Source organism: Dreissena polymorpha, chromosome 11 (assembly GCF_020536995.1).
Source record: "Dreissena polymorpha isolate Duluth1 chromosome 11, UMN_Dpol_1.0, whole genome shotgun sequence".
Taxonomy (NCBI): Eukaryota; Metazoa; Mollusca; class Bivalvia; order Myida; family Dreissenidae; genus Dreissena; species Dreissena polymorpha.
This window is the reverse complement of record NC_068365.1, coordinates 61,291,479-61,363,567: the sequence shown is the minus strand read 5'-3', so window position 1 is coordinate 61,363,567 and position 72,089 is coordinate 61,291,479. Positions and strand designations below refer to the sequence as shown.

The following is a 72,089-nucleotide window of genomic DNA, read 5'->3' as shown; positions in this document are numbered from 1 at the left end:
GGTAACTTTTCGTCTCATTTTTTCTTTGAAAACGCCTAATCGGATATCTCGAACTCTCGTTATTTCGATAGTTTTTATTGTTCCTGCCGACTTCGAGATAACGAGAGTGGACTGTATATGTTTATAGCAAGACATTTTGCAGAGTCTTTTATGTATGCACATATTGCCGCAGTGAAATGTTTTATAAAATATTGTTGCACTGAATTCGTTTTTTTTTCTACAGGAACCACTGTGATTTATTGTTAACTGATGGTAGCTTTTTGCATATCTTTTTTTCTGAAGTTAAGCAAATGAGAACGAACAATTTGGTAGTACGCAAATTATGTTTTTGTTATTTCTACAGCATACGTTTTTAGGAGTTAATGCTGTCATAATTTGAGTGGAACTCAACGATTTGCCGTTCGATAAACAGCTGAAACAAGTTCAAACACTAGGAAATATAAGTGCGTAGTGGCTTTAAAAATGTAACAAAAACATTAAAAATCCATTTTGAATGTCCTCTTCTCTGAATTCTATCGGTGAATGATCTATGTAGAAATGTTTCTAATTTATTAAAGTTCATGACCGATGTATGGGCTGAAAATGACTTTAATTATCAATTTATGAAGACAAATGTTACTCATCATTCAAATGAAATACATTTGCAACAAGAGTGTAATCTGTTCATAATTTCGCGTGTCTCATCTTTGAATTCGGCGCATGCGCAGTTGTATTAGGTAGCATGGGAAGCGGACAACGAAAATGAGCGAGGCATGGTATAGCGGAGAAAACCCTGGGTATGATTAGGTTAGGGTTAGGGGTCGGTTTAGGGCTAAGGTTAGTGTTAAGGCTAACCCTAACCCAATCCCGACCCCTAACCCTTACCCTCTACCCCCCCCCCCTACACATGCGCATTACAACACCATGTCTCGCTCGTTGTCGTTGTCCGCTTCCCAGCAAAAACGGCATGGAAATGTTGTAACAGTGTTTAGATGTGAATAAAATTGTTTATTGCACAAGTATGATTTGAGTAATTATAAACTTGCCCTGCCCCTGATTTTGACCCCACCTTCGCAGGCTCAAACGCTATAACCCATTTAAGCCTAGTGGACTCTGCCATCCTTCTAAATTGGATCATTTTATTTCCAAAATTAGGGATGTCTAGTATATTTATTTCTATATTTACAATATTACTTACTGAAATTCCTTTAAGCAAACAGCGCATCATTCGGCGTCTCATCTGGGTCTGCGCTGTTTGCAAAGTCCTTTTTTCTAGACGCTAGGCATAAATGGGTTAAAAACAACCATAATTTAATGGATTTTGATTTGTTATCAAAAATTCTGATGAACGTTTTGTAATGTTTGGAGCTCCTGTTTGATTGTAAAAAAATAGTATGGGCCACATATTGTTTACAAAATACCTGAACAATGACACAAACACGTTCCTGAAAGAACTTTTAGGCTTTACATATTTGCCAGATCTTGATAATATAGCAATTATTGAAAATATTAATATTTTATATAACCAGTTTAAGTGCAACGAAAAGTGCGATCTACAAATTTCATATACATGTACAATCATCAATACCATAATAGTATGTACATTATTGTTTAAAGAATTTAGTGATGTTTAATTGCGTTCAGACAGTAAATGACAACATATCCAATATAACTCAAAATGAAATTTAGCTGATGCAACAACAATACCAGAATCGATATTTGCGTCATGACATTACATTACACAATATAATGCAAAAGTACGCATATTGAATTTAAGTAATGAAATAACAGCAACAGCCACTACTACTACTACTACTACTACTACTACTACTACTACTACTACTACTACTACTACTACTACAACGCGGCGAAAAACATTATCCATACGCACCATTAGAACAAGTATTGCACGCATTGTCTATACAACGTGTATCTGAATATGTGCTTGTTCAGTATGATGCGAGTGCAAGTCTTTTATGTTCATACAAAATGCCCAGTGTGTCCAGTGTCCGCAGGGGTTGCGATGACCGCGGTTCAGGATTTCCAAATTGGCGCTAAAGTAAATATGTGGAGGTGTGCGCTAAATGCATACACAGCATGTTTAAGAATCGTCTTCATTGTAGTGTCCAACACTTTCACCGTCATCATGACGAGCGATCAGAAGAAAACGACTAAAATTATGTTTACATTAAGTTGTTTTAATGTTCGTAAGAATTAAAAGTCAGCTCGTGAACAGTGTGCATTAGTAAGTGTTTAATATAGGAAACATGTGGCTTAAAGTTAAATTATTACAAGAAAAATGAGATGTTTGAGTGTTGCTTTCCGCCAGAAGACAAGTGGACAATGGTCTACACAAGAATCAGCAATAGTTGTAAATTAATCTCATGCCAAAACATACTACCAGTATTGTAATTAAAGCAACATGTTTCATGGTCATATGCATTACCATATTATTGTTACAATGGAAGCGTGACCAGAGCACTACGACGTAGAGAATTATGACGTTAAACATAATTACATATATACATTTTTATACAACTTGTTGAAATATATTTCATTGTTGGTGTTTCTCTAAAAAGCATTTATTTAAATACTTATATTAAATGTGACGTTATTTATTAATACATAGATTAAGGTAACATTATTTTTTCATCTGTACGCATCTAGTCCTTATAGTTTACTCAATATCGCTAACTGTTAAACACGACGGGAAGTGAGTGTTCCAGCTGCAATGAGGAGAAGCAAACAGTTCCCGATAAACTCGCAAAGTAAACCGATCATCGGTATGCCAGCTTAGTCCACGAGTTTGTTGCTAGATGGGAAAAGCTATTTAATGCAGAAATGTGCCTGGTTTATTTCCCGTTTACAAGCGGATGAACACTACCTTTAAGCCTTTTTCAATTTGAGTTATAGATTAAATAAACGCCAGAGTCCTTTGAGAATTGTAATGTTATGGCAAAAGTACTCTAATAATTTGTAAACCCACGAAAGTTAGGAGTTAGCACACATATATAGGGCATGGTTAACATTATGAACCCTGAATAAAAGTTGCACTATCATTTACAATGCCATTAACATGTACGATAAAGTGATTAATTACACACGCGATATCCATCTTAATGTAAAAAATGACACATGAATTATATAATTAATGTAAGTAATATGTTTTAAATGTCAAGCATAAAGTACAATTGTACATATTAGTACCTACTCGAATCAAGTACGAGTATTTGACATTCGCTGAAGAACATCAATTGGTAACAATGTGTATAGATATGAGTCATGTTCTGAGAAAACTGGGCTAAATGCATGTGCGTAAAGTGTCGTCCCAGATTAGCCTGCGCACAGGCTAATTAGGGACGACACTTTCCGCTTTTAAGAATGTTTCGTTTAAATGAAGCATCTTCTTAGCACAAATCCAATTTTACGAACATGCATTATGCCAAGCTTTCTCAGAACGCGACTCATATAATAAAAGCTATGTGTAATTATTTTTTTCATATTGAAATATTTAATTTTATTCCGTAAAGGTAGGGAAATAATTAAAACGTCAAAATGGACATATAAAATCCAAGAACTAGAAATTTATAGCAATTTTAATAACACTTTTTATTGTCATGGCAAGTTATTAAAAAGGTTATTTAACCCATTTATGCCTAGCGTCTAGAAAAATGGCCTTGGCAAACAGCGTAGACCCAGATGAGACGCCGCATGATGCGGCGTCTCATCAGGGTCTGCGCTGTTTGCTTAAAGGAATTTCTGTAAGAAATATTCTAAATATAGAAATAAATATACTAGACATCACTAATTTTGGAAATAAATTGATCCAATTAAGACGGATGGGTGAGTCCACTAGGCATAAATGGGTTAAATTGTTCTTTATTTCTAGTTCTTTACCGTTAAATATTCATTTTAACGTTTTACTAATTGCAAACCTGGTGATGTAAAAAAAATAACAACAGAACTTAACCTGGTTATGTCAAAAAATAACAACAGAACTTAACCTGGTTATGTCAAAAAATAACAACAGAACTAAACCTGGTAATGTCAAAAATAACAACAGAACTATACCTGGTAATGTCAAAAAATAACAACAGAACTAAACCTGGAAATGTCAAAAATAACAACATTACTAAACCTGGTAATGTTAAAAAATAACAACAGAACTAAACCTGGTAATGTCAAAAATAACAACAGAACTAAACTTGGTAATGTCAAAAAATAACAACAGAACTAAACTTGGTAATGTTAAAAAATAACAACAGAACTAAACCTGGTAATGTCAAAAAATAACAACAGAAATAAACCTGGTAATGTCAAAAAATAACAACACAACTAAACCTAGTAATGTCAAAAAATAACAGCAGAACTAAACCTGGTAATGTCAAAAAATAACAACACAGCTAAACCTGATAATGTCAACAAATAACAACAGAACTAAACCTGGTAATGTAAAAAAATAACAGAACTAAACCTGGTAAAGTCAAAAAATAACAACAAATCTTAACCTGGTAATGTCAACATATAACAACATAACAAGACCTGGTAATGTAAAAAAATAACAAAAGAACTCTCCAAATTGTTCAATCACTTCGCGTTTGAAAAGCTTTCTATTTTACAGATTTTTATATCGTCAAAAGATACATGTTATGGACAGCATGGTTAATACTCAGTATTACTGTTTGCTTGCCATGAAAAACTCCACCGCAAATTTGCAAATCTGAAACATTTGTTTTCAATTTTATCAATTTATCAAACTATGAACAGGTCCCTTTAAACTACGCTTTACTTGATATTTATTAACATTAGCCATGTGACGGTCTCACGAAAATTTACTTGAATGTATTTCCTTTAGTTAGTATTTAAATTGATCTTTCTTCGAAATGATTTATATTCTGTATTTACTTCAAAAGCATGTTGTTATTGCATATTTATGCTAATGGCGTTGAACTTTTATGCTTAAGTCTAATTAAACTATCAAGTTCTGAACTATTATATGCAAATGAGCTTTTTCTAAGGACAAACTATATGATTAATACAGTTCTTGGTTCATTTTGAAGATGATGATAAATGCATCGATTGTTATTTATCGCTTTCTCATTCAAATCTACAAATAATTGAACAATGGCAATGATTATGCATTTTATTCCGAGTTTAAAAAAGTTCAAAGTACTTTTATCATATGTTAATCTAATAAGGCAACTGTTAACAATATGATCCATATCAACCTCTACCTCTGAACATTCCAGGGAAGTTCTTTTAACCATTTATGCCTAGTGAACTCTCCCATCATTCTTAATTGGATCAATTTATTTCCTAAATTAGGGATGTCTATTACATGTATTTCTATATTTAGAATATTTCTTACAGAAACTCCTTAAACAAACAGCACAGACCCTGATGAGACGCCGCATCATGGGCGTTTCATCTGGGTCTACGCTGTTTGGCCTTTTTTCTAGACGCTATGCATAAATGGGTTAACGTTAAAACCTCTACCACTTTGATACGTATTTTGACGCCTTTGTGGTCCCTTAGAAAGTTCCATTAATTAATGATCTTTCGCACTAGATTCACGTTTTAAAGGCTCCATTTCCATCCCTTAGATACTGATGAGTAGAAAACAGAATAAAATCTGAACAGACTGCGAGTTACTCGCAGGCTGTTCTGGATTTATGCTGTCTGCACATAGCCATTTTCACTTTGCTTCTGAGTTGGAAAGGGCTACAATGAACTTTTTACGTATTGGTAAAGTATATTGACAAATTTAAAACAAAATTGTTTCAGATTCGCACATTTTTGTTGAAGGTATGATATTTGCTAGGAAACAGACATACTGAACATTTACTATGCTCTAGAATATCATTTATATTCATCTTTAGCCTATTTACAAACCTGAACATGACAAAGCGTAACAAACGTAAACCGATTGAATAATTGAGAGTTTTTCAGATTTAGAGTTCTTGTATTATCGTTATATGAGTTGTGTTCGGAGAAAACTAAGCATAATGCGTGTTCGTAAAGTGTCGTCCCAGATTAGCATGTGCAGTCCGCACAGGCTAATCAGGGACGACACTTTCCGCCTAAATTGGATTTTTGCTAAGAGACTTCATTTAAACGAAAAATGTCATAAAAGCGGAAAGTGTCGTCCTTGATTAGCCTGTGCTGATAGCACATGCACATGCATTATGTCTAGTTTTCTAAGAACGCGACTCAAATTATCTGACACTACGAATATTCCGAATATACAGTATTAAATACAACACTAATTGTATGAGCACGTTGAGCGAGTGGTTTACGCGCTAGACCTTTACTCCAAGGGTTAGTGTTTCGAGTCCAGGTTGAGAATTACTTGTTTTCTTTCTTAATTTTTGTATCCCTGGTTTATCTGGAGTTATTTAGTTCCATTGTCTGTATTTATCAAATTACAGTATTTAATGACAAATTTCAATACATGCAAAAATCTGTGAAAAGGTCCCTTAAAAGCATAACCATTGAGAGTATACGGTACTCCATTTAATCTAACATAATTTGTCTTTAAGTTCTCATTAAAACAAAAACTAATTCAATGCCGTTAAACTATTACTTTGTCCGGACACGGGCCCTTATAATTCATGAACTTTAAATAAGAGTTTCTTCTTCCTCTAGTATAAAGCTCATACAGTTTCATTTCTCATCAACATAGCATTGTTATTCATATCGTGTTTATTTCACTAGCAAATATTTATGAAAATCGATATACCTGTAGTAAGTCCATTTTCTATATTTCAGCAAATTGAACTTTATAAGATAAATAGTGTTTTATTTGACATCCTATTGAATTATGTAACCTTTCATATGGATTATACATGCAAACCGTACACACATGTCATGATATAATTTAGAAAAAGGAATATTCCTTAATTCTTTTTATTTTATTGTTCATAAAATAGATTTCTAAAATTGCGTTGATTAGATGCATGTCCGTGAACCACTGCTTTGTGAATGACATAACGAAGGATATTGTTGGTTTTTTTTAAGCCGCGCTCTGGGAAAACCAGGCTTAATGCCAATCCTCTCGCAGAATTTTACTGGAACCAGCATAACCAACCACGTGATGATAGCCGAGCCACGTGGTACAATAATTTTACCGTTGTTAATTAAACTTTTTAATTTAGGTCATTACTTGTTTATTATGAACCTAAACTTCTACACTATTTTCAAAATATAAAAGAAACTGACTACTACATTTTATAATATAACACTGCGTGGAGATTGGCTTAATGCTTGTGTTTTGCCTGCTGTCCCACATAAGTCTATGCAGTTCATACAGAATAAATGTTTGATGATGATTTCCTTCTAGACTGAGTTTCCGATTAGAAGAGGTTTCTTTTAAACGAAAGCTTCAATTAACGCGGAAAGAAACGCCCTTGAATAGCCTGTGCAGACAACACATAAAACAAATGCATTAATAACGCTTTCCCCAGAGCACATCTTATTCAACACATTTATGCCTAGTGGACTCTCCCATCCTTCTAATTTGGATCAATTTATTTCCAAAATTAGGGATGTCTTACAGAAATTCCTTTAAGCGACCAGCGCAGACCCTGATGAGACGCCGCATTATGCGGAGTCTCATCTGGGTCTACGCTGTTTGCCAATGCTTTTTTTCTAGACGCTAGGCATACATGGGTTAATTCGTCCATCTAAATTGTGCGAGCCTTTGGGTAATTAATTGCTTTGAGTCCATTTAAAATCCTGCAATGCTAATTAAATGTCATAGTGAACATTAGCCATTTAAAAAGTGTTTCAAGTGGCATTTAATATACAGGCTTAAAGAATTATGCTTCAGATACAATATTTAAACGACAATGCATTAACAAAACTGATCACAGGAAACATTAAGATACACTCTTCAATAACACGACTACTGCTAATGTTACCAGTAAACAAGTTGTAATTGAAGGTCTTCAACCGGCAGGCACGTCAGAAGCACACTTTAGTTTACCTATAACGGCCTGAATTCAAAAATGTTTTTAGTCATATACCAATAAACTGATATTTTTTTTGCGTTTTTGCTTTACCTTTAGACAACAAAAAGGTTATGGTGGAAACCTTATATCAGTCACAGGGATGCTATGCACGTCACATAGATCTCTTTATGTACCAAGGTTGTTTCTGGAAAGATATTTGCACCATGTTTGCACAATCCCTTACTCAACTTACAGGTGCATCTGCACCGTGTATCACTGAGGTTAGTAGATGCAGTCGGAAACTAGAAACACTATGCACAGCACAGTAAAATGATCATTCGAACATATCAGCCAACCTAGCTGCTTTAGAATTTCATAGCTATGTTGTTCATAGGTAGCATATGCAACTTATCATCCATCCTTTGGTTTGAACACTTAGAAGTTTACGTAATTGATAGGCCGGAACGCCAGTAAAATGTCCACTGCAAACGTCAAATGTCAATGAATGGGTCCATGCGTTAATGAATCAGCATATTTTTATGTCGTGTGTTTCCGAATAAACTACACATTTCTTAGCTGGATGTTTTTGCACATGCAATATTTTCCAGACAGTGCATGAATAATTTTAATTGTATACATCGTCATCCAAACTGCATTGGTATGTAGATGTTAATGATGGTGTTGTTGTAGCTACAAGCTTAAATTTATTACAATCATACGATTGTACATGAACATTCTGCTTGGCGGTTCAATGTGCTATGTAGCCTTCTGTTAGGCGGTTCAATGTACTATGTAGCCTTCTGTTACAAAATGCTTTACATGCTGGTAATTATGTTATTTGCCCTTACATGTAATGTGGTACCAAGAAAGAAGAAATATATTTCCATCTAGATAAAACATTGATAATTATCTTCGAAATTATATATAAATAGTTTGCCTGTTTGCATGCAATATGCAATCTGCATGACGTGTTTGCTCTAATTTGCATTTTCTTTATTCCATTGCCATTTTCCTGTGGTGTACAAACAAGAGCATTATCTAAATGGTAAAGAAAATTGGGATTATTTTAACATGATTGGTTGGAAAGTTATATTTAAAAGACACGAATATGTACGATAGATCTAATTACGTTAAAAATCGTACAGCGGGACTGCACGATTTTTTTTCAAATATTTATGAATTTATATAAAATGTGTAAAAAACTTATTATACATATTTTCAATATAAATTAAAATAAAAGTTAAGAAGAACATGTGTCGAATAAAGAAAAATAAGCCAGATATTTAATTCTGAAATCGAAAATGTCTGTTCAGTCGAATTCGTCAGCATGTATGTCATGTATGTACTATGTGAATCTAAATTTAGTTTTACGGATCATTCTAATTTCATGCAAAGATATCTATTCATACGACACACGAACACAAACTCCGACCCTAATAAAAAGACGAATGCTTCGGTTATTGTAGGAAATATATACGAAATAGCTTCGTCACAATCGGCTCGGGGCCGCTAACTTGTCTTTGCTGCATTTTATGAAATTCGTCTTCAATGGATATTTTTTCTTGCCTTTTGAGTGTTATTGTTACATATTTTTATCAATTTATTACAATTTAACACATGTAAAAATCGTGCAGTCCCGCTTTAACTTGAGCATACATTAATGCTCCGCATGGCTGCTATGAAAAATATAAATGTGCCTTCTTAGCAAAATCCAATTTAGGCGGAGAGTGTTGTGCATGATTAGCCTATGCGAACTGCACAGGATATTCTGGGATGACACTTTACGCACATGCATAAAATCCCCTTTCGGCTCATCGTGCCCATACTTCTACGCACAAGTTAACCGAGGTCGAAACTTTCCGCTTTATTGGAATTACGTTGACAGAAAGTCTCTTCTAAGAGAAAACCGAGTATATGCAGAAAGTGCGGATTGCACGGGCAAATAAAGGACGACGCTTTACGCACATGCATTAAGCCCAGTTTTCCCAGACTCGATTAATCTTTTTGCGATCGTATTGAAATGGCAATGTTAAAGTTGAAACGCTATCTGGGCATATTTTCAATTATCGCCCCATGTGCTCGCACGAATGTGGAATGTCAACATGTGATAAGAATTCACCATTTCAATTCGTTAGTTACTTAAATCGGTCAAACTTTGTAACGAATCTGGTAATTTGTTTTTGTACTGAAGGTTGATGGATATACGGGACACACACACAGCGTAATCCGGAGATAGGAATTTAGCTACAACGTTTTGTCCACATCATTGACACATCTATGGTGAAATGTAATCGAAGTACTGAGCTCTTCTTTTCTGAAATACAACGCTTTATCACAAAATTGGCCTCGCTCTTGGAAAACTACGCTTGCTGCCTGTGCGTTAAGAGTTATCCTAGATTAGCCTATGAAGTCCACACAGGCCAATCAGATACGACATTTTCCGCTTGTATGGAATTTTCGTTTAAAGGAGTTCTCTTCATAGTAATCTGGAAGTGCCGTCCATAATGAGCATGTGAAGACTGCATACGTTAATCTGGGATGTACCTTTACACACATGCATTAAGGCCCGTTTTCCCAGACAGTGGCTTAAATAAACCTATACAGGATTGAAATACAATATACGTACTTGGCTTTAGCACTATCATTACTGGGGATTCAATTACCTTTCACGCTGGCTGCAGCCGGGGAACTTCGTTTTCTTTCAGGCTAGAAAATGTTCAAACTAAACACTCAGACATACGACGGAGTGAGTTCGTTACAGTATAGTATAACATATTATTTGTATCCCCCTCACCCTTAACCATAAACACAGTACTGGATATGTACAATGTTTGGGAAAGGCAAATTCAATACCATTGATGAGCATAATGCACAATCCTGTTCGGGATGTTTTTCTTTTTAATATCATAATTTAAAATGACCGACCGATGGTTTATCTGGCATTTTATTTGGCTGACACGCAGCACTTGTGTAATGAAAACTTCTACCGCTAAATGTTTGTGTATTTATTTAATGAAATTAAAACGCTTTTCCAAAATTATTTGGAGTGTAACGTAGTTTCAATATAATTAAAAATTGAAATATGTGATTACTGTTTGTCTTGTGTGTTTTTTCACATTTATATTAACATTTTGCACCTCGTATTCGTATTTCGAAGTGCCGTGGGGAGCGTGCCTTATTTCTGCGTTTATTAGATAAAAGACGTATTATACACAGTTATCCATCTTAAATATGTGTAAAGGAAACATGTATTATACTATTTTGATAAAAGAAGTCGGATCAAGTATTTATCTTTTTGATACAGTATGTCGCGCATACAAATTGACATCGTTACGTCAAAGATCAAAGTGAAAATACAAAACGAATTGTAAAACTAATAAATCTCCAGCAAACGCTTTATGATACCTTAATGGTTAGCTTTTGTCTTACCAACTTGTTTAATTTTAAAAACAACAACAAGAACAGCAACAACACATGCCAATGTATTCCAGTCTACAGACCGTTGAATGCAGACACAAACAGCTCACCGTATTTTCATCACAATTAAAGATTCTTCCATTGCCCCATCCCGCGGTGTCTTGGAGCGAGGATATAAGGAGAGCAAACATGATTAATTCTATTTTCAGAGATATTTCCGTGTCGTCTACAAACTTCTATAGCTTCAATAATTCATTTCAGGATTTTCACCGTGTCAGTTGAAGACTATAATTGGAATTGTTGTGCGTTGTTCCACCATTATTATCTAGGCTGGGCCAACAACAGATAGATTGTGTTGGATATCATAATATATTCCTAAACTCATGCACATCCAATTATTTACAATGCTAAAACTATATAACGCCGAAAGAAAAAATAAATTATAGTAAGACGTCGACCACTTGAGTCTGGTTCTGAGAGACTGGGCTTTTTCACGTTTTGGTAACCGATTGATATCGGTTCGAACTGTCGTGTAACACTGGAGCATTTGTGCACCCATCTTTAAATCTCTGAATTTAAGATATTTAATAGCAAGGACAAATGCATTGATTTGTAATTAATTTCCTTGAAATGCATGTACTAATCTCCTATAATAAAGTATGCCTTGTATCCGTTTCAGGAATAGAAGACAGCCACGTTGAATATCACATGGTTTGAAAACTGTTTTTGTCAAATCTACAACTAATTTCCTGCGCTGATTAAAATGTATGAAAGAAATTGCATCTATTTTAATAAGAAGATATGAAAAAAGCGATTTCTATTTCTTACGTGCACTTGCACTCATACCGACATCGCATTTAAGGTTGTTTTTGTAATATTTAATTTGACAAATTTACCGTTTTTACCGTAAAATTTTGCATTATCTCAAACAGCAACAACAAAAGTGGCGGCTAATAGAATGCATCGGCAAGTAATTATTTTAATTGTGTGTTTGCATATGGCGTCAAATCACAACAATTTTTACAAGCCATGTTTTATTTTAACAAAAGGAGTTTTGGTGCATTCAGAAAAAAATGACAATGTTTTTTTCTTACGTGTTCTTGTTGTTGTTAAAACCTTCAGCGACCTAAGATTTTTATAATACAGTACGACGAATCGTTATTCGCCATAATTGTTTGACTTACCTCGAAAAACGCAAAAATAAAGTTATCAGCTAACAGCAGACATCGGAAAGTAAATAATGCTAGCTTATCTTAAAAACTGTTTTCGCATATTGCGTTATACTGCAACAGGTTTTACATGTTTATACCCCAAATGGGAGCTTCGGAGCTAAAAGAAACAGCATCGTCCGCCCCGTCCATCCGTCTGGCTGACAGCTTTGGGTGGAGGGGAGTCATTCCTTCCAATGCATATAAAGAAGTAAAACTCCAGCTGCTGGAGCAGTATTGCCTTATCATAATATACAATTACTTGGTCCTTTATTTAAGGCAAGTGACCAATTGCATAAACAGAACAAAAAAGCACAATACAAAACAACATAAACACATATAAGAATAAAGCTGGGGTCACTCACCGCCTTGGAACGGTCAATGCAAAGCATTGGGGGTTAAAACCGGTTTAGGGCGCTCAACCTCACACTTGGCCCAGCAATATTCATGATACATATAAGGGTAAATAAAAGTTAACCTCAAAGCCTTGCAACTCAAATTAAACAGTAATAAAAGGCAATTAAAACGCATTCAATTGAATAATTAATGGTAGGAAAGAGACCAGAGCAACAGAGTTACAACTTTTTGAGGAACGATGAACGGAAATTACGAACATGAATCAACTACATTCCCTTCTTTTTAGAAAAAGATTTAAGAATATAGCATCATAAAGTTAATAATTCAAATCATCATCGCGCAAATACAGGAAAAAGTAGCAATAATGGGTGTAAAAGATCCATATAACATAGCTTGGTTGCTTATATGACTGCTTAAAATGCAAATAAAAAAATCAAACAAGAAACGCCCGTCAGAGAGAAAAATCAAAGCGCTGAAGGTACTGAAGTTGTTCGCTGTTGTCGTCCTTGATTAGCTTGTGCGCATTGCACAGGTTAATCAGTGTGCACAGGCTAATCTTATTTGACATGCTTTAAGCCCCGTTTACCCTGAAAGCAGCCAATATGTACAGATTTCAATGATAAACACTAGACTGGCCAATGTCGACTTACAAGCTGGTAAATACATCCACTGCAGTAGTATAGCAGACGCTCCTAAGCATTCGTCGTCTGCAGTGAAGACAGGCAACGGTAATCGTTCTTAGCATAGTGAGTTACAGTCCCTAGCGTAGCTAAGTTAGCTAGGCACATACTGATTTGCAAAACATGCTCTGTTAATCTACTCGGCCGCTAACGCGACCAACTAAAAATTCACATAATCTTGTGCATATTCGGCTATTTTACATGTGAAGTTCGTCAAATGTTAAATTCGTCAATATACTTTTAGTGGTTTTGACCGGAACACCCTACTACAAAAAAGTGTGTCCATCCGTCAGACTTGTCGTCTATTTGTATTTCCGTAAAACCAAATGATGGCGCAAGCGTATCTTACACATATTTGCTGTTGTATCTACATACATTTACTTATAATGAACATAGTATATATGAACATGTTATTCACTTGCATGATACTCAATATTTAAATATAATTATTGTTTGCTCCAACTTATACCATGTATCAAGTTCGTTGTAATTGATTACCTACCTTCAAGTAAAACGCTATGCAACAGATGCGGTCATCGAGCTCAATTTGCTGCAGTCAGCATTCGTTTTCCAGCGCCTTCTTTTCGTCGCAGCTTGTTATTACTGGGCTTGACGCAAAATAAAACAGAAACATATGTTTGGCAGAATGTATATTTGCAGATATTTTATGATGTATAACTACCTTTTCATTAACTGGCAATAATGACACATGCTTAAAATAGTGTATACTTTCGTTATTATACATACATGTATATCAATGTTTACCTCAAGGACGATGACAATAATGACAGATATTAAAAATAGTGTACTTTCGTTATTATTCATATATCAGTTGTTACCTCAAGGACGAATACCTTGCAGAAGTCTTGACTAAAAGTGATTATAACATAATGTTACATAACATTATAATTATATAAGCGTGATTACGCAGACAGCAACGTGAATAATGGAGTCTTGTTCTAAGAAAACTGGGCTTAATGCGTCACGTAAAGTGTCATCCCAGATTAGCCTGTGCAGTCCGCACAGGCTAATCAGGGACGACACTTTCCGCCTAAACTTGATTTTCGGTAAGGAAGGACTTCCTTGAAACTAAAAATACCATACAAGCGGTAAGGGTCGTCCCTGATTAGCCTGTGCGGACTGCACAGGCTAATCTGGGACGACACTTTACGCACATGAATTAAGCCCAGTTTTCTCAGAACACGACTCAATGAATCAGAAGAAAATATGTGGCTGAGCCTTCTTTGATAATGTTATATACACAATATACGTGGGTCCAATATTTGCATCGAACACATTACCCCACCCCCGAACAAATTACCCCACCCCGACCGCATGTATTGACCTTATTCAGATCGTAACTAATCTATAAGCATAAATTTCACATGAGTGTAATATGCACTTGTATCACATGAGTATAAGCATATTGCTAAAAGATTTATTTGGGGTCACTTAGCTTCCATCCAATCATGGCAATTTATTGAAACTTTTCTGAACGTAACTAATCTATAAGCATAAATTTCACATAAGTGTAATATGCACTTGTATCACATGAGTATTTATAAGCATATTGCTAAAAGATTTATTTGGGGTCACTTAGCTCCCAACCAATCATGGCAATGTATTGAACCTATTCTGAACTTAACTTATATATATGCATAAACTTCACATAAGTGTTATATGCACGTGTGTTACATGAATATAAGCATATTGCCAAAAGATTTGAAGTCACATCAGTACAAATTATCATAGATAGGGTAAGATACAGATCTCTGAACCCTGCTCGTGTTTGTTCCCCCTCCCCCCGTACATTTCTCTCTAAAATACCGGGTAGTCAAAATCTTGTTTGTTGCAACGTTTCCCTTTTGTGATCCGAATCATCCCACATCTGTCCCTTCATAAAATAAGCAGGTTAGAACAGAACAAAAAGTGTATTCATATATTTTAAACATGTCCAGTTGATCGCTCATTATACGAAACTGACAAAATACACATGTAGTAGCAATAAGCACATGAATAGTAATGCGAAAGTAACCCAAACAGTATATACCAAGGTGTTAAACATGCAATAAGGCTATATAATTACTCTACGTTTGAATTCAATGCCTCAGTTCTTATTTTAAAAGAATTTTAACTATATCGCGAGTTTAGTTATAACATTATTGTTATATTTGTTAACAAACGTATACATTTATGCATACTCGGTCGGTTATAATTCAATTTAACGATATACTGTTTTCTTCTATCTGTATACAGACGGCATACAATTACACAATGATACTCGTCTTCAATTTCATTTGAGATATACCGGTACTACATTTACGTTCGATTTTAAGCATACATCTGTATTTATATGTCTTCCAAAATCAATTTTTAAAATGTGGGACGACACTCTTAGCTTTGATATATTTTATCTTAAAATAAAGCTTTGGATTATGTTAACTTGTTAAGGTAACCAGACAATTCAAATCGATGTTTCAATTATTTTCATAAAGTAAAGGAACTTTTTGCATAAACCAGATGTTTAAGGATAACTGATTAAAAAACATTTTCATTGCATTTCAAAAATCGACTTCTTAAAAAGGATTTATAGTCATTTAACATTTCAAACATCATCGCGTGCACGCGTTTATAACACAAACAAAATAGAGCATACACGTGTTCTTTTGTAAAGAATGATTGATACTCCAAACACGTGATATCTACAAGCGGAGAGTAGATAATATATTTATTTATATAGGTATCGACAAAGTCTAGTTCATTTACAAACACTTCAATATATTTTCATACATTTGTATAGTATGGACAATAACCGTATCAACTACAAAGTGTTTAAATGGTCTTACATTAAAAGACACCACACAAAGAACTGGCACCACAAGATATATATGAAAGTACCGCTGGACATCAGTTATATCTATTCGACATCTGAACGCAAATATATAACCAATAACTGTATTGATGATCTATTTAATGATTATAAGGCTGTTTGGTTAAATAATATAAACAGAGAACAAGCTGCCCATGGCAGAGGAGGAAATAAACTAAGAACATACAAGCTTTTTAAGCAAACATATAACACTGAGTCTTATGTTAATAATAATATCATACCTAGGTCCCATAGAAATGCATTTGCTAAATTCCGTTGTGGTGTAGCACCACTTAAAATAGAAACTGGACGATATCAGGGAATTGTACCAAATGAACGTTTTTGTTTTAACTGTATAAACCAAGTGGAAGACGAATATCATGTTCTTATGCCATGTAATCTCTATGAAGATATTAGAGAAAAGTTGTTCACAAAGATATTTGAAATAAATCCGGATTTCTCTGAGTATAATGATGATAACAAATTCTGTTACATATTATCTAATGACGAAATCGTTAAATACAGTGCCAAAGCTTGTCATGATATACTAATCACCAGACAAAATACCTTGTATAGATAGGGAATATTTTGTAAATATGTGATGCTTATTGTACTAGTGTGTTTTTGTTTTATGTCACATTTTAAACAAATGATTTTTATCATATCATGTTCTACAGTGTTTTTATCATCATGTATGTCATAACAGTTGTATATATACAATGTATGTATATTTATATGTGTGTCTCTCATAACTCATACTGAGTGGTTGTATACATGTCTTTTATTTTTACCATATTTTTATATGTGTATCTATAATAACATGTACGAAAGTGAGACGTAAATAAACCATCTGTCTGTCTGTCTGTCATTTGTATACATTCTTATTAAAAGGGATGCAAGTTCTTTCATTCATTTTAATCGGCGCAGGAAATTAGTTGCGGATTTGACAGAAACAGTTTTCAAACCGCGTGATATTTCAATGTGACTGTCTGCTAATGCTGAAACAGATACAAGACGGGCTTTATAATAAACGATTATTACGTATGTGTCTTGTTCTGTGAAAATTGGTAAAATGCATGTGCGTAAAGTGTCGTCCCAGATAAGCCTGTACAGTCCCCTTTTACCCAATTTAGGCGGAAAGTGTCGTCCCTGAATAGCCTGTGCGGACTGCACAGGCTAATCTGGGACGACACTTTACGCACATGCATTATGCCCAGTTTTCTCAGAACAAGACACATATTAAATGCATTTCAAGAAACTTGTGCATAAATCATGGCATTTGTCTTTGCTATTAAATCCTTGAACTCACAGAAAACACAGAGCATGTATTAAAGAGACTTCATCGCAATCCGAAAAAATAATCGTTTGTAACGCTTTTCGTCAATAACTAAACGAAACCGTGCACTCACGACACAGCTTTTAAAATTCATTCTGAAATAAAAATGTTGCCTTATTTAGTGGTGGCTGTCTAGCTTTTGCTTCGAGAGAGCTCGTGGTGTAACCCCATTGCAGAACATTTGCTAATCAATATCGTTTCCTTTAAATTACATTTATTAAAAAGTTTTTCTTACATTGCACTTTTGTAAATAAATTCACTTTGTGACAATTTGTTTAAATACGAACATATGTGGAGAGGTCCCTTTAGAATATGCCACTTCATCACAATAAATTCAGTCTTCGTCAAAATACTTAAACGAAAGATATACATCATTCAAATGCAAAACAAAATGTTTATCGGGTAGCGAACACATGTGACCTTTTTTTGCCATTTCACACCATGTTGACCATTACGCTCTGATACATCATGCATAAAAACAAATAAATCCGTTTCATTTTAAGCGGCTAAGTGTTACTATATTTAAAAAAGGAAAACAAAACTGTCTCCAAAACACTCCAGAAACCAGAACTGTGTAATACAGTGCGTCATCATACCATACTGTGTCTCACGATTTTGTCTGAAATTAAGGTCTATGCCTTACGGTAATATTTTTAATAACCTACATCGCTTCTCGTATTTAATGACCGAAAACACTTTACAAACGTATTTGCCACTGATGATGACCTTTTGCGATTAAGTTCACAATAATCAACACCCCCACAACTGGATAGTACGTTTTCATTCATAACAAAACACCCTATGTGCGCAGATGCGAATTTGCGTCACGAGAGAGGCTGTTGCTATTAGATACCAGATCGATTAGGGTAATTGTTTCCATATATAGCTCATGAAATGACAGGAATATCGAGGAATATCAATGGGTTTGGTACAGCGTATATGACGTAGTATATTAAGGCTAGTTCACGAAAACAACGTAGTAGATGCGCGAAGCGCTGGAATCAATGGACATTTTTGCATAGTAAAACCAATCAATGAAACGGCTTCATCCGTTCATGGACAACACCCACGTAATCTGGGTCGCTTAAAATAGAAAGAATGTTACGATTTCCTATAATAGCGAATAGAAGAACTGTTTGTTATTTTATCTCAGACTGAAAGTAAGACATACGGGATACAAAGTGTTTGCACGGTATACTTTAAAAATATCATCTGTAGAGATAGAAGGACTATTTATTACCAGACCTTTTGGAACAAAGTTATATTGGTAAGGCAATACTTTCGATAGTTTTTTTTATAATTATTTTATTCGCGATCATGAAAAACTGATTTTATGGACCATTTTGCTACTTAAATTACACAATAAAACATTTATTAAAACATGCGTGATTGATGTACTACATATTCGTCTCTCTGTATAAATGAGATAGACCTTATGGACTTTGCTAAAGATGTGAACATAATACACTTATACTGAATGTCTGTTCTAACTTCCATCATGTTGGATTTTAAATGATTAGGAATAACTGTTTCTACGTTATGAACATGTTAGTAATGTACTCAAATTTAAATTTTCATTTAAATTTTATGTTACGATGCAGTTTAGAGGTAAATGAATGGTGTCTTACGATGTGAAGATCGTGTTGATTTGTATTAATAAACCTTTTTTATAGAAGAGATCTATTAACTAAAAGTAAAAAATAGATCTTTGATTTTCGTAAGGATTGAGATCCATATTCTAAATAAATTTATATTATGTGTATAACAACACGTGAGCACGTTTTTTACTGGATTAATAATTACTCGTTCATATTTTAATTAAACCCGTTTTACGTTTTACCAGCATCAAATGGCAATGAAATTGTGGGAGTGGATCTTATACAGATAAATGTCAACTTCGTGACTACATTATGCTCCGGGCAATTAAACGTAAAATTTCATCTTATCGAATTAGCGCTATTTCACTGTATTTGTTAAATGGGGCGCTATCAGTTATTAAAAGTGAACTTATGGTCACAGGATTGGTCTCCCTTTCATAGGTGCGGTTTCTAGAAAGTCCCAGAATGACTTAAACATTACAATATAGCTCTTAAAGAACTTCTTAGTACTGTCATATGAACATATAAACTATTACGTTAATAAACAGCTCATTGTTACCTGCACATGGTCAATCAAGCTTAGAACTCTGTGTTCTTATTATTAGAAACGTAATTAATACAGTCTAGCAACGTGCATCCTAATTAAGTGTAATGTAGCCTTTAAAATGTTCGATAAAAAAAATAGTGCCGTTGAAAATTATAGTCGAAGCTGGCTGTTCAAATAATTTTAACATACTTTTTGTTATTATTTTACAAAAAAATAAATATCGTGAATTAATTAATATTCTGTATATTTTCAGAAACCCGTTAAACTATCTAGTTTCTAGTTCGTCTAGTTACCGTCTGCTCATTTGTGAAAAGATTCAGCGCGCATTGATGCGTGGGACCAGCTGATCGATACAGTGCAGAAAACCAGTTGTGTGTTTGCAGAAAGCAGTTGTGTGTTTGTGGTGAAATGACAGTGGACGATTAGCAGCCGACGTGAAAGGACGTAAACATATTGTAACTTTCGTAAGCTTTCTAAAATTTTGAAATTTTGTTCCTGAAAGCATTTTAATTATGGCTACACAGGACTGTTCCAATAGCGGACGGTATCAAGTATTGTGTTACGAACAAGTTGAAAAACTTCACAAAGTAATGGAAGATTCTATTCCAATTCATGGCCGAGGGAATTTTCCGACTTTGGACGTGACACTCAAGGATTTAGTGCAAGTGGTCAAGGAAAAGTTACTGGCAGAAGGGGTGAGTGTAAGAGATATTCGTTTGAACGGAGGGGCGGCTAGCTTTATTCTTGGGAACGGGAGCGAAAATGTTCAACCGTATAACGACTTGGATTTGATTTTCGGCGTTGATTTGCGGAGCCATCATGAGTTACTGAAAATTAAGAATTGTGTTCTGAATTGTCTCTTGGACTTTTTGCCTGAAGGGGTCAACCGTGACAAAATGTCCAGTTGCAGTTTGAAGGAGGCCTATGTCCAGAAAATGGTGAAGGTATGCAATGAGCATGGGGATCGGTGGTCCCTGATTTCATTGTCCAATAACAAGGGGAAAAACGTAGAGTTGAAATTTGTTGATAAGGTTAAAAGGCAGTATGAATTTAGCGTTGACTCTTTCCAAATCATTCTTGATAGTTTATTGAAGTTCTATGACATTTCTGAGCCCAACACCCCAATTAGTGAAAACCTGTACCCAACCATTGTAGCCGAAAGTGTTTATGGTGACTTTACAGAAGCCTGGATGCATTTGAATAACAAGCTGATTGCTACAAGGAATCCGGAAGAAATACGTGGCGGCGGTTTGCTGAAGTATTGTAATTTGCTGACCCGAGGATTTCAGGCCGCACAGACAATGGACGTTTGTCAAACGGAACGATACATGTGCTCCAGATTTTTCATTGATTTTAGCGATGTGATGCAGCAGCAACAGAAGTTGGAAGCGTACCTGAACAATCATTTCAGTGACGAAGAAGGACTTAAGCATGAGTACCTCAACATGCTGTATCGCGTGGTTAATGAAAGCACCATTTGCCTTATGGGTCACGAGCGCAGGCAGACTCTTAATCTTATCCAGCAGTTAGGGTGCCAGGTTTTGTTTGAGCAAGAACAAAAGGCGCACACAAAATACCTAGAGATGCAACAGTTCGACCAACTGAACGGTTTGACAATCGACCAAGTCTTCTATGGCCCCATGGATTTGAATTTCAATGGACAGTTCTACTACAGCAATAATTATTCTCAGGTGTACATAAATGGTCAGTGTCCTCTTTGCCCGCCGTATTTGCCATGTTCATGATCAGCGAGTATGAAGAGGCAAAACACTTAATGGAAACATTAACTGTGCTACTGCTCATTACAAAAATCTGTTCGTTTTTTGGAATGACAGCATTGTCATGACATGATCTTGTCATGCAGCAGTCTTTTGATCTGGACGTCATGATATTTGTGATACCAAGAGTAACAGATCTCCAGCTAGGAGTTTAACAGTGTATATTAAAACTACATGTAATTACTAAAATTTCACATGCATTCACGAATTAAACCTTTGAAGTCAAAGAAGACTTTGAAAAAAAAAATGTGTTCAAATATTTTGTGTGGCTTGTTGAAATGACTTTATTTACTGGTGTTGTTATTGTGCAAAAGTTATGTGTACATTGTTGTGTTTTTCTTCTGTTAGCATTTAACCATCCAGTGCCAGTTTACATCTTAGTTGAGAGATGTTGTTTATTTCTACCATGGATGCTGGTTTCCAGACCAAAAATGGCATGCCATTGTTGACAGTGAGTTGTTAAATGTCATTTAAATACTTTGGTTATAATAAGGACATTATATAATAAAGATCAATTTATATGTTTAAAGCTGTTTGGTACCATTAAGTAGCTGTGGCTTTAAATAAATGTGGTATATTTGTTAATCTTAAGCTGCATGACCTTATTATGAGGGCATAATTATGAGAATAGATTACAAATGTTGGAATTTTTGCCAAGAGATCAGCTCATTTATTTCATTGGTGCATTTTATTGGTTAAAGCGCCTTTAAACGCACAATACTGCATGAAAAGGGCGCTATATAAATGTGGAATTATTATGCCCACCCTTGTATTAATTATCATTAATGATTTGTTATTTGGTTTAAGGGTTACCAAATTATTGAGCAATAATGTACATGTAAAAACAGATCAGGTTGAACTGTTCTGAACTTAACCTTAAATCAGAGGTATAACAACAACAAATAAATTGTTAATTAATTTGTCTAGATTGAATTACTTAAATTTTATGCTCTCATTTTATAAAATAAAAAAGATATAGTTGTTTTTAAGTCTTACCCATACAAGACTGACTATCAGTTGCAGTTTTTGGCTTGTTTTTGTTACGTTAAAGGTTTTATTAGTTTATTTTTCAAAATGTATATTTATCAGTTAAAATTAATTTGTGCTCTTTTTTTTCTTTTGTATATATTTTTTTCTGGTTCATGTTTTTGCAAACTTCATATACAATATTATATACATATGATGCTTTTAGTAAAAGGCTCTTTGAATTCTTTATATGATCAAACTTGTTGAAAGTTTCTCTTTTAAGTACATTAAAATTGCTTACAAAAACGTTTTGTTAATATGCATTTTTCATTTGTAGTAACCGTTATTACTGTGATTTCAGTACCTAGATGGGGCACAGGTTTTCTTTCATTCAATACACACAGGCCTGATTTTTTGTTTGAAAATGTAAAAAATGAAGAAAAAATTCACATGATAATGAACCGTCATGAAACTATCCACTTGACGCTCTTCCAATCGTGATTCGTTTGTGTCCATTACATGCTGGCTGTAAGGTCATTGATATTCAGATCAGACATGTCAAATAAATGACTGTCATCTGTCAAAATGTTTGTTACACACCTTGTATGTTTCTGGACTTGTCCATCCTCCATACTTTATAGACTTTGTTTAACGATTATTTACCTTAAATGCAACAGTTAGCTATTGCTTGCGGCAAGCAAACAGCGATAATCAACGTTAAAATGTTCAACCTTATATGATTTGGTTTCCAAAATGCTTTGTATTATACATGTAGGAATCTTTGTGTTTTACACATGATTTAGACGGTTTGTTCCCTTGCCTTATCAAATGGTGGTACATGTAGTTATCCAACCGCATATACATATAATATTGATAACAACTGCATTGTGACCGCCTGTGTTTGTAAGACAAGAGTTTCAACTGTTGACAGTTTTAATAAATTAAATAAAAGGGTTCTTGCAAGCTATCAGGGTTTTACAAACCACCAGTAAATTTTTGTGATACAAACAACAAATTTGTTATCTTTCAACTTTCTGTGAACACTTAATTTAGTTATCTTTTATGCTATTTTAAACTTCCATCCATCTAATGGAGAGTGACCCAGTCATGAGCTACAATTAAAATACGGAACATGTGTTTTGTAACATATTCTTTAGAAGGCCAGATGCCCAGTTCAGTATGCATAGAGTGATAACGGCACCAAGGCTACTGCTTGACTGAATTACTTAGCAATTAGGATAATACAGGAGATAATTCCCTGATAGGCGGCTTGTAACTGGTCCTGTTTACACTGGCTACCATCTCACATCTCAATCTCTGGTTTTGTTGAGCGACTGTGGCATTTAGGCTGCTATTTACACACTCTGAGATCTGTTGGCTAGGCATAAGGAGAGATCTTATATAATGTTGTGAGTTATTCTAAATGCCAGAGTGTTTTTTACACAAAAAGAGAGCAATCCAAGTTGCTTTTTGTCTGCATAATTTCTTGTTATTAAAGAAAAGCAATTGTTATGGAATATTCAAGCCACTCTCTTAAACATGATATTATGCAAATAATTTGTAGAAGAACGTGTGTTTCATGTCCTTAAATCTTTCAAAGTATCGGATCTGAAGATAATTTACTGTCTTGAAAGTTTAAGCAGTATAAAATTACATGTATCTGAACTATACACATTTCCTTTAGTATACAATGTATTTTCCTGGAACACTATGGGTTGCAAACAACCTTTTGAAATCTTCTGTTAGGTCTGTGTTTTTTGGGGTATTTGAAGAGGTGTGCCTTATATAGCCACTACATGTACATGTGAGCATATCACTTTAAATAAAATTAACAACAATGCTTTCAAATAGATTCAGATAACCGTTGGCCCATTTCAAACTGAGCATACTGATAAAGCATACAAAGTGCTGATAATTGCAAACTAGGATAACTTTTTTGTTGTTTTTTTCCTTTACTATTATTGGATCAAAAAATCAAATTTGACATTTATGATCAACGACAGAACAAATGATTTTATCTTCTGGATCTTATTTTCTGAATTCGGCAAAGCAAATACACAGTCCTGCATATAATTGTTCAGTAGATTTTGTGAACACATTTTGTGTGTGTCAGACTTTGTCCTAAGTATTGATAATTAGTTTATAATGCCCCCTGGTTTCTTATCATCCAATAAAACTTTATAGCAATTCTGCTATTTTATTGAAATGGTTATGAAAGAACAAAACATGATAGAGAGCAGCACAAGTTATTCATTTTGTACTGATTCAGTCAAAAACTATGACATTGGGAGGTTAAGCCTCTTTGAATTTAACCCATTTATGCCTGCCCTAGAAGACTCCCAACCTTCTAAATTGGATCAATTTATTGCCAAAATTAGGTATGTCTAGTATATTTTTTTTATATATTTAGAATATTTATTACAGAAATTCATTTAAGCAAAGAGCGCAGACCCTGATGGGACGCCGCATCATGTGGCGTCTCATCTGGGTCTATGCTGCTTGCCAAGGCCTTTTTCTAGATGCTAGGCATAATTGGGTTATATGAAAAAGTTCAACAAACTTTGAAATAAACATGAAGGCAGTTACGGGTGGCACCAATATAATTAATGCATTTGATTTTGTAGGCCACCATTCAGTAATAAATAATAAGAGTTAAACTTGATTAAAGACTTGTTCACAGATTGGTGAATTACTTTTTTATGCCCCTGGTAGGGTGGCATATAGCAGTCGCACTGTTCGTCCGTATGTCTGTCCGTCACACTTTTGCGTTTAGGTTTAAAAAAATGATCATAACTTCTACATCCCTTCAGATGTAACCCTCATATTTGGTATGCATGTGTATATGGACAAGGACTTTCCATACACACACAAGTTTTGACCCCGTTGGCCTTGACCTTGTTCATATAATAATGACAGAAAATATAAATAGAACAGTGTATACAAGAAAGCAAAATAAAAACATAAACCTTTATGGTGTTGTGCATATATGAGTTATAATTGTTTGAAAATTATAAAATGAAATCTTGGTTTGTCTTAACTTAGAAAATGAAAAGTTGTTAAGTTAAATGTTTGCTTAGACCCACACAAGGTTACAGGATTTTATTATTTGTTACTTGTTTAGAGTTATCGTATTGTAGAATTGTCTTAACATTGGTTTGAACTTGAGACTTTTGTAGTAATATTGAGTGATTATTTTTAAAGGACTTGTTTACAGCTATTTTAATTTACATGAAGCAACAAATTAAAATTGATTTGGCATTGACACTTTAGTAGAAGTGTGAAAGGGTCCCTTGTGATAATTTCATACATACGTGTACAATAGAAGTTTATTGAGTCCCACATCATTTAACTGAGTTAGTTGTTATATAACAAATTCTTGGCCAGTATATTAATAATTTAGCTAATTGCTATTTTTAATGATCCAAAATGTGTTAAAATCACATGTTATAGAAGCCATATTTTGAGCACCTTTTGCGAACATGATAGCTTTACAATGGATCAAAACCTGTGAGTCTAGATCTGGGAAAACTGGGCTTAATAATATAAAGATGAGTCTGTGCTACTGAACTCTTGAGACTGTGGTACTGAACTCATGTACTTTTCCATAGTAGCCAGCTTTGGTAAAAATCTTAAGTCTTGCTCATTAAACAGCCTGTTAACATGTGGCATTAGGGAACAAATGAGCGGTGCACTGCGAAAATGTGCCTTATGCATCATGGGGTCCTTGCAGTCTGGTCTGTATATACCCTGTCTGCTAATAATACAATTAACCCATTTATGCCTAGTGGACTCTCCCATCCTTCTAACTTGGATCAATTTATTTAAAAAAATAGGGATATCTAGTATATTTATTTCAATATTTAGAATATTACTTCCTAAAATTCTTTTAAGCAAACAGCGCAGACCCTGATGAGACGCCGCATCATGCGGCGTCTCATCAGGGTCTACGCTGTTTGCAAAGTCCTTTTTTCTAGACGCTAGGCATATATGGGTTAAACCGTGCGTGACTTAAGAGTGAAAAGCAAAGCATCTGACCAGACTGCTTTATAAGGCAGGCTGGTCTTGATATATGAAGGCCGCATAGGGCATAAGACCCATTTTTGCATGACAAGTTTTATATTGTTTAGTTGTTATTTTTATCCATAATAATTAGGGCATATTGGTTGGTGGAGCTTTGAAAGTGAACATAATGTACATGTACCCTGTAAACTTTTCATGATATGTTATACATATTCAATGCTTTTTTTTCTGCAATCATCAGATATATAAATAAAAATCAACATATAATGTATAATAATATATATGCTGTTCTAATATTATACTTGTATATTTTTGTAATTTTAGCATAAATTTGTTATGTTTTATTAACCAGGTTTTTAACCAGGTTTCCCGAAGGAATTAACCAGGTTTTCCGAAGGAAAAAACTGGTTATTAGATTGGCGAATGCGGGCGGGCTGGCTGGCTGGCGGGCTGGCTGGCGGGCTGGCGGAACAAGCTTGTCCGGGCTATAACTATGTCGTTCATTGTCAGATTTTAAAATCATTTGGCACATTTGTTCACCATCATTGGACGGTGTGTCGCGCGAAATAATTACGTCTATATCTCCAAGGTCAAGGTCACACTTTGAGTTCAAAGGTCAAAAATGGCCATAAATGAGCTTGTCCGAGCCATAACTATGTCGTTCATTGTCAGATTTTAAAATCATTTGGCACATTTGTTCACCATCATTGGACGGTGTGTCGCGCGAAATAATTATGTCGATATCTCCAAGGTCAAGGTCACACTTTGAGTTCAAAGGTAAAAAATAGCCATAAATGAGCTTGTCTGGGCTATAACTATGTCATTCATTATGATATTTTAAAATCATTTGGCACATTTGTTCACCATCATGGGACGGTGTGTTGCACAAAAGAATCACGTCAATATCTCCAATGTCAAGGTCGCCACGACTAAAAATAGATTTATTTTAAAACAAACTTACAAAGGGTGTTAATTTTGTTTGTTCATTTAAAAAGTTCAGTTTGAGTTGTCTCCCTTTATCAGATTTTTTTTCACAATGAAAACCTGGTTTTGTGACAATTTTGTCCCTTGTTGTTGTTCTTCTTCTGTTCTGTTATACTTTGTAAGTTACTTCATTTGTTGTGTATGTGCATATATGCGAACTAGTTTTTGCAGCTTTTCGTACTTGCATCTACCATGTCTAATTTGTCTGCTACCATGAAATATTGTGTTTTTTTTACACAGATGCACATGTAACTTTAAGGGTGCGATTTTTCCTCTTTTCAGCTGATTTTTTCCTTTCAAAATGTCTTTAATTGCATATGATGAATAGTAAGTGTTCTTCATATTGCTTGATCAATTTAAGAATGCAGAGTTTTGATGGTTCCAGTAAAACGGCCAGGGATAGGGCTCCCACAGGTGGACTGATGGCACGTATTCAACAAATAATTATCAAGGCTTAAATACTAAGAAAGAAGAATGTTGTTAAAAATAAAATATCCAGTAATTCCAAGAATTTTGAGTCAAGCTTGCCGTTAACTACCACTAATTACATTTCTGTATTAAGGACATTTTTTTTACTGACATAGCCACTATTGGTAAGCTATACATGTTGAAAGTCAGAAATGTTTTTAGATCCATTTTCTTATGTGTAAGAATGGCTTGGAGAATATGGACCCTGAACTGTAGGTTTGTGGTAATCTTTTTATTGACATTACATTATTAATGAGATACTTTTAGTACAACATGGTAATTGGGTCATTATCATTGATCACAACGTAATCATTGGGTTGTTATATTAACAGCACTCTATTCTACTAATGCGGTCAATTATAATGTATGCTGGTCGATAAGCAAATATGAAATTTTAACTTTCAAAGGACAAATATTAATGACAGCTATTTGAAAGTTAAACTTGATCGAAAGTTGATGATGTAAGATGTTTAAATTTGCATTTGTACATTGAATAATGCATGCATGTAAATTAATGATGCATTCAGTATACCAACTGGTAGTCCTGATTTATGTAGAGTACACACTGCTTGTTATAAAAATAATTACAGAGTACATCATGCTGTATACCGGTAGCTATATTTGTTCGATTTATAGAACTGCAAGCCATGTTACATGCAACCTGGTACATGTTCCTTAAAATTAAGTAATGATAATAATCACTTGGGCACATATTGTAAATGAGCAAATGAACTCTTGCATTAACTGCTGATGGTGGCTGTATGCTTACTCTTACATGTTTGACTTTGAAATAAATGTTTTTTATTGCAATATTGTTATTAGTGCAATCTGTATTAACATTTTATTACAGTCTTTCGAGTTAGTGTAAGAACTTTTATGATGCTATGACCTGTCATGTAGGCATGCATATCTGACCATTTATTTTATGTTAAAATTTAATGACAATTGTTCCTTTTGTAGAGACGTTCATGCATATTAAGAGGTCCGTGTTTGAGTGTAAGGGGGGGGGGGGGGGGGTATTACAGAATTAGTTAGCACCAACATGTGGGCAAGGCTGTCTTAGTAGTTTTGCATCAAGGGGACAGTGTTGGAACTTCTGTCTTTCAAATATTTTATATTGGAAATTGTGAGCATTATTGTTATTATTTTTTAATCAGTAGATAAATTGCAATGTATTTCTTCAAGTATCAAACATATTATTTGCCACATGATTGTGTTGACTTGATTTCCTCTGGCATATTGTCCATGATATTTATTTGAGTAGCCAGTTTTTCTGCATTAATTGGCTTCCGTTAAAACTGATTTCATCTGTGCATTTATGTGAGCTTTTTGGCTGTAAATTATATATGAGCCTTGCCTTGGGGAAACAAGGCTTAATGCTGGTGCCTAGAGTTGTCCAAGATTAGCCCTTTGCATGCTGGGAAATTTGTCGTCTGCTTAAATGTCGTCTGCTGATTTTCTAAAATTAGCATTTTCTTTGATTTTTTTTCAAAGAATACTATCAGAATAGCAAACAGTTTGGATCCTGATGAGACGCCACGTTCTTAGCAGAATTCAAGTCTAGGCGGTCATTGTCTTCCCTGATTAGCTGGACTGAACAGGCTAATCTGGGACAACACTGTGCTCGTTTAAGCCCTGTTTTCCCAGAGTAAGGCTCGCAATGTTCTACAATGTTCTACAATGTTCAACAAGAATTGTTCTAGGAGTGTACATGTTTCTGTCAAAGCAGTTTACTATTGATAGTAAAGTTTGTCCCATACTTCAATTTACTGGAGCACTATACTTATGTTGTTGAAATAGCAATATGAATCTTCTTTTTCTGATGTATTGTATTCTATTTGTATAAATTTGAGGCAGAAAAAAAAGTCGATTCTGACATGGATTTTGCTGAACCTTTCAGGTCAATTGATTACATTAAACATATTTTTTAAGCACATGTATGTTTAAACAGAAAAAGCTGTTCCCAAATAGTTAGGTAACAGAACTTTGGAGAAAGTGTTTCCAATTGTTCCTGCTCATTTAGTTATACCTGGACATTTTACCTATTCATCTATGCTAAGTGGACTCTCCCATCCTTCTAAATTGGATAAATTCATTTCCAAAATTAGGGATGTCTAGTATATTTATTTCTATATATAGAATATTTCTTACATAAATTACTTTGAGCAAACAGCGCAGACCCTGATGAGACGTTGCACCATGCGCCGTCTCATCAGGGCCTACGCTGTTTGCCAAAGCCTTTTTTTTCTAGACGCCAGACATAAATGGGTTAAGTCAACCTGGTTTATGAACATGCAATATAGACTATTAATTTCTGTAGATGTACATATCAAAAAGTTGCATACTATGGCAGGGGTTGGTGTAATTATAGACCGCTTTCTTATCAGTCATATGTGTTTGGTTAAAAACTCGAACATACTTACCTTGGATATGTAGGTATTTCAGTAAAATCCAGGTAATATTTACACAGTTTAAGTACAATGGCACACTGTGTTATATATTTAGAAAATATTCAGGCATTGATTGCACATTGCTTGTATGTGATTTAATTGTCTGTTAATGGTATCCAACAGGTTTTGATATGAATGTATAGGGAAATTAAATGTTGCTGTATTTTAAACACCAATATTTTTTTTTACATCAAATTGTTGTTCATTTTGATCAATTGTCTGAAATCCATGTCAAAATTTGAAAGGAAATCAGTTATTAGTTTACTCTGACTTGCGCGTTTTTGTTTATTATTTATTATACATTTTTGGTGTATTGATAATTAAAAATGTAAAAAAAAACATCAGCAATTCATATCAATAATGCTTTGTTCATATTGTTTCCTGCTTGTTGCTATTATTATGGATTGTCGCATCATAGGCAAGCCGCCATATAATATCGTGCACTGTAGACTTCATGTAGGCAATTGTGTATCGGAACAGCGTTGTTGCCTAATATATCTATATGGATTGTATTTATTGATTGAAGGAAACTTGTTTTCAATTTATCAATTGTAATTATTGATTGATGGTTACATGTGTACCATCGTTGGACAGCTAAGCGGAGTATGTACTACCTAGCGTATAACTGTTTGATGGTGTTCAGATGTAATAAAAAGGATCTGTGATCACATATGTTGATTAAAGAACAAATCAAACGCAGATGTTGTTGTGTCAACGTCGTACATTAGAAAGTTTTATTGGTGTCTTTCAATGGCTCCTGGACAGAACAAGTGATAACGTTATAAAAATGAGTTATGATCTGATGCATGAGAGATTTCAAGGCGTTTTTCTATTAAAAGTGACACATTGTACAGCTCCTTTCGCGAGCCATTGTCCGGTTACTACAATTTTGAACGGCAATTGTCAATTTCAGCACAAAGAAATATATCGTCGAACTGCTTTGCTTTTAAAGTACAGGTTTTATTTTATTGTGGCAAATAATTTATCAAAACTTGGCCCTTAAATTATTGGCACAGTGTTGTTCTGTCATCGTTTATACATAACGATGCATTTACTAGCTTTAATCAATTTAAATGATTCGCAACAAACGAACAATAACAGAAATGAAGAAAGGCACTTCTTCAGAAATGATAAATAATCAACATTTGTGCGAATATTTTGCCTCTCGCAATTTAATAAATACTTAACAGAAACTGCCAAAGTCCCAAGCCTAATGAACACTTGTGTGTCTACAAACGAGCCTGCTTAATTACCGTCCTTGACTTTTTACAGCATGATGGATGGAAGGCCACTTGACCTCGTCTTAGATGTAATGTCATGAATCATAGCATTATGGGATTCCATTTTATCCGATGTTGTGTTACATGTAAGAGCTAATTATCGGGTGTACTGTTATTGAATTTGTTTGCGTTGGGGAGGGGGGGGGGGGGGGGCAAAAATATTGAAGATCTCGGGGGTCCTTATGAATTTATTGACCGTTAAAGTATTTAACACTTAAACACATAGATGAATAGATGACTGAGGTCATTAGTCCTTGAGCGATAAGGCATTTAAGTTATTTAAAAGTGGACGACTTCTGAACATTTCCCGTTTTAAAACCCAAAACCGGACATAATTGTTCAAGCACTAGAAACTATTAAACTCTTATTTCAATATAGTTCAATATCATTGGACACTTATCACGTTGAACGCTACGTACTGAAACTGATCTGTTTAGCTTTACTGGTCGACTTAAGGAAATTAAACACAATTCACAATTGCTTGCTTAGGCCACAACTTTTTTTTATTGGTTTACAAAAATTATTTTGAAAATGGTCCATCGGGCGGTCGAAAAAAAAACATTGGAAAAAAGCAATACTAATAACATAAGAACAAAGACAATATATCTTTTATAACCTTAACACAGCGACAACAAATCAAATTATGCAAAGAAACACATCTACTAGTATATCTTCAAATAAAATGAGTCCTAAACGCACGGAAAGCCTCTCGATCGGCTCACTTTTCTGGCACGGGCAGCTTAGTCGTCGATTAACATTGTTATTTTTCTAAGTAAAGTGAGTTTAACACTTGTTAAAAATATTGATAGTAAAAACTTAAATGTCAGAATATTGGATGTAAATATCAAAGGCGAAAGAGGACTTTTAACGTAATTATTTGGACTCTAACGTTATCGGCTACATATAATCGACGAATAGGCTTCCCGTGCCAGATAAGTGAGCCAATCGAGAGGCTTCCCGTGTCACAACGAAAGCGAAAGTAGGCATTGTTTAAGTAAAATTGACGAAAATTACTATATAGCGCACATTGAACGTAAAGTTTTGATCATAAAGATGATATCAATGACATTAGATATTTGACATATTACGGAAAAGCTATGTTAAAAAGTCATCAAAGTGGCATGCATGCACGATTGTTCCACCACCCTCGTCATCATTCCATCTTCGATAGAGTTTGTGATAAGTGTTTCGACCTGCGGAATACGGTGAACCTGTAGCTGGATATATGCTTCAACTCATGGACCACCTCTTTTTATGCACAAATGTGTTTACGGGTTTTACTTTTAGATTTTCTTATCTGTTTTGTGAATTACGATCATCCATCTTTCATGTGTATAACAGAGAGGCAGCCGAGAATGAACAGAGAGGCAGCATTTTGACAGAGAGGCCACCGATATGCATCTACACTGTGAAGTTGAATACTAGTTTTTCGGCATAGCTGTATTAAGTCAGCTTTTCACCTTACCTAACCTTTGTAAGTGTCCAATAAAATTCAAATACAATTTCCCGCGACTAGGTACTAATGAATACAATTCATTTATTCCATTGGCTGATTTGAGTATACCACCAGAACATTGGAAACATATCCGCGTCTTTGTAACACTGTTTTACTGCATGAAACAATTTTATCTCTAACGAAAAGGCTTAATAGATAGAACAGTTTTACACTCAATTCTCGACATCAATACAATTTGTGCGTGCACTTTTTATTTTTACCAGCGCAAAAGAGTTTATACTTAAAGGCTATGTTTTCATATTTAGTACTTACTTCCATATTCCTGTCAACATGTAAAAGTATAAAGAGCAGTGGAAGCGAGGCCTCACTTTAACGCAATGCATTTCAACCCGCGAGGTATCGGGACAATTCGCGGTTAGTGTGTGAATGTCAGAGTTTATATACAGGTCATCACCGGAGTTCGTGGCCAGTTAAATAATCGTTATATAATAAAGACGCTATCCGTGAACTAGGTGACCTGGAATTTTCTAACTAGGTGACCTGGAATTTTCTTTAGACCAGAAATATGTAAAATGAAGATATTCAGCAATATTATAATGGTATGTCAATAATAGATTCTTATTGTGTTTTCAAAAATACAACGATTAATATATATATATTTATTTTTTTTTATTCAATATCATACATACAATGTAAACATGTATATGATCATACAACATAGTGATTGTACAAAACAATAAAGTTCAGACATGTTATACAATATATGCTAATATAATATATATTTTTTTAGAGAGAAAAGAAAGGAACAACAGAGGAATAGTTATGAAAAATGATAAGTTGTGTAAAGGCGGAAGAAAGCATACTGGGCTTGTGTGTTTTGTTGTATATTCACAATGGTCTTGTCAGATTGAAAAAAAATATTAATAATAAAAAAAATTAACAAAACTATTTTAGAGAGATAAACTAGCATTAGAGTGAAATGTATATAAGTGGACAAAACATTATGATAATTTAATCCGATTCCATTTTTGTTCAAAGATTTGTAATGTGTCATTTCTGAGGGCTATTTCTTTCTCAATCTGGATTTTTAGTTTACGACTATGGACAAAACAATTAAAATTTGGTACTTGTTTTTTGAACTTCATGTTTAAGATAAAATGTTTCATCAATATAACCATAAAATTCACAATATTATTACAGTCTATTGATTTCAATGAGTTCATTCCGAAACTTACATTTAAGAAAGATAGTTTAACGTTTAGTTGATGTTGTTCAAGAAAAGATATTAATTGACTGTGATCCCAATATTATTTTTTATCAGAAAGGCCACGCCTTGTTTATTAGAATGTTGACCACTAAGATAGATGTCTCCGTCCCATTCATCTTTTAAGGTTTGTCTTAAAGTATGTGTCAAGTGACTTTCTTGAAATGGGATTATACTATTATTTTTTTTCGTCTAACCATTTGAAGATTTTTATGCGTTTGTCTTTATTATTTAGCCCTTTTACATTTAAAGTACATATCTTAATCATTTAAAGAAGTGGAGGGTGATGTAAATGATAATTTTTGTATGCTTGTCCAGTTGGTCCCTATTTAAAAAAATGCCCAGTTGGTTTCTAGTATAAGACATAAGATATCATTACATACAAACGAAAAAAGAAAACAAAAAATATGGATACAAACAGCTGAATAGTCCATAAAAAAAAGAAGCAAACAGAAATAATCACAAAAATGAGAAGAAAACAACAATAAACGATTTATCTCCAATAGAGACCTACATAAGCGCACTTCCGTACACTGGAAATGCACAAATTAATTGAAATAGTGATCTGAGTATAACAATATATATATAACACCGTAGATTTATGGTAACTTATAATTATAATAATATACCAATACAAAAACTACTAAATTGTGTGTGGATGGTGGTTCGGTGCGTGTGTGTGTGTGTTTGTGTGTGTGTGTGTGCGCGCGTGTTGCCCGCGTGTGTTATGCGCCTGTGTTGTGTATGTTCGTTGAAAGGAGTGTGCGCGCCGGTTCAGTTATGTGTGTGAATGCGCGTGTGTGTGTGTTTGCGCGTGTGTGTGCGTGTTTGTGTATGGTTTGTATGTGCGCGGCTGCGTGTGTGCGTGCACGTATTCGTGTGTGCGTGCTCGTGTGTGTGTGTGTGTGCGCGCACGAGCGCGCGCGTATATGTGTGCGTGTGCTGGTTGTGTAAAACGCGTGTGTGCGGGTGCGCGTGTGTATGAGTGTGTTTGTCTGCGGTTGAGTGCGCGCGTATGTTCATGTGTGTTTGTGAGCGTGTATGTGAGTGTATGTGTGTATACATGCATGTGTTCTGTCTTATTGTTTTGCACTGTGTGTACCTGTATCTCGTAAAAAAACGTTGTAATAATTGATAACCTTATGTTACAATAATGACTATAACATGACTATTACAATGACAAAATGTGCATTCTTATACAAACATTTTGTGCTATTATTTGTCAAGAGGTTCACGACTGTTAAAAAGAACCTATGCACCTACTGTATTTGAAAATCATCTATTGATTATATATGTATATCTTCATTTATTGTTAAACACAATTAATGCAATCAGTACACGTTTTAATAAACTGTTGTCTACGAAACGTTTAACAAATATCAACATTACACGATATGTGCTAAGATCAAAGACATATACACGAAAACATTCGTATGTCCGTCGCATTGTCGATCTGAAATATACGAAAAACGAAACCTACTTAGATCGACTGACGGACATTCCCACGTTTTTGTTTGATAAGCAAACGTTTTATAAGCATTTTGTACTTATAAAATGTAACTCCAGTATTTTCATTTTTACTGTATCTGGCCTGCAGTTAATCTAGTTCCGAAAACAAAATGAACTAGAGATACCACCAGATGTGTTTTTACTCATATAACAAAATTATGAGCGTCTTACTCTCAATAAATATTTTAATTTTTATTAACAAAAATGATTTGCCCTGTTTGGAAAGAGGTTAATTGACAACATAAGTGATGTGGAGTTGTAGAGCAAATACAATATACTGAAAATTACACAAAGCGACATAAAAAAGCGCTTTTCCATACACTGGAAATACACAAAATAAAAAGTTTATATATAGCTCCGTAGATTGTATGTAACTTATAATAGTAGTAATGTAACAGTAAGAACTACAGAATTGTGTGGGGTGGTTCGGCGCGCGTGTGTTTGTGCGTGTGTGTGCGCGCATGTTGCGCGAGTATGTAGTGTGCGTGTGTTGTGCATGTACGTGTAAGGGTGTGTGTGCGCGGGTTCGTGCATGTGTGTGTATGCGCATGTGTGTGAATGTATGTGCGTGTGTGTGCGCGTGTGTGTATGTGTGCGTGTGTACGTGCGTGCGTGTGCGCGAGCGTGCATGCGTGTGTGTGCGTGTTCGTATGCGTGTGTGTGCGTGCGCGTGTGTTTGTGTGTCTGTAGTTGAGTGCGATTTTCTGTAACACCTATTCTAAGCAACGCCCGCTACATATATAAATATAGATATAGGTTAATATCTTTAAATATGCCACAGTTCATGCAAACATAAATACAAGTAAACAATGCAGACAATAATTATGTATATGATAAGAGAAAGTTAATTTTTTATAGATATAGATGAATACCATTACATCTTTTCAATGAGCTCGGTCAATGAACTCGGTCAGTGAATTCGGTCCATGGACAACAATGAACATAAACAACACACCACTGAGCTGGGACAAATGACAACACTGTCGCACAGTATTCTAAAGAAAATTATTTACGCCACACATTTGTTCAGGACAATATAATTTCTCGATTGAACATTCAATAAATTTACACAAAAACTGGTATGGAAATCTCTATACAAACACATTTTTCTATAAACTGATATTTTAGTCAATAAGAATACAGTGAATGAAGAATGTCATTCAATATTTAAACAGAACAGGCATTTAAAAACAACAACAAAAAACGGTTATGAATCAATGAAAAATGATATTTAAGTCAATAAGAATAAAGTGAATGAAGAATGTCATTCAATATTTAAACAAAATACGCATTTAAAAACAACAATAAAAAAACGATTATGAATCAATGAAAACCTTGCAGTAACGGACCAAATGTTGGATACCGTTTGAATGATGCAAAAAGCACATTTTTTTTAAACCAGAAAAAGGCAAAATGTCAGAATTTCTTAACACTAAATGGAAATTACTTCCTGGTCGCAAAGTTATATTGCAAATCCGAATTAGGATACAGATGTAGATATACTGGCCATAGAGGTATATTAAACAATGTAAAATATACTTCAACAAGTAAATTTTATTTGAAATATTCTGTATATACATCGATTTTAGCGATCTAGAGGGAACTTGTTTTGTTTGGTTTGTTTACCTGATGAGTACTATACCGTCCCGAACGAACGACAACTCTTGGTCAGTGTGAAAAGGTTACAACATACCAATATATACAAAAAAAAACTTTCACATTGAAAAATGATGCTATATTGTGTATTACATACAGAATTATGAATAACTGTTGATACTTGATTATGCATGAAGTTTTTGTATATTCTCGTGGTGGTTCCGTATGTTGTTGTGCGTGTTTTACATAATGCGTGTCCTAATTGACGCTTTTGCGCGCATGTGCGCAAAGGCGGCTGTTAGTGTGCGCGTGTGAGAGTGAGTTTGCGTGTAAGTGTGAGTGTGCGACTGCGTGCGCGTACGTACGTAAGTGCGTGTGTTTGTGTACGTGCGTTCGTGTCTGGGGGTTCATGCGTGCGGTTGTCCGTGAGTCTGTGTGTATGTGTTTTGTAAGTTACATGTCAGAGTAACAAAAACAACAGTAATTAAAAACACGTGTAATATATGCAACAGAACAACATTTCTGTTTCTGTTGGGGGAAAGAACGCACTGAGTATACAAAAGAAAGAATGCAAAGTCCGGGGCTAGGTTTAATTAACGATTAATATTATTTTTGATTAATTTAACAATAATTATTCCACCATATTGACTAATGTATTAAGCATGAGCGCGATGATTCTCGATACTGTTAATAATCGAATCAAATAGCAATGCCCGACAAACCACTAAAACAGGTTTGTTCGAAGAACGCGCCTATAAATACGGATACTTCGCGTGTGGCCGGTTGACTCGTATGTTTTAATTTCACTTCCATTCTTCTTTTGGTTTTCTGTTTTGTATCTATAGGTTTGTGACCAGCAATCTGTAATAATGTAAAATAAGCCGCGAAAACTCCGCGTAACATCCCGTACTGCGTGTGATGCAGCTAAGAACTGCACAGAAAAAGACATTCGCTATCCTTGATCTCATTCATTGAACTATCAACGCCGTATATCTTTTAAAAAGATATTTCTTGTTTGTTTTATCCTAGTGATCAAACAAGTGGCTCAATAGACATGTTTTGCCGAATGAGTTTTCTTCGCTCAATTGCGTTTATTGCGTTTAATACGAGCTTTTATTTAGTATATATTTAATGTAGATAAGCAAACATCAATTGATGCCGTATTGAGATCTATTTATCTTTTTTCCCGGTACACCTGACCCTATTGCAAACACCTGTATGCTGACATAATGTGATGACCTGACTGTTGCATGTTCGTTCCGACATAATTGGTCAGTTTTATTACTCTTTGGACGTGTTTTCCATAAAACCGTTGAGTGCATAATAAACACCGTTTGCCGTTGAGCATAATTTGCACATTGATATCTTAACTCTAGCTGTGCTTACGTTTAAAAAAAATATATTGCACATTTTTACATTAAATGCATTCATTTGACATGAATGTTTTAATACGGGGAGATAATAGATTTAAACATCTTAGCATAAACATGCAATGTCATTTGTTTTCCTGTATGTATTTCAATGCTCGAAATATACACGTTACTTCCAATTTATATTCAATATCAAATTAATATTTTAAAATCTTGTAGAAATTACCGTATTAAGTGTGTATTAAAGCTTTGTTTGTTGCCATAGCAAACAATGCCACATTATGTCTAACAGTGCTTTTCACAGACCATTTAAAGTCCCGCGCCGGGGCGTTTGAATTTCGCAATCATAGGGCCCTGGGCGCTTAAAAATTTCCGACCAGTTTATTTTTTCCGTCACTGCAACCAGCCATTCGGGCGATTTTTTTTCAAGTTTGACAATTATTACAACGTAAAATGTATGTTTGAAAAGCTTGTGGCAAAGTGTCACAAATATATAAGAATTTCGGCCTTAATACAAGTCGTTAACTTCGTGCATGTAAATGACATATTCTGAAATTCACGATATTTTATATATCTTTATTTATATATATATATATATATATATATATATATATATATATATATATATATATATATATATATATATATATATATATATATATATATATATATATATATATATATATATATATATATGAATAATGATGTGGCGTCTCATCTGGGTCTACGCTGTTTGCCAAGGCCTTTTTTTCTAGACGCTAGGCATAAATGGGTCAAGAAAGTGCACACAAGCAAAGTAGCTTATGTTATCTCCTAAGTACCCAACTTGAATGAATTTCCCTGAGATGCGTTTCAGAGCTAAATTTATTTGACATTCTTACTTAAAGAACTGAGGAGACAGAAACATTAGAAAATACCACTTATATTATTGTTGTTTTCTTCGGAGAAATGTTATTTTGAATTTGATTAATGTTTTTGCCAGCCGAGTGTTTTTAAGTAAGCAAATATCAATGTTTCTTTGCACCAAATAAACTAACTATTAGGTTGTATACCGTTTTCGGTAAAAAGAACTTTTTAATAGATGGCGAGCCAGTTTTGTCTTCAATGTATTTGCTACATATACGGCATTTTTGGGAATAACCAACAGTGATATTAAAATTAAAGGACATAACTTGAACTGCAAACTTTGCCTTCGCTTATTTGAACCCTATGAACCCACGGATGAGAAGTCTAAACCTAATTCTCTTATTTCATCGTTGACCTCAAAGTGTCACCTTAACATTCGACTGGTTAATAGTGTGAACAACTCAGTTTGCTTGTTATAATTGCAAACATTTTTCACAATGCTAAATGTTCACAAGTCTTTGTTTTAACAAGTGACCTATTTTTTTTACGTTTACATCATAATAAGCGACCCGGCTTTTACTCGTGGCAATTCGTTTCATCTTGTTGATCACTATTGTCAATTTATTTGAAAAATATTCGCCGGCATGACATGGACTCCGCCGTGTTACATAAGAAGTACAATATTGTGTAAGCACTTATTATCATGGATTTCACATTTTAATGAATATTTTTGAATGAGTTATTGTATTGTCCTTGTCACACGTTACGTTAAAAGAGTGGAATATCGCGGGATATCACATTGACATTTGAGTCTCATCTGGATCTACGCTGTTTTCTTAAAGGAATTTCTGTAAGAAATATTCTGAATATAGAAATAAATATACTAGACATCCCTTATTTTGGAAATAAATTGATCAAATTTAGAAGGATGGGAGAGTCCACTAGGCATACATGGGTTAAACAATATACGCCTGTTATTCAAAACGGCACGTCACAGTAGGTCGGACTCTATGGTGCCAATTGATGCATTATACAGCTACCCGCCATCTCGCCCTGATGAACAAAATTGACAATAAACATGCGTTCGAAACAAGGAAGTCAGCTCCCAAATAATCGCAATTATAAACGTATGTAAATTTATAACCGATGAAGGAAGGTGCGATTATTGGTATAGTTTTGTAAGTATTGGGGCAATGAATCGTCACTTAAAAGTTAACTTTGAAACATGGAACGTATGTACGTTGCACGTGACATTCGCAAAATGAAACGTCACAATGAGTGATTAACTTACAGTATGTATATATTTAAGTATGAATAAATATTTGATGCATCACAATGTAACAAAGTAAAATTATTAACTTGTATCTAAATAGTCAAGCATGGACTACCATTGAACATATTACAGCGATATATGATAATACGAAAACGATAGTCAAGGAAACAGCATACAAACATACTTGTATATAAATGTTCGACTTATGTATGTTAAAATATAAACATATGTGAGGCTCATTAAGACTAATATATGATAAACATATTTTTTCAACACGTCAGCCATTACTTGTTTGTACTTGATATGTGACATGTGACTAGTGTATAATTTGTATTGATGAAAGAGTACAGCTAAAATAGTACGCACATAACGCACATTCTATGCCAAGAAGCGGAAATAGCGCTCAAATCACATTTACATTTGCTGCTCCCTGGGGAAAAGGGCTGTGTAAAGTAACGTCCCAGATAAGCCTGTGCTTTTCGAACAGTCTAATCGAGGACGACGCGTATCGCTTTAATGTTATTTTTTGTTAAAGGAAGTGTCTTCTTAGCGAATATCCATCTAGGTGAAAAGCATCGTCCCTGATTAACCTGTGCGGACTGCACACGCTAATCTGAATAGACAGTGCATGACATTGCTAAAAAGTACACTTTTATCATTAAACGTCATTATCATTATATGTCTGTGAGAAAATGATTAATTTTTGGAAAATCAAGCGATATTTTCTAAATAATTTAACGATTATTCCTATATTTGACTTAGATCTTCTATAAATAGTATGTCTGGAATCTACTGAAAATCATTTCATGGAAAAATACAGTCCTTGTAGATGAACTGTTCATTTTTTGCACCGACATATACTTGGCAGAAAGAACAGATAGGATAGGCGGGCAGTCAATGTAATTAATAGTCAAGGTCTCTGTTACAGTTGATAATGTCTTGGCGTTGTCATTTTTGAATGAAGGCTTTACGTTCTACAGCTTTCGTTAAGCGTTGGATGCACGTTATATGAAATGATTACCAAATGATAAAGTAAATGTTATATATGAAATATTCTATCACACTGTGTGAAAATACATCTTAAATAAAACATACTTGAAAAAGTGCTACACGTGTGAACATTTTTTGCCGATATTTGCGATAATATCGCTGTAATAAGATCGCCTGTTGACTCTCGCGTTTTCCAAAAATTAGGGGAGACAAAAAGGGGTCGAGGGCAGCCATATTGGTAATAAATGGTTAAAAATTACACGATATTTTGCGCGATACTCACAGTGACACACTATATGCTGCGCGATACACGAAGCGACACACGATATTTTGCGCGATACACGAAGCGACACGCGATATTTACCACTATATATCGCCTTTTGGGCTACCTACACAAGGGCGATATTTCGTGGTACATTCTCGCGCGTCGCTTCGTGTATCGCGCAAAATATCATGTGTCGCTTTGCGTGTCGCGCAAAATATCGTGTATCGCTTCGTGTGTCGTGTGTCGCCCTTGATGAAAGAAGGGCTAGATTATAGATGGCACTATCCGGATTCCGTAGAAAAGGCTATGTTGATATCTTAAAACTATAATCCAGTTGTCAAATATTCGGTTCATAAAAAGGCACGTTTTCTAAAAGTGTGAGCTCTAAAGTCATTTTCTCATAAGAGCAGAGTCATTCCAGTGGTAACAAAGATAACATCTTTAATATATTATCAATTATTACTTTATTGGCCATAAACTTTATGAATGTTTTGATGTTGATTCACGGCAATGTTTTGCACTTAATAAAACGCAACATAAATTATTTGGTATTTAATTTCATTGCCCGTGTTCGTTATTTATGACCGGTGTTCGAATTGCCTAAGAAAGGCCGAATCGAAATAGAATTTATATGTTCACCAACTATGGTTTCGATAAAGAGCAGCGAATGAATCTTGCCTTGTCAAATAAAAAGATCGTAAAACCGAGGTGCACGAACCCGCTACGTCCTGCGAAAACGTAGATCTTTGCACGTCAATATAAACGTTCGGTGAGCGACATTTTGTCTGTATGCAGTGTTTTGGGTAAGTTGACGCATTTCAAATAGTAAATTTAAACGGAACAGAACAGAACAAATATTGTATTCTCCTAAGCATTTTACAGCGCATTGTAATCAATACAAAACATTCATACATGCCTGAAAAATGTAATACAGATAACAATAAATTATGCATGAGAGTGTTGTGTGTTTGTATACACACTGAATTGAGTACATTTAAAGAAAAGTATTCGAATGTGGCACACTTGGTTAAACTCCGGATTGCATCTAAAGTGCATGCATCTTAGGTATAAGTAGTCGGTAGATATAATTACAAATGATCCTGTCATCATCATCATCATCGTCGTCGTCTTCAACGTCGTCTTCGTCGTGATCGTCGTCGGTGTCATCATCTTCATCATCATCATCATCATCATCATCATCATCATCATCATCATCATCATCATCATCATCATCATCATCATCATCATCATCATCATCATCATCATCATCATCATCATCATCATCATCATCATCATCATCATCATCATCATCATTATCATCATCATCATCATCATCATCATCATCATCATCATCATCATCATCATCATCATCATCATCATCATCATCATCATCAACAACAGCAACAACAACAGCAACAACAACAACATCATCATCATCATCGTTGGATTTTTGTCCTTATTGTTTTCTTCCGTCATTACGTTATGACTACGGAAGTCGTATGATAGATCAATTGTGTTCAGGCAATAACCTAGCCTAACATTATCGTAATAAATTGTTAAGGCAGCACATAAGCAATTACGTCCAATGAAAAAAACAATAAAGAAGATGGGGCCGTTTCATCAAAGATCGTACGACAATCGTAATATAATAGTGCTGAAATTTAAAAAAAAACAACCTGAAAATATACAAGCTGTTGATAAATAGCTCCGCAAGAAATATGCCATGGGTAAGACAATGGTGAAATAAATGATCTTACTGGAAATTAGCAAAATATGCTTCGGTATTTTAAAATAATGTTTATTTGAAATTCGTATCGTATTCTTAATTTGTCGTGCGATGTTTGATGAAACGACCCCGACAGTAATATTAGGCACAGTTGTATATTCCTGAGATTATAATGCATGCAGATCAATCATCTGAAAAAACAACAACAAAAAACCTAGCAATCTATGGCCGCAATTATTAAGAAGGAAATAAAAGTTAACATTTTTAATTAGATTCACTGTATACATCATGGTTCGTATTTGATTGATGGACTCATTCACAGCGTTTGCTTATGTAAATATCAGCGATCATAATCATGACACTACATTTTCAGCACGTTATGCAATTCTGGATTTTTATCTTTATTACTGATTATCGGTGACTATTTAAGGCTTTAAACATTGTTGTTCACAAATTGTTCAACGGACTCAGTTTAAAAACACGAAGCCTAATTTTACATAAGCATTTTCCGTGCACGGACGTGTTCGACATTACAAACTTGTCATGATAGTGGCTCTATATTGCACACACTGTCCATATTTAGCGATATCGAAGACACGATATGGGCTAAACTTAGTTTTGAATGTTTTCTTTACCGCCTTATCAGGGTTTTCTCGCTCTGCCTCATGACAAAGTTCGTAAACATTTTGTATTCATTGGGATTAATTAGTTTACGTTTGTCCTTTTTGTTCCGCGTTTGACACCACCACCCCTCTTAATGTCTACCTATTTTCACATGTTTATACATTAATTGTCGCTTATTGTAAGGCTGTGCTTGTGATTTTTTAACGCCTTTAGTTATGCGTAACAAAGATTTTTGTGCCCACTCACCAGAGTGAACCGTTTTTAGTCCTGACAACACAATTTTTGTGTTTGTTTAAGGGGTTGAGTTTTTGATCATTTTAGCTAAATTCACTAAGCTTACTTAGCAAAATCGCCAATATATCTTCAATTTACTACAAATAAATGGGTTAAAAAGAGAATTAAATATTTCTTAATGTGACCGCGTATTTTTTTTGTGTATTTATTTGGGAATATGTAAAAAAAAAGTTAAAGACAAAAAATCATCCGACTTAACTGCACATTTTGGCGTTGTTAGTGGAAACAACTAACACTTTTGGTCTAAATTGTAATTCCATCTAGAACGTGAATGTTTAGTTAAATATGTCCATGTCAAACTTTTAAACGCGGTTTTCAACGTCTGACTTCACACATCTGAAAGTCGCTAAACATGTAAAAAGTGATGTAATTAATTAATTCTTATATATAATTACATGTATTACGTATAAAAACTTATTTGACATAAAGAGCACTAAATGTTTATAACCAAACCCATTCCCGTTCTGATCCGTAGAGCTTATTATTAATGGTATATTCATACCCGGTTTCATCTTGATTACCGCTGTCAGGATATCCCTTATGGTTCTTCTTGATTGTTCGAGTATCCGAGAGCGCGGCTCATTTAAAGGAGCATTGCATACGCGTTTGACGGCATTTTAACATTTATTTGTTTATTTTATTTATTTATTCATTGGCTATCAAATAAAATATAAAACTAAATCAAGCCCGCACAATCAGGAAGTGCTCTTGTTGAATTTTTTGTTCCATAGTGATGCTTTACCGAGCCAGAAGTTCGTCGTCCGGAAGTTTCCCATGTTTGACCATTATCGAGATAAAAACGTTTTTCTGTCATTCTGTATTTATCTGCCGGTCACAGTTTGTTATGAACATCAATAAAAACTTGATAGCAATACTGCACCATAATTCGCCCAGAAACCTGCAGGGTTTAGTTGTCACTTATTCAAAGATAAAGTGATTCGATTTCTTATTAAAATAAGCAATCTTTCATCCAATCGTGGCCAAACATTCTTAGATTGTTTTGTTAGGTAAGGTCAACAGGAACCTACGATGGGAGCGTACCACAAACATCAACGTTATACGTGACTTAATGGCTGTTCATGTCGCTACGGTCGTACTGGGCCAAAAACATGGTGTTAGGTAGTTTTTTTACCTTTTTGTTTTTTATGATAAAACTGCCTTACCGTTGAATGAATAAGTCCAGGACTAGTTTTGCATCAGTTTGTTTACAGTTCTCTACCATTTGGCCGCGGAAATGACCCTGGTCGTGCGAATATGGATCGTATGTCGCATCCACTTAGTCTGGTCAGGGGCCATGCTGTACGGCCATCTTAGCTCCTGATCAGACTGCGTGGATGTGACATACGATCCGTTTGCGCACGACCCGGTTCATTTCCTGTTCATGATCGTTTCCCTTACACGACCGGTTGAATATCATTTAACATTGTTTTCTTTGTAGATATAAATGACTCTATCATCGGCAAATGACATAGGAAGATAGCGTGACCCACTTTTATATTATTGATAACTTCTCACATGTCCGTGTCTATTTAAAAACCATAATAAACGTTATACAAGTAACACAAGGGTGTACTTGAGGTTAATCGGTTATAACAAGGCCATTCTGTATAGTGTTAAGGAATTTAAGTCTAAACAACGTTTGGCGATATTATTGATTAACTTCAAGATACATTAATTACATGTTTATATTGTTTGATATAGCTTTTTCACAATATAAATTGCGTTCTGAGAAAACCTGGTTTATTGCATGTGCGTAAAGTGTCGTCCCAGATTAGCCTGTGCAGTTACGACTGATATAGCTTTTTCCCAAATTGAGACATGTTTTTTAACCTGACTGATGCTGTCTTCCCTGTGAAATAAGAGCCGCGTTTTCGGAAAACGAAGTTCCATGCATGCGCGTTAAGTTTTAAGGCTCATCAGGTACGACAATTTCCGCTGTTGGTAAATGTTTCGTTTCAATAAAGTTTCTATTAAACGAAAATCAAATCTAGGCAGAAGGTGTCGTCCGTGATAAGCCTGTGCTCATTGCACAGGCTAATCTAGGACGACACTTAACGCACATGCATTAGGTCCCGTGTTCAACGAGCGCGGTTCATATCGATTTTGCTACCGCTTTTTACGTGTTTCTTTTCAATTAACCCATTTATGCCTAGCGTCTAGAAAAAAGGCCTTGGCGAACAGCGTAGTCCCAGATGAGATGCCGCAGGATGAGGCGTCTCATCAGGGTCTACGCTGTTTGCTTTAAGGAATTTCTGTAAGAAATATTCTAAATATAGAAATAAATATGCTAGACATCCCTAGTTTTGGAAATAAATTGATCCAATTTAGAAGGATGGGAGAGTCCACTAGGCATACATGGGTAAATTTTCTCCTACTAAAGCACGCTTACCAATCGGAACTTGTTAAAGACATTAAGCATGAGAACTCGCTTTTGAACATGAAGGTCGGTAAAGTGAACAGGATTTATGGACCTACAGATTTCCCCAACGGTTTTAGCATAACATTTTCGGTGGCTAAAATTAGCCTAGAATAGTAGACATGAACACATCATTTATAAGCTTTTATTCAAAGACACAAGGTGATGCACGTAATTGTAAACATACGACGGTTAATGGTTAGACAACACCTAATAAATGTATTTGGAGCTTAGATCTTAAACAGATGTTGATAAAATATATCCGTTTTGAACTCTATGCAGTTTATTTTATGGCCCCTATGCTTAACGGCACTAAGTTCCAACTGATGCAGTCGTGTTTGTTGCTGAATATTAGCACTCAGTGTCTTTGGGGGAGATCTTAAGAGCGAACCCATAGTGTTGATTGAACCCGTGACCTACTTGTGGCTAAGCGGACACCATATCCACTGCTGCATGTAACTGAATGTTTGAGTAAGCATATATTTGCTACGAGTGTGCCACTTTGCTCCTTTCACTGCTTACTGGTCTGATCAGTCTGGAGGAAAAGATATGAGACGGTCTTTAGGAAAACCGTTCTTTATGCATGTGCGTAAAGTATTGTACCAGATGAGTCTGTGCATTTCGGACCGGCTAATCACTGACGACACTATCCACCTAGTTTGGATTTGCGTTAAAATGGACTTCCTTTCAACGAACAATATCATACAAGAGGAATGTGTCGTCCCTGACGAGGGGACTATACTGCAGACTCATGCACTAGGGGACTATACTGCAGACTTATGCACTAGAAGACTATACTGCAGACTCATGCACTAGGGGACTATACTGCAGACTCATGCACGAGGGGACTATACTGCAGACTCATGCACTAGGGGACTATACTGCAGACTCATGCACTAGGGGACTATACTGCAGACTCATGCACTAGGGGACTATACTGCAGACTCATGCACTAGGGGACTATACTGCAGACTCATGCACTAGGGGACTATACTGCAGACTCATGCACTAGGGGACTATACTGCAGACTCATGCACTAGGGGACTATACTGCAGACTCATGCACTAGGGGACTATACTGCAGACTCATGCACTAGGGGACTATACTGCAGACTCATGCACTAGGGGACTATACTGCAGACTCATGCACTAGGGGACTATACTGCAGACTCATGCACTAGGGGACTATACTGCAGACTCATGCACTAGGGGACTATACTGCAGACTCATGCACTAGGGGACTATACTGCAGACTCATGCACGAGGGGACTATACTGCAGACTCATGCACTAGGGGACTATACTGCAGACTCATGCACTAGGGGACTATACTGCAGACTCATGCACTAGGGGACTATACTGCAGACTCATGCACGAGGGGACTATACTGCAGACTCATGCACGAGGGGACTATACTGCAGACTCATGCACGAGGGGACTATACTGCAGACTCATGCACTAGGGGACTATACTGCAGACTCATGCACTAGGGGACTATACTGCAGACTCATGCACGAGGGGACTATACTGCAGACTCATGCACGAGGGGACTATACTGCAGACTCATGCACGAGGGGACTATACTGCAGACTCATGCACGAGGGGACTATACTGCAGACTCATGCACGAGGGGACTATACTGCAGACTCATGCACTAGGGGACTATACTGCAGACTCATGCACTAGGGGACTATACTGCAGACTCATGCACGAGGGGACTATACTGCAGACTCATGCACGAGGGGACTATACTGCAGACTCATGCACGAGGGTACTATACTGCAGACTCATGCACTAGGGGACTATACTGCAGACTCATGCACGAGGGGACTATACTGCAGACTCATGCACGAGGGTACTATACTGCAGACTCATGCACTAGGGGACTATACTGCAGACTCATGCACTAGGGGACTATACTGCAGACTCATGCACTAGGGGACTATACTGCAGACTCATGCACTAGGGGACTATACTGCAGACTCATGCACGAGGGTACTATACTGCAGACTCATGCACGAGGGGACTATACTGCAGACTCATGCACTAGGGGACTATACTGCAGACTCATGCACTAGGGGACTATACTGCAGACTCATGCACTAGGGGACTATACTGCAGACTCATGCACTAGGGGACTATACTGCAGACTCATGCACGAGGGGACTATACTGCAGACTCATGCACGAGGGGACTATACTGCAGACTCATGCACTAGGGGACTATACTGCAGACTCATGCACTAGGGGACTATACTGCAGACTCATGCACTAGGGGACTATACTGCAGACTCATGCACTAGGGGACTATACTGCAGACTCATGCACTAGGGGACTATACTGCAGACTCATGCACTAGGGGACTATACTGCAGACTCATGCACTAGTGGACTATACTGCAGACTCATGCACTAGGGGACTATACTGCAGACTCATGCACTAGGGGACTATAATGCAGACTCATGCACTAGGGGACTATACTGCAGACTCATGCACTAGGGGACTATACTGCAGACTCATGCACTAGGGGACTATACTGCAGACTCATGCACTAGGGGACTATACTGCAGACTCATGCACTAGGGGACTATACTGCAGACTCATGCACTAGGGGACTATACTGCAGACTCATGCACTAGGGGACTATACTGCAGACTCATGCACTAGGGGACTATACTGCAGACTCATGCACTAGTGGACTATACTGCAGACTCATGCACTAGGGGACTATACTGCAGACTCATGCACTAGGGGACTATACTGCAGACTCATGCACTAGGGGACTATACTGCAGACTCATGCACTAGGGGACTATACTGCAGACTCATGCACTAGGGGACTATACTGCAGACTCATGCACTAGTGGACTATACTGCAGACTCATGCACTAGGGGACTATACTGCAGACTCATGCACTAGGGGACTATACTGCAGACTCATGCACGAGGGGACTATACTGCAGACTCATGCACGAGGGGACTATACTGCAGACTCATGCACGAGGGGACTATACTGCAGACTCATGCACTAGGGGACTATACTGCAGACTCATGCACGAGGTGACTATACTGCAGACTCATGCACTAGGGGACTATACTGCAGACTCATGCACTAGGGGACTACTGCAGACTCATGCACGAGGGGACTATACTGCAGACTCATGCACGAGGGGACTATACTGCAGACTCATGCACGAGGGGACTATACTGCAGACTCATGCACTAGGGGACTATACTGCAGACTCATGCACTAGGGGACTATACTGCAGACTCATGCACTAGGGGACTATACTGCAGACTCATGCACTAGGGGACTATAATGCAGACTCATGCACTAGGGGACTATACTGCAGACTCATGCACTAGGGGACTATACTGCAGACTCATGCACTAGGGGACTATACTGCAGACTCATGCACTAGGGGACTATACTGCAGACTCATGCACTAGGGGACTATACTGCAGACTCATGCACTAGGGGACTATACTGCAGACTCATGCACTAGGGGACTATACTGCAGACTTATGCACTAGAAGACAATAGGGGACTCATGCACTAGGGGACTATACTGCAGACTCATGCACTAGGGGACTATACTGCAGACTCATGCACTAGGGGACTATACTGCAGACTCATGCACGAGGGGACTATACTGCAGACTCATGCACTAGGGGACTATACTGCAGACTCATGCACTAGGGGACTATACTGCAGACTCATGCACGAGGGGACTATACTGCAGACTCATGCACGAGGGGACTATACTGCAGACTCATGCACTAGGGGACTATACTGCAGTCTCATGCACGAGGGGACTATACTGCAGACTCATGCACTAGGGGACTATACTGCAGACTCATGCACTTAGCCCGGGTTTCCAAGAAAACGACTCAATTATTCTACGTAACTAACCGAAGTTCGTCGTCATATTTTACTATTTTGTGTAATATTAAGACAAATTAGTGATATTGACGTTTACCTTTATAACAGAGACATAAGACAGTAAATGGCAGTAAACGAAGCTATGATTTATTCACTAAACAATATCATTTTTTCAAACTTTCTGTGGCTTATGAAACCAGAACACACAGACGATTTCATAGGCGTTTAATCCTAGACTCGAACATGTTCATTTTCACCATTTCAGCAGCTGCAGACAGCACTACTTACATCGGTATTTTCGAGTAAAATATTTCTGCTCGTGTTTTGCATCTGAGGCTGCTCAAATTGCTTGTTGAATTTTGTGATGCAACTTACATGTATTGTTTGATATTGAATAGGTAATTGACCATTTGTCTTAACCCATTTATGCCTAGCGTCTTGAAAAAAAGGCGTAGACCCAGATGAGACACCGCATAATGCGGCGTCTCATCAGGGGTCTGCGCTGTTTGCTTAAAGGAATTTCTGTTAGAAAAAATTCTAAATATAGAAATAAATATACTAGAAATCCCTAGTTTTGGAAATAAATAGAGGTTCAATATTACTTTACGTCTAATATTCACTGATATAATAGAACTGAGAATATTGGCAAACTAAAAAATAGGTTCATTATATTGATAAATCAGATCATATAGTGTACGGCTACTGTATACATGTGTATAGGTTTGTTTTGTATCACAAATTGATTGCTTGTTCTCCCTATTAAATTATGTCAAACGATTGACGTAAGATTTGAAAATTGAATTCGTTAGGTCTAGTACCTACATGTGTGAACAACATATGCTTTAATAAAACAGGTATTTTGTTGACGTATTATATGTATATGCATGTTGTCGCCAAAGGCAAAACTCACGATAGTTTTCAATGAATGAAAAATATACATGCGACAAACAAGATTTTTCACGCGATCCCCCAAATTCGTTGTTAAAGGGATCTTTTCACGTTTTGGTAAATTGACAAAATTGAAAAAAACTTGTTTCAGATTCGCAAATTTTCGTTTTAGTTATGATATTTGTGAGGAAACAGTAATGCTGAACATTTACCATGGTCTGATATAGCCATTATATGCATCTTTTGACGATTTAAAAACCTGAAAATTATAAAGCGTTGCAACGCGAAACGATTGAATAATTTGGAGAGTTCTGTTGTTGGCGTTTAATTTCGTGAAACTGCGAATATTGCTAATATAAAGTATAAAATACGTCTTTCGCACATGCTTGGCAGGATGGCCGAGCGGTCTAATTGGTTTTTACTTCAGGACTCCGGGGGTCACTGGAGGCCTGATGCGGACTACTTTTTTTCCTTTTTAAAATTTTATTCTTGATTTTTTACTTGAGCTTTTTAGATCCAATGTTTACATTAATCAATATAAAGCATTTAATGACAAACTTCAAAAATGCCAAATTCTGTGAAAAGGCCCCTGTAAATAACGAACGCCATAGTTGTAACGTCCTTAAAGAGTAACAGCTTTGTTTTTAAGAGAGCTAGTAAGTTGTATGCCCAAATGGTAAAAAAACAATATGAACCTCTCTTTGGGGGAACGGGGCTTTATGCATGCGCGAAAAGTATTGTCCCAGTCCGCAGTCCGCACAGGCTCATCAGGGACAACGATATCCGTCTCAACAGAATTTTCGTTATGAAGAGGTGTCTTTTAAATTAAAATTCCCATACAAGCGGAAAGCTTCGTCCCTGATTAGCATGTGCAGACAGGCGAACGTCAATTAAGTCCAGTTTTTCTCAACACTTATTTGTGTAATTTGTCTTAATCACTAACAAGTACAGATGCACGTGCATTCGCGAATATTACAAACTTAATTGGGCTGACTGATTATGTTCGAAGATACTCCACCCTTGACGATTAACAATAGCTAATGTGATTTTAATTGTTTGTAATTTGTGAAATGAAGAATCATCGGTTTTATTTGCCTACACCTACCGAAATTTAGCAACACAACGCCATTTATTCGATGGATTGAATCAGTCGTTAATAGTACTGTTTTGGTAGCGAATTATCGGTATGTCCGGAAAGCATACAACTGGTTTTAGTTTATTGAAGCGATATATATTCAGGAGCTTTAACTATTCTGAGTCGTGGACATGGAACCTCGAGATCAATAAACGGGCTGAATGACTCCGCCCAGTCTGATCCCGAAAGCGCGAGGACTTACTCCGGGAACAAAGGTGTTTGCGAATGTTCGTTAAGTGCCTTCACATATGAGCCTGTTCAGTCTACACAGGCTATTAAGAGACGACACATGCCGTAAAAACTGGGAAGACACTTTACGCACATGCTTGCAACCCTGTTTTTTCCAGAGCGAGGTTCCGCGGAAATGAGTTTCCAGAATCAGCTTCTTCCTGTTCCTTCCGTCCTGGTACACTATTTTTAGGTTGTTGTTTTCTTATATAAAAAAAAGTCATAAACTGACTTCGATAATTTATTTCAGTAAATATATCCGTGAAAATCAACACTGAAGAAGAAATGCCTTTCCGACATTCTTAAAATCACACACACACACTAATATCGTGAATATAAACGACATTAAAAACCCATCAATTCCGGATGATCTCATAAGAACTCATGTGTGCTTTACATTTGAGTCCCGCTCTGGGAAAACTGGGATTCAAGCACGTGCCTAAAGTGTCGTCTAAAATAGCCTGTGTCGTCCTCATATGATAATAACGAACGGCAGTTTCCGCTTTTATGGTATTTTTATTATGTTTCGTTTAAAGGCAATCTCTGCTTAAAGAAAAACTCCAGTTTAGGCGAAAAGTGTTTTCCTTAATCAGCCTGTGCGGACTGCACTGTACGCACACGCACTAGGCCGCGTCTTTTTCCAGAGCAATGTTAATTCATATTAGTATTCCAATTTAACGTCGACACGTTCGTAAAATGGATCGCCCATCTCGAAATTTGTACACGCAACTGTTATGCGGTACCCGACAGACTGTGAAGTCAATAAGAGAACAATTGTTGATGTTATGCTTGTCTTGATATTTCAATGGCATAACGTATTATAACAAGTGCAATCATATATGTGTAACAAATTTAAATAGTCTTGCCGTAAACAAATGTTGACATTTAATATTAGCTTAAAATCCGAGCTTGACCAACTACGATCTAAGAACCGAGTTTCATTAAAACAAAATTATCCATAAAGCATCTGCTAAGCTATGTAGTTTCTTATTTAAATTCGAATATGGAAGTAGTATACGTGAAAGCTGTAAGCCTGAAGATAATCGTTCTTCGCTAACCTCTGATATAGGAGTCCAGTCCATTGTCAAATATAGGATTTGTGTACCTTATTCTTCTAATAACACTTGAAAAGCTATTGTTAATTTCAATCTGTATGAACACTGTGTTTAAATTGAATGGCAAAAATCATCATCATCATCATCATCATCATCATCATCATCATCATCATCATCATCATCAGCATCAGCAGCAGCATCATCATCAGCAAGCAGCATCATCAGCAGCAGCAGTCAGCATCAGCAGCATCAGCATCAGCAGCATCATCATTTTCATCATCATCATCATCATCATCAATCATCATAATCATCATCATCATCATCATCATCATCATCATCATCATCATCATCATCATCATCATCATCATCATCATCATCATCATCATCATCATCATAATCATCATCATCATCATCATCATCATCATCATCATCATCATCATCATCATCATCATCATCATCATCATCATCATAATCATCATAATCATCATAATCCTCCTCCTCCTCATCATCATCATCATCATCACCACCACCACCAACACCACCACCATCATCATCATTATCATCATCATCATCATCATCACCACCGCCAGCATTATAATTATCTTCTCCTCCTCCTTATCATCATCATCATCATCCTCATCATCATCATTATCATCATCGGCGTTCAAGTTTTTCAAGAAACATGAATGAGAAACCTGAACGAAATATCGTTAAGATTTATTTGAGTCATGCTCTTGGAAAACGGGGTTTCGCGTATGAGCGCAATGGGCCGTACCAGATTAGCCTGTGCAGTATGGGCGCAAAGTGTCGTGCCAGATAAGCAAGTGCAGTCCATTAGCGCAATGTGTCGTACCAGATTAGCCAATGCAGTCCACTTCTATGAAAGATTTCGTTAAAAGGAAGTCTCTTCTTAACGAAAATCCAGTCTAGGCGGAACGTGTCGTCCCTGACTTACATGCGGACTAGGCGGAACGTGTCGTCCCTGACTTACCTGTGTGGACTAGGAGGAACGTGTCGTCCCTGACTTACCTGTCTAGGCGGAACGTGTCGTCCCTGATTTACCTGTCTAGGCGGAACGTGTCGTCCCTGACTTACCTGTCTAGGCGGAACATGTCGTCCCTGATTTACCAGTCTAGGCGGAACGTGTCGTCCCTGACTTACCTGTCTAGGCGGAACGTGTCGTCCCTGATTTACCAGTCTAGGCGGAACGTGTCGTCCCTGATTAACCAGTCTAGGCAGAACGTGTCGTCCCTGATTTACCAGTCTAGGCGGAACGTGTCGTCTCTGATTTACCAGTCTAGGCGGAACGTGTCGTCCCTGACTTACCTGTCTAGGCGGAACGTGTCGTCCCTGATTTACCAGTCTAGGCGGAACGTGTCGTCCCTGATTTACCTGTCTAGGCGGAACGTGTCGTCCCTAACTTACCTGTTTAGGCGAAACGTGTCGTCCCTGACTTACCTGTCTAGGCGGAACGTGTCGTCCCTTACTACTTACCTGGTGTCGTCCCTGACTTATCTGTGCGGACTTCACTGGCTAACCTGGGACGACACTTTACAAATAGAATAGCTGTTCACACATACAAAAATAAGGTAGTCATAATGGTTCTGTTGTGTCACGTTTTGAAAATGTTAATCAGCACATATCATATGACTACAGCTATAAGTCTAACCAACAGCATACGTTCATGGAATTTTTCGGTGGAGCGTAAGAGACAGACTCCAAATGTTAAATGTTTTCATTCTATCGCGATGATAGAATGAAAACATTTAACATTTGGAGTCTGTTTTTAACTTGTCATCTTTCAAAGATGACTTTCTAGTTGTAAACAATGATCTAGTTTTCTTAAAAAAGATGCATTAATCTCTACCAATCCAGTCCAATAAATTTTATTTAACAAACATAAATCATAACGCAGAATCTGGTAGATGTACAGAAGAAACATTTGGTGATTGATCATGATTGTTTCTTAATCACCGAAACAATTGAATAACATTAATTGTAAAAAACACTTCTCTTCTACGAAACACATCATTATAGTGAAAATGAAACAAATGATCAAACCAAACATATTTGTTTCTTTAAACATTAAAGACGCATTCAATATTGCAACTTTTTTTTAAATTAACATAAATTTAGCTTTATAAATCAACTGCCTGGGGCGTAGCGGACTAACTATTCATTTTCATACACAAGTATTGTTAAGAACAAATGTTCGGAGGAAAATCGTATTCACTTACAAGTTATCGAAAGCGTGACCCATGAGTAAAGCCAACTTTTCGCAGAGGTTATTTTTCCAATAAGAACCAATGTTAGCAGTCGATTATCTGAAAATGGGAGTGTAACATGTTTTATTTTAAAGTAAATTGAGTTCATATTTTTTAACTATTCAAATAACACAATATCATAACATGCTGTTCGAAATAAAATATTTCGCGTGTGTATATAGTTTAGTAAACATTGACCTTGCACTAGTGATGACCATCTTCATACATAAAACACTTGGATTGTTTCCTATATTTGATCATGATTTGGTCATGCACGTTTTGCACGAGTTAATGTGACTTAAGCAGAACACTTTGTGAGGTACGATTCAATCGATGAAAACCGCTTCCAGAACGGAAAATAATGTATTCCTATATAACGGTACCTTTATATTTTAGTGCATAAAGATCAGTTCCATGTTACTATTAGCGAGGCATACCCTGTCACCAGCTAGAGTACTTTATACTACAGTTTCTCCAAATAATGTTTGTTTAAAGCATGTGGATTCCGCTGACTGATAGCCTTGAAGAGATCTAGGCGTATTATTTTTTTATTAACGTTAAGAGATGTTTCAGTACATATGAGCCTCGCTCTGGGAAAACAGGACTTAATGCATGCGCGTAAATTGTCGTCCAAGTTTAGCCTGTGAAGTCCGCACAGGCTCATCAGGGCAGACACCTTTCGCCTAGACTGTATTTTCGTTAATAAGAGACTTCATTTTAACGAAAAAAAGCTCATATCAGACTTCATTTAATGCACATGTATTCAGCCTCGTTTTCCTACATATCAACTGAAGACATTCTATATTGCGTTCTTATCCTCTGTCATGACTGATGCTAAATAATGTAATACTTTCAAATAACAATAATCGATTCACGACATTCTTATCTTGCTCGGTATCTAGCTCATTTATAGTATAATAAAGCTGTTGCAGTTGTTATTCCGTTTGAAAAAAAATGTTTTGGTCAGCGTGTTTTTTACATATATACATATATACGCTATTTAAAACCGAGTTCGCAGTAACAGTGTTTTTTTTTCTCTATTCACATAACATTTTATCAAGCCTTTATCTGTTTTATAACATCGTTCAATAATGAAAGAAGCGAGCACATTTGATAGCTCAGAAAGATCATATTCATTACTAAAATAATTAACTAAAACTAACCTTCATTAACATTAAATTGCGTATCAAAAAGTTTTAATAAATGGGGAAGGGCCAATCAAATATAACTTCAGATGTTATTACGACATGTACAACCTCATATGTATAATCGGTTTAGTTTGAGGGCAAATATACACGCACATAGCAGGTCATATCTTATAAATTATACCTCATACTTCCCGGTATTTAAACGCAAATTTGAATAAATTGATTAATTTTGTTGTTTAAACGGTGAACTCGCTTAGCTCACCGCTGTGACCCAAGGCCCATAACTGCTATAGCGTTGTACAGGTTAACCCAAGGTTACGGCATGATTATTTAGGGAAGGCTGGTCCTCGCATGTTTCCCTCATTAATTGAGCTTTTATCACCGAACTATGGGCTTACCATATAGAATATGACACCAATTGGTCATAAATTGCGGAAAATTGTGACCATACAGCTAGTAATACTACGTGAAAACCAACGATTCCGTAATGAACATTGCATCTTATTGTAGTAACCATATAGTTTTGTAACTGTTCATTAACATACATGTAATTGTTGAAGGCTATACATTAATTTATAACTGTTGACTATTTATATATAAGCACAACTGTACTAACTACTACATATCCCGCTGCTGTAAGTGCTGCTATTTCTACTATAACTACTTACCCTACTGTCACTACAGCTACTGTTACTGATAATCCTTCTACTTCTGTTACTACTTCTTTAACTAATACCAGTAAAACAACATATGCAATGCTCAACGACCACAAAATTATAAATAGACACTTATACGCTCACGTGTTTTATATTTCGTTCCACTGATTATATGCGTCGCGTTCTGAGAAAACTAGGCATAATGCATGTGCGTAAAGTGTCGTCCCAGATTAGCATGTGCAGTCCGCACAGGCTAATCAAGGACAACACTTTCCGCCTAAATTGGATTTTTGCTAAGATGAGACTTCAGTTAAACGAAAAATGTCATTAAAGCGGAAAGTGTCGTCCCTGATTAGCCTGTGCGGACTACACAGGCTAATCTGGGACAATACTTTACGCACATGCATTATGCCCAGTTTTCTCAGAACGCGACTCATATGATGAATGACATTAAAGAAACATTCTTACTTCACGCACGTCTGTGGAGTAGACTCATTGCAGCTATTATATGCTTTGATTTGCATGAACACGTTTGTTTAACTGACTTTGATGCTACCCGCGAATGTTAACACGATTGTAATAGTGTGTACTCTTATTATCCCGGGTAACATCACATACCAAATTGCGGCAAAGTGCATTCACCTCAGCGTTAGTGACGGACATTACTCAGCCCTCAGACCCTGTCAAATAATAATACAGTTGAATATAAAACACGTAAGAACTGTGTTATCAAATTAGCGTTCATTACTTCATGGTGAATGTGAATTTCAATCAATCATATCGTTATATTGTGCGATTTCATAGTACTTATAACTTACAAATTAATATATAAACTTTTTATTCGGTATTATTTTGTAATAATATCATCAATAAATAAGTATGCAATAAATGAATGCTTAAATTGTTAGTCGCGTAATTACATAAGCCCAATAAAATATACATTTTTATAATATTACAAAGAAATATCTTTAAAAAAAATTCGGCTTTTATCCTGACTTTGATAAAGTAAAGGTAGAACATTTACTTTTCCATACTATTAAATTATAAAGGTTTAAGTATTGTTGTGTTCTTTTTTCATTTAAATGTCGCATATGCACTTCACTAAATGTGTGTATTGAATAACACGTATATGAAACCACACAATAGTGTTCGTAGATAAAAATTGTACTGTGAGTTATCACATCATAATTTATGTGTCCTCAAATAAAAAAAAACACGGTTACATCACGCTGTCACGCTGTCACGCTGTGTTATTTATAGCAACCTAATAGGCGATTTCTGTAGGCCTGAGTTCGATTCCCGCTGGAGGCGTTAATTTTTTTGTGGTGTGTCTTAACATTTTAATCAGTATAATTTTGGAAGGGGATAAAACAGCCATTTTGTCCGCACATAGGACAGTCGAGGAGACGATGAGAGGAACTGTTCATACACTCATACTTACACACGAACCACTATTTAAATGCATATCATAATTTAGGGTGAAATACTGTCTGTATGCTACTTTGATATGAATCGGAATGAGAATTAATCTATGAACAAATGGTCATACACCCGTCTGCACTAGTAAGGCGCGGGAATGCGTTGAACAATTCATGCTCATGCAATATGTTCATTCCTCTTGTAAAAGTCACATAGCATTTTTTTCGCCTGAATTATGTTTTGGCACTAGTTTCACGGTCGAGACATAAATGCTGGTATGAATGGTAGATTATACAACTACAGAAGAATGCGCTATGCCGGCTGTCGGCTCATTAATTAGTCCACTGGCGTACACGTTTAATCCATTTATGCCTAGCGTCTAGAAAAAGGCATTGGAAAACAGCGAAGACCCAGATGAGACGCCGCATGATGCGGCGTCTCATCAGGGTCTGCGCTGTTTGCTTCAAGGAATTTTTGTAAGAAATATTTTAAATAAAGAAATAAATATATACCAGACATCCCTAATTTTGGAAATAAATTGATCCAATTTAGAAGGATGGGAGAGTCCACTAGTTATAAATGGGTTAATATGCATATATACAGACGCTAATCGCTAGTCACTGTCTCGCAGCAAGTCCGCTTTGTCCTGAATACTTGTGCAGCGTATACATGTCTTACATTTATACCGATGTATACTGTTTTAATATGGATGAATAAATTATAAATGTGATATATTCGATATACAATGCAAAGAAGAAAAAGACAATTACAACGACAAAAACGTTAATTAACCTATTTTTGCCTAACGTCTAGAAAAAAGGCATTGTCAAACAGCGTAGACCCAGAAGAGACGCCGCATGATGCAGTGTCTCATCAGGGTCTGCGCTGTTTGCTTAAATGAATTTCTGTTATAAATATAGAAATAAATATATTAGACATCCCTAATTTTGGAAATACATTGATCCAATTTAGAAGGATGGGAGAGTCCACTAGGCAGAAATGGGTTAAGTTGTGACAAATATGCATTCGTGGTGAATCGGTAAGGCGTCTGCATAAGTACGTAAGGGCCCGGGTTCAAAGCCCCTCATTTTTTAATATAATATTTTTTAGTATATTTCATATATATATATATATTCTGGTGCTGTTTTATAAAATATATTTATTTGTAAAAATACGAAAATATGAATGAGTCCTTTATTCCCCTGATCACAATTCCTGTTGTCTTTCACTATATGAAAAAACGCCTTTTGAATTACAAAGTGTAGGTAAGTTATTTCTCCCTGCTTTGTGTAGGTACCATGTCGATATATTGACTATATCACCATTAGTTTAATATAAAATATTCATCACTTGTACATATTTTATGAAGTTACAACATCAAATATAATGTCTTAAATACCCGGAATTCAGATTGTTTGTTGTTCAATATTCAATGGTGAAAAGAGATACAATTTATCTTTGTAGGCTACATGTTTAAAAAAGTAATAAAGCTCGTTTCTTGTATTGACCGAATATTGATCTGACATGTTTGGACGATTTGTTTGGGACACCTCCATATGTTTAATCAAATTATCTTTCAAAAGTATAAAAGAAGATATGTTTGAAGAATAAAATGCTAAATATGTATTTTAGGAGTGGGGCTCAAAACTTTCAAATTGCGTCAACTTATTCCGGCTTTATTTTTGTTTTTCATTTTGATTCAATTACAACGAGAGTTTAAATTCAGAATATATATGCAAAACACCTTATGTATCATATTTTGTTTATTTATTTCAAATACAAGAACAATTACAGGATATTTTCCTACTAGGGGAACGAACCCGCGTGTATCGAATGTGTTGCCCATAAACCCTCTGAGCTAGTCACCGGTCCGCATTCCGTGATTAACGAATTGGCTTCCTGTCACAGCGGGGCTGGTTCGATGCGTTGAGAAGCTTTCTTACGGTACGCTATCTAGTATTGCGCTGTATAATGCTGCGACACATGCTATGATTAATACCGAAAAAAGTAAAAACTAATAACAATTATGTGCTCTAGCATATCTGAAAGTTCAATGCCCAATACTGACTGTAACGCTTGTCATGTCTTCGCAAATTATTCGGTACGAAATGAATGATTGACGAGCCTATCTTTGAAATCCGCAGCAAACATGAACGTTTTGTTTTGTTTTACGTTCAATAGTATAAGGTTTGTCTCCCGATAAACCCGATTCTGTTTACGCGTCTTTTGTTCTAAACCGATGCTTCTTCCAGGTAATTAAAACCCAAGGTTACCAACCATGTTTTTATGGTTTCAATTTCGTAAGGCATATAGTTGACGTTATAATTGCTGAAAATTTCTGGTATTATATGACATGTTGTCTAGACTACAATCACGGTTTTACAAGTTTTTATTTCAGTGCGTCAGCTCCAATCGTTAAGAAACTTTGAAATATACACCAGCAAATACTAAAACGCTTGATAGGAATCACGTCTTACATACCCACGACATATCATTGCATACATTGATATGATATTAACAGTACATACGACTGATTTGCTTTTTGTCCAACAGCCCAATATACTTTACAGTCTGTATAAATGACTACGCCAGTAATATGGTACGACACGCATACCATGCGGCGCCTAATGTACATTGATAACATTTCGTGATGTAAAATATGCATGTAACATTTTTAATATCAACCCCCGCGTAGCAGCATCTTGTACCCACGACCTAGCATTCTTTCATGAATGGGGGGGGGGGGAATAATGAGTCAAACTAGGGTATCACACGATGCCACGAAGATATTTGATTCGTTCCGACGATAGATCTCACCAAATCGCTGACGTTATCAGCCTGCTCAGGCCAATATTGGACGACACTTTACGCACATGCATTAACCCATTTATGCCTAGTGGACTCTCCCATCCTTCTAAATTGGATCAATTTATTTCCAAAATAAGGGATGTCTTTATATTTATTGCTATATTTATCATATTTCTTAGAGAAATTCCTTTAAGCAAACAGCGCAGACCCTGATGAGACGCCGCATCACGCGGCGTCTCATCTGGGTATACGCTGTTTGCCAATGCCTTTTTTTCTAGACGTTAAGCATAAATGGGTTAAGCTCGGTTTGCCCAGAGTGCGGTACAATTAATATTGGAATGGGCTAATATGTCGTAGTTTTGTTCACAACATGACTAAACTCGTATTTCTCTACATAACTTCGTGAGCTTGAACTAGTTGCAGTTCTGGAAATAAATAAGGACAACAGGATGCAGGAAAGGGACTAGAACGTGCACTTATATGCAAGGATATATTTGTATAATCGAGCAAAATAAATTGAGATATAATTATAATTAAACTTAACTTTATCTGTAATTAAAATCATTAAAACTACAATTGCGATTGTGATGCATGACATTTAAATGACGATAAAAGCAGCTCATTGAGTGCGATTTTTGTTTCCCCGAAATAATAAAGGCTCGAAACTCTCTGCCAACTTGTGGCCATCAGTAAAAGCAAGATTATCTTATAAAGTTCACATAACATTTAAGAACGTTTAATGTTCTTATACCCTCCTTGCTAGCCATTGATCTGCGTTCAGGGATTAACGAATCTTATCATGGGGTAGCATTTCGACGCTTTAAAAGTGTTGTGCTGTATGATGCTGCGACGTGTCCTTACATGCACTGATAAATACCGAAAATATTACTTGTCATTACAATGATATGCTCTCTGGCATATCTGAAATACCAACACCCCATATACTATACAGTCTGTGTAAATGAATTAGCCAGTAATTCATCACGAGACGCTTGCAATGTGGTGCCAAACATACAGCGTTAAAGGGGCCTTTTCACAGATTTTGGCATTTTTTAACTTATTCATTAAATGCTTTATATCGATAAATGTAAACATTGGATCGTAAAAGCTCCAGTAAAAAATCAAGAATAAAATTAAAAAAACGAAAAGAACATTGCCCGGATCCAGGTTTCGAACCAGTGACCCCTGGACTCCTGCCAGAGTCCTGAAGTATAATTGCTTTAGCCTACTGAGCTATTCCGCCGAGTACACATGCCAAACGTATTTTATACATTATATAAGCAATCTTCGTAGTTTCACAAAATTTAACGACAAAAACAGAACTCTCCAAATTATTCAGTCGTTTCGCGTTGCAACGCTTTATAATTTTTAGGTTTTAAAATCGTCAAAAGATGCATATAATGGCTCTATTAGACCATGGTAAATGTTCAGTATTACTGTTTCCTCACAAATATCATAACTAAAACGAAAATTTGCGAATATGAAACAACTTTTTTTAATTTTGTCAATTTACCAAAGCGTGAAAAGATCCCTTTAACGTTGGTGTGCGTGATGCAAAATATGAAATGCACATTTTACATAAACCTCCGCACTGCATAGTGGGATACCCACGGCCTATCGATCCGTTATGAGGTGAACAGAATGATTGGAAATAGGGTATTGGACGATAGCTCTAATCAAATCCCTGACGTAATGACAAGGCAAGTTATGACGATTTGACATTTATTATTTACAGTTTAATTGAGTATTTCTCCCCTTTAGAGTGTGATAAAAAGCCTGTTTTGCTTTGCAATAAATTGCTAATTACAAATGTACTATGGCATACTCCTTCCAGATAATTAATAGATGTGCTTGTAACGTAAGTCAAACCATTAGCAAGGAGGTAACTGCTGGGAACAGCCAATAAATCGGATAAATGTATGTCCCGCGGCATGCGAAAATGGATCTTATGCATCCAGCCCAGCCTGCGCATTCTTAATCGTTACCGTGGTCTCATTTGCGAACATGGTAGCAATTGACCAGCCTGCGAGGATGCGGACGCTTGGCTGGAGTTACGCCAGCCGCATATGACATAAGAACCATTTTCGCATGACAAACTCTTTCACGTATATAGAATCATTTATATGAAATTACTCATATATTGCATATAACGCACGAACAACTGTGCTGCAAAAAAGAGAAAAACAGAAATATGTTAGAAACGTTGATTATTTAGAGACACTAAAACTGTTACGGGTTTGCAGTGCTCGTGGAATTACGTTTATGCGCGGTCTGACATGAATGTCTTAGAGAAGTACAATTTCCTCATACTAGCCATAAACTCATACAGGCATTCACGTATTCTTTTGATTCCAGTTCGGTATTACATTGTTTGCATTTCTTCAAGCTAAAGTACAATCGGAAACTTCATTACAGGTAGCGGTAACATAGCATTTTTTAGCCCCTAATTGCTTATAATGTAAGAACAACGGGGACACTTATTTCAGGTTTTTATCACAATATAATAATTATATACTCATGAAAATAGATTAAATATTGTATATACTTTGAACCCAAACAAACATTTCCATTACACATGTAAAGGCCGGATGATAATAACGGGACACAAAACAGTGTATACATTTTATAACAACGTTAGTCTAAATGACGTCATTGACATGAAGTTTTGCGATTAAAGCAATTTATAATCGGAAACAATTACGTCCCTGCTCTGATGTCCCCAGCTTCATAGACGCTATCAAACATCCGATGTTTGCATGCAATGCAAGTTTATCTCACTTACATATCTGCACTAACAAGGGAGAAATGCAATGACGAGAGATAATTGCAAAAATGCTGTATCTCATATTAAAATGTTAAGTATATTTCGCAACCTTCGATTTGTCAATGCCTTCGTTTTTCCGTAAAATATTGATTCGCTTTCTGTTAAGTTGAATATGAAGTATTCCTTACGTGCGTTACACTTCATCACAGCTGGCAAATTAACTAAAAGGAATTAGTAACTATTTAATATTATTGGTCTGTATTGATCGCGCCTTATAAAACATAAACAACATTTGCATATTTATCATTTATTTAACACAGCATAGGCGCGACATGCGAAAATGGATATTACGTAACATGCTCCGGTCAAGTCAGGAGCTACACTGCCCACTATAAAGTCACGCAAGGTTTCTTGGTCTCATAAGCGAACATCTCGTTAACACACTGAACGGATACGAGGCTTGGTTGTAGCTTCTGTCATAAGACCCATTTCCGCATTTTGCATTCAATACAACGATGTTATACATCGCATTACTTATGACTTATATTTTGCACATTTGCAAACCTTCGATTAGCCTGGGAATAATTAACGACACGGGTAAAAATAGTGTAGCTAAATAAGTATCTTGGACAGGAATAGGTGAACAAGTCTGAATTACACTGACAATTACATAGACTTTTATTAAATAATATATGAGAAACAGTCTTTATTATTATATGCATATATAAACACATATTTTAACGATTCCATTGGTCGTACATTGAGCTTGATACCTCGTAACATCTTATCTTGATGTATGAATGCAATATTCAATGTACTATAACAACAACAACAACATATACTACTAATACTAGTACAGAAACAACAACAACTAGTACTGGTAAGACTACTGCTACTACTACTACTACTACTACTACTACTACTACTACTACTACTACTACTACTACTACTACTACTACTACTACTACTACTACTACTACTACTATTATCCAGAAACTACATATGCATTATTAAAAAAAAATGCTAATAGCGCAATTAACAGCGGTTTGTTATATGCCACACCATTTTCTGAAATCCGAAATTTACATTTTATAGCATCGCGCTTTTGTGAGAGTTGATGTCTGAAGACATGAGTTTTATTCATTTATCTGAGGTATCGTGTTTTGTTTGATAAAGTTGATAGATAATCTAATCCGAGTTCGCTTGTTAGTCCATTTCACTTCATATAAAGCAGATACCGAGCTGATAAACGGACCGCGTCCATCAACAAAGAGCGTTTGAGCGTCTATGACTGAATGACCTATATCCAGGATTATGGCACTGTAAAGCCATTAAAACTCGCGGTAAACGCAATTCGTTTTTTGTTCGCGTCTGTGTTTTTGTTTGGATGTATTACATCCCACTAAATCATCGAAAGTAGTGCCTTAATCTAAAGATTTACCTTTCTATACTAGTTTAAAAGCCAGTTTGCGATCGCATCCACGCTTTTTTGGGTTTCTTGTATCCTTTGTGTGTCTGCAAAATAATGTCGATTTTTTTGTGGATTAAGCTGAAATATGAACGTATGGGGTGCTTTTAGTAAAAAAACCTGTTCTTCTGTCAAAATCTCATTGCCGGACCCGTTTTTCCGAGGATGTTAGCATTTGCAGTTGAACAATTTGATGTATAGGAAAAACAATATAAATGCTTTGAAAGTTGGCAGTTTAATAATGAGCCATATTGGAATTTGAATTATTGCAATATTACTTTACCAATTACCGGTATATGTCATACTATTCTAAATATTTTCCCTATATATTTCAATGCAAAACGAGAACATTAAGCGAAAATAAATGCAACATTTTGCACATAGAACCCCTCATAACCATATCTTCTGTTTTTTCCACCTGATTAGTATCCGGCCGTTTTCTAGTGGAGTGCAACTTTTTTTAGTGCCATAGTTTACTAAAGTCTCTAACCTTTTCATACTTCGGGGATTAAGTAGTGAATACATATTCTTTCAATATCTTCAAAAGATAAAACCAGGACACCAGTCTTAAGTGTAAAACATGGCTTCGAGTAAAATATTATGATTTATTTAGAGAGTACAGCATGACTCGATTATTTAGTATAATGTAAACTATACCACAGCCACAAGTCAACCTATTCCGTTTGGCTGGTAAGGTTGATTTAACTTTACTAAGTTTAATATAATTATACATCAATGGAAACTTGGTGTAACTGAATCAGGGTTATGGGGATCCAAACTTCACGAGAATTGCCACACACGACAGATGTTTTTTTCATCTTGCACATTTATTGCTCAGTTGTTGAATTTTTTCACTTAGCATATGTTTATCCTATTTATAACTCTAAGGGTTCTATTATTATAAATTCCTTTAATATAAAATTAAATTACATACACAAAACTACATAAAAACCAAATTGATTTCTTTATAGCGTAGTTCGTTGTTCTTATTATTGTTCATTGGGTCATTGTCGACCTGAAATGGCCCACAAGTCACCCGGGGTGACTAGAAGCCGATTCATGTCACCCTGGGGTGACTTCAAGCCGACGCTTGATGGGTCATTTCAGGTCGACAATGACCCACTGAGCCTTATTATTATACCTAACAGAAAACATACTTCCTGATTGATATTTCATATATCGCGAAAGCAATGTTGGAACATATGAAATCAAGTGTGTGTCCCGATTCTGGACTTTCCTTTGACAAAATGGTAAACGAAAACACACACGTGGGTTTCAAGAAATAAGACAGATAAATAAAACTCAATTAAGGTTACAACGAACTTCCATTTCGCACGTTTTTCACTCTGTTGTAAGGTCGCGGTGGTGTAGTGGATGAGGTGTCCGCCTAGCGATCGGGAGTTCGAGGGTTCGATCCCTACACGGGGAGCGTTTTCATTATCAATTCCATAGACACCAAGTACTGGTTTATCTTTGTTTTTGCTAGTTTTTTTTTGTTACCGCTAAACCAATTACATGTGATCGCCTCATTTACTATGTTGTTGTGAACCGTAATGTTACGTATGCTGAAATTTATTTATATTTTTCCACGTTACACCATCACCTCTCTGCATAAGTTTATTAAAATCAATAATTTTGTCTATAAAAGTTTTAAAAGTCGTTTAATGTCTTTGAAACTTTGGTATTCACAACTTTAAAATGCATGCAAATGTTCACTATAATTGTGTCAGGGAACGCTTAATTGAGCCTCACGACTACAATTCACATTTTTTAGTTCGTTTATATTATTCTACCAGATTAGTTGTTTTTGTATAATATGTATAGTTAAACAATATAAGTAAGAAGTTAATATTTTATGTTTACATCATTCTGCTATCGACATGAAATATATTTTATACATTCTGATAGTGGAATTGATTTTGGTTGTGATTTTCATTTACTATTAGTTCCATTATAACAAAGAGACAAATTAGTTTTCATCATCATTTTATACAGTATGTATACATCTTAAAACAATGTTTAATATGTAAATATCATAAAACCGCAGATTTTATCAAACGCAGGCCAGCAGAGAAAGACATTTGCATTTTTTTCATTAAGCTAATATGTTTTTAATTGTTAAACCACAAGTGTATTAGATGTTTTGATTGATTATATGTGTTAACATCACATAAATTCACAAACAATTTCGAAAATACCCCGTCCTCCATTACGATTTCGAATTTTGACATATTGTTAAAAACTATGCAGTATTGTTGATTCAAGTGTGCAGTAGTATTTCAAGTGTGTCCTGGTGTTCGCTATCAGATACGAGAGTAAATATACCACCACAACATGTCGTGCACCTATCTATCGATTGCTACATGCACTTTTCGACAGTCAAAAATACAATGTCAAAACTTTGCCATGAGATCATTATTTTTGCTCGTTAGTGTACTGAGTGATTTTTACAATTTATGAGTTGCGAGTGCGTTATCGGTCTTGCAAATAAACATCGTGCAGATCAACGGGATGTAATGCCAATAAATGACTGAAAATAAAATATTTTTTTCCCTGTGTATTGTTAACTTGAATTTGCGTTTTAAATACATACGTGTATACGTGTGCTTCACTACTTAGTTACATGTACAACGCATATTACAAACCAACCTCTTGTATACCCGACTGTCGTCGCATGAGCAGGAAGAATGAACAGCTTTATATCGGTGGAATTCTTAACCCATTTTTGCCTAATGGACTCTCCCATCCTTCTAAATTGGATCAATTTATTTCAAAATTTGTATTTCTATATTTATAATATTTCGTACAGAAATTCCTTTCAGCAAACAGCGCAGACCCTGATGAGACGCCGCATCATGCGCCGTCTCATCTGAGTCAACGTTGTTTGCCAATGCCTTTTTTCTAAACGCTAGTCGTAAATTGGTTAATACCTAATTTCTGAAACAGACTTAAAACAAAATAACCGTGGCTGATGTGTATCAAAGAGGAAATGGAGCACACGACGGTAAATCATGATTTATCTCAATGAAATAGCAGCGGCACTCTCTCCATGTTATGAATGTAGGAACAATGTATACATTTGTGCAATGTCATTATTTGGAAATAAAACATTTTTTAAAGAAAGAAACAACGATAATGAGAGCACACATCTCATAGTATTCGTAATGACAGAATCTCTGAATAGGGACGTAAGTTTCGTGCTTTGTTTTATAATTTGTACAACGAAAAACGCTTTTAAGATTTTTGTACTTTGTTTTAATTTTAATATTTTGAAAATTGGAATACGAACTGATATGTATATATTTCGTTTTTCATTTGTCGAACGCAAAACGGAAAACGAAAAGATGATATATACACGAACATTTAAACCTGTTCGCACAGACTTTACAAGGACGACACTTTCCGCGTGAACTTTCGCTAAGAGGAGATTTCCTTCAAATAGAAAGCACCATACAAATAGACTGCACAGGCTTATCTGTGACGACACTTTACGTACATGCAGTAATCCTTATTTTCCAAGAGAGAGGCTATTTTTAGCATTCCGAAGGCCAGATGATGTGTCGCGTACATTAACCAAGGTCAAGGTCACAAACAACCACATAATAAGTGGGAAACCATAATCTCTGGTGATAGCACTCATGATCTGATCATACGTTGGTATCCCAACCACTACCAAACGATAAACATTGCTCTTTTAAATTATCCGTGAAGTAAATAAAGTTGAAGATAACGAACGCTTGCACATAGTGCTACGATTTAAGTACTTGTAATATAATGTCATTTGAGGTCATAATTACACCAGTTCAGATCAGATTATTAATAAATTGTCAATGTCATGATACTTATCGCACTTGAAAACGGTTGAACATTACATTGACTAAACATAAAAGATGATTGGATTTGTAGACTGAATTTGAATCCCATTTTAGACCAATCATATAAAACAGTTTGAGCAAATCATTCTATCGTTAAATGATTCACATTATATTAATTACGTAGAACGTTTAACTCAGCCAATGTTCTGACGAATTTATATTCGCTTTGCTGATGGAGTGCTGAATTTAATGGTATAAAATGATTGAGATCAGTCGGTCGTTGTGTTTTTTAACGACCTGAACGTTAATATATACATAGCATTTGCTTGTCCATATACGAGAAAAAGAAAGCTGTGTTGTGAAATATGCTTTGGGCAGCGCACAGTTATTAATTAATCAGAAGAACGTGAATTATACACATACACATATATATAGTATGGATACCTCTGTCATATTTTTTTGTTCACAAAATAAGCCGCGTTTTTGGAAGACTGTTGTTACTGAATGTACTTAAAGCGACTTCGCAGGAAAATCATGGACGACACTTTCCAATCTCATGGATTTTTGTTGTTGAAAGGTGGTCACTTTTAAAAGAAAATACTGTCTAGGCGGAAATGTCGTCCTTGATCTGCCAGTGAGGACCGCCCAGGCTAATTAAGAACGACACTTAACGTACACACATTGATCCCAGTTTTACCACAATGCGTCTCGAACGATACAACTCAGATATACTCTAAATTACATCGTCAGCTTTGTATATTGCCTAGCTTCGCAGTTGGAAATCAATTATAACACAGTTATGCAGAAAATGGACTAGAATGCAAGAGTATTTAAAAATAATCGATCTAAATAAATCGAAATATTTTCGTTCTAAACTCAATTTGTGTTTAAAAGCATGACAACTTCAGTTGCGGGTTTCATTCATCATATTTAAAGCACGATTTTAGTAGTCCATTGCGTGTGATTTTAATTTAACAGAAGTACGAACACTCGATCGGTCACCATCAAGTTTATCTCTCTTCCTTCATGTGACTATTAGTCAAAGCA

General features: G+C 35.8%; 1 protein-coding gene across 2 annotated transcripts; it reads left to right on the top strand.

Annotated features, from left to right (window-relative positions):
- The first annotated feature begins 18,658 nt into the window (after positions 1-18,658).
- LOC127850195 (terminal nucleotidyltransferase 5C-like) lies at positions 18,659-31,296 on the top strand. Of its 2 annotated transcripts, XR_008035111.1 has the most exons (3): positions 18,659-19,062; positions 20,194-27,319; positions 27,482-31,296. XR_008035111.1 is itself a non-coding variant. In XM_052383035.1 (2 exons), the coding sequence occupies exon 2, from the start codon at positions 20,453-20,455 to the stop codon at positions 21,683-21,685; it is 1,233 nt and encodes a 410-aa protein (XP_052238995.1). In that variant the 5' UTR covers positions 18,659-19,062; positions 20,194-20,452; the 3' UTR covers positions 21,686-31,296. The 2 variants fall into 2 exon arrangements, 1 of the variants encoding a protein (XP_052238995.1); XM_052383035.1 differs by having other exon boundaries at positions 20,194-31,296.
- Positions 31,297-72,089: the final 40,793 nt, after the last annotated feature.

Excerpts from the sequence above, each read along its gene's own strand:
- LOC127850195 (XM_052383035.1), top strand. The coding sequence starts at position 20,453 with ATGGCTACACAGGACTGTTCCAATAGCGGACGGTATCAAGTATTGTGT.